General features: G+C 35.5%; 5 protein-coding genes and 1 pseudogene across 6 annotated transcripts; 1 reads left to right on the plus strand and 5 right to left on the minus strand.

Moving 5' to 3' along the window:
* Positions 1-18,053: 18,053 nt before the first annotated feature.
* Positions 18,054-18,772, minus strand: LOC104084652 (dirigent protein-like; annotated as a pseudogene).
* Positions 18,773-21,348: 2,576 nt separating this feature from the next.
* On the minus strand, positions 21,349-22,161 carry LOC104084651 (disease resistance response protein 206-like). The gene has a single exon (XM_009588570.4). It carries the CDS (start codon positions 22,089-22,091, stop codon positions 21,516-21,518), a length of 576 nt encoding a protein of 191 aa, XP_009586865.1. The 5' UTR covers positions 22,092-22,161; the 3' UTR covers positions 21,349-21,515.
* A 4,386-nt stretch (positions 22,162-26,547) lies between these two features.
* LOC104084657 (dirigent protein 5-like) lies at positions 26,548-27,235 on the minus strand. Its single transcript, XM_009588575.3, has one exon. The coding sequence runs from the start codon at positions 27,175-27,177 to the stop codon at positions 26,635-26,637; it is 543 nt and encodes a 180-aa protein (XP_009586870.3). The 5' UTR covers positions 27,178-27,235; the 3' UTR covers positions 26,548-26,634.
* A 2,136-nt stretch (positions 27,236-29,371) lies between these two features.
* LOC104084650 (cation/H(+) antiporter 18-like) lies at positions 29,372-36,946 on the minus strand. Of its 2 annotated transcripts, none has more exons than XM_009588568.4 (4): positions 36,613-36,946; positions 34,366-34,567; positions 30,924-31,925; positions 29,372-30,798 (listed from the first exon to the last, which is right to left on the minus strand). In XM_009588568.4, exons 2-4 carry the CDS (start codon positions 34,558-34,560, stop codon positions 29,584-29,586), a joined length of 2,412 nt encoding a protein of 803 aa, XP_009586863.1. In that variant the 5' UTR covers positions 34,561-34,567; positions 36,613-36,946; the 3' UTR covers positions 29,372-29,583. The 2 variants fall into 2 exon arrangements, with proteins under 2 accessions (XP_009586863.1, XP_009586864.1); XM_009588569.4 differs by having other exon boundaries at positions 34,366-34,628.
* Positions 36,947-51,007: 14,061 nt separating this feature from the next.
* On the plus strand, positions 51,008-51,580 carry LOC138898225 (uncharacterized). Its single transcript, XM_070184273.1, has one exon. It carries the CDS (start codon positions 51,008-51,010, stop codon positions 51,578-51,580), a length of 573 nt encoding a protein of 190 aa, XP_070040374.1.
* A 5,823-nt stretch (positions 51,581-57,403) lies between these two features.
* Positions 57,404-62,416, minus strand: LOC104084649 (cation/H(+) antiporter 18-like). The gene is made up of 4 exons (XM_009588567.4): positions 62,230-62,416; positions 60,202-60,457; positions 58,917-59,918; positions 57,404-58,826 (listed from the first exon to the last, which is right to left on the minus strand). The coding sequence occupies exons 2-4, from the start codon at positions 60,397-60,399 to the stop codon at positions 57,618-57,620; spliced, it is 2,409 nt and encodes an 802-aa protein (XP_009586862.1). The 5' UTR covers positions 60,400-60,457; positions 62,230-62,416; the 3' UTR covers positions 57,404-57,617.
* Between the last annotated feature and the right edge of the window lie 9,673 nt (positions 62,417-72,089).

Consider the following 72,089-nt stretch of genomic DNA (forward strand, 5'->3'; position numbering starts at 1 on the left):
GATTGGTATACCATATACTGAAAAAAGACTAGGGAGTGGTGCACCCTATGTCTAAACATCAACTGAGGAATGGTGTACCCTAAGTTGGAAAATATAGCTAGGGATTGGTGTACCCTATACTACCATGATTTTGAAATTTCCTTTTCCCTTTTTTATTTATTTTTTATTATTATTTTATTTAGAGAATAAGTAAAATACGGGAAGGAATTTTTAGAAGACTTCCCTTTTTGAGAGTTTTTGCTGTTGGAGAGTTGTTTTTTAGTCTCCGCGCGATTTTCTTTTATTGGCACCTGCTTTTTGCGAGGTTGGTTTTTCCTGCATTGTGTGTTTCCTATTTTTCAACAAAGAACAATTTTTAGTTTAAAACGTTGGTTGGTTTTGTGGCCTTGAGTGTTTTAGTCTCTTGATATCGGCCCATTTTCTTGTTGATTTCAACTGCGACTGGTTGTTTTCTGAATACCAACTGCATTTTGACCCCGGAGAACCTTTGGCTTTTCGAAATTTTGCCATGAAAGCTAGCCACGTAGTGGGACTGAACTTCTCCAACTTTATTTTTGCCTTTGTGGGCATTTAACGTTTGACTTCTTTCTTCAAAGTTCCAATTTCAGAGCATTGGGGAACCTTTGATTTTTCAAACTTTGCAAGATGGTTAGTCGAGTGGGACTTAACCTTTTCAACTTCATTTTTCCTTTGTGGGCATTTCAATTTTATGTCCTTTTTCTAATATTTTCAAATTTAGAGAATCGGCCAATCACGGCCAGTCGGGGCCGACTCGATGCCTTTGCCGAGGCTAAGTGCCTTTTGAATATATCAGCTTGTATCAAACGAGAGCCCTGTAAATCAGTCTTTCCATCTCTTTTTTCCCTTAGTTTTCGGAACAATATTACATCGAAAGGGATTCAAAGAAAAACAAACAATTGAATGGAGAATGAGTTTAAAACAAAAGGTGTTTCTTTCTTCGGGGAACAGAAAGACGAACTTATCTGGGAGTACATGCGAACTTCAATGAATATGACATACCTTTTGGACTAGATGCCTGACCTTTGTAAACCGTCCGACTCTCAGAAACGCATGGTGACCTTTGCCATGGAACCGAGAAACCTTGCCCAGGACTGTGTTGATGTCATGGTTGTGTTGATGCTCTTTTCGATCAATAGTGCCCTTTGTGGATTTTCACTAGCTGACCTCTCTCATTAATCTTCTCGCCATCGCCTTATCGTGCCCTTTACAGGTTTTCCTTAACAAAACTCTCTCATTTTTATTTTCTCTACTCACTAGTGAGGGTTTTCACCAATAAGACTCTCTCATTTTATTTCTCTTATTTTGGTTACATCAGATCCAAGTAACTGTATCCTCAAATTCTTGAATATTCGCGTTGATTGATAGGAAGGACTTGAAAAGGATTAGAGAAAAAGGAATTTTGAAGTGATCTACAACTTTGGAACCTTTCGGGCGACATCATCGCCAAAACATCATAACAGCTGCCCCATTTTCAACTTTTGGGGGAATTTGAATTTTTTGTTTGGTGTGATAGAACCCTAGAGTGAGGCTGCCTACGTATCCTTTTGAAATCAGGTCAAACGTAGTTCAATCAACATGAACTCTTTTGATTTTTTTTGTTTTTTTTCTTTTTTTTTTTTCATTTTTCATTCTTTGGTTTTCAATAATAACTTCCAGGTTCCAAAAAGGGTAATCAAAGAAAGGGAACCAGCTCAAACAGATTGCAAAAGGGTTAATGATGTTTGGGTAGCGAGAAAGGAAGCCTTCGTCATCCCAATCAGAGAATGTTAAAATTGCGTAAAGGGTCAAACATAATACCTGTTGATCACGTTTACATTGACAGTTGTCTCGGGGATATTTCCTTCGATGTCTCCCAAATACAATGCTCCCTTTTGCAGCACTCTTGTTACAATGTATGGACCTTTCTAATTTGGAGCAAATTTTCCTTTAACTTCTTCATGATCCGGGAGAATATGTTTCAGAACGAGTTGAGCTACTTCAAATATCCTTGGACACACTTTCTTGTTGTAGGAACAGATCAATATTTGTTGGTACAACTGCCCGTGGCAAACCGCGGCCAAAAGCTTTCCATCAATCATAGTCAATTATTCCAACCGGGTTTTGACCCATTCATCATCCTCGATCTCGGCTTCAACAAAGATCCGAAGAGAGGGAATCTCAACTTCTGCGGGAATTACGGCTTCAGTGCCATAAACCAATAAGTAAGGGGTGGCCCCAACTGATGTGCGTACGGTTGTGCGATATCCCAATAGTGAAAAAGAAACTTTTCATGCCACTGTCTGGAACCCTGAACCATTTTTCTGAGGATATTTTTAATGTTCTTGTTTGCAGCTTCAACGACGCCATTAGCTTTGGGCCGATAAGGTTTAGAATTACGATGCATAATTTTAAATTGTTCGCATACCTCCCTCATCTAGTGGCTATTCAGATTTGCAGCATTGTCCGTAATGATAGTTTTATGAATACCAAACCAACAAATAATATTGGAATTGACGAAGTCCAACACTGCTTTCTTAGTGATGGCTTTGAAAGTGACTGCTTCGACCCACTTTGTGAAATAATCAATAGCATCTAAGATGAATTTGTGCCCATTTGAAGATTTTGGCTCGATTGGTCCAATAACATCCATGCCCCAGGCAACGAATGACCAAGGCACTGACATAGGATGAAATTATGAAGGCGGTGAATGAATCAAGTCACTGTGTATCTGACACTGATGGCATTTTCGGACAAAACTTAAACAATCTTTTTCCATGGTCATCCAATAATAACCCGCCTGGAGGATTTTCTTTGCTAGTAAATACCCGTTCATGTGGGGGCCGCATACTCCAGAATGCACTTTATTCATGATCTTATTAACTTCTCGAGAATCTACACATCTCAACAGATTCATATATGTGATTCTTTTGTACAGGATTTTCCCACTCAAAATATTCTGATAGTTCTCTTTTGATCCCCACTGGCTTGCTCGGGATATTCTTTCGTTTTTAATAACCTTTTGATATCATGATACCATGGATCACCATCTGGATCCATTTCAATTGTGTTACAATAACCATTCCTTTCTCGAACCTGAATTTCCAACAGGTCAATATGAGCATTACCCCGGTACGACAACATTGAGGCCAAAGTAGCTAGTGCATCTGCTAGATCATTATGGAATCGAGGAATATACTTGAACTCGACAGACTTCAACAGTTTACTGAGGTCTTCCACATGTTGCTCATACGAGCTGAGTTTGATATCTCGAGTTTCCTACTCGCCTTGGGCTTGTCGGATAATTAAATCAGAATTCCCCATGATTAATAAGTCTTGTACATCTAGATCAACCACTATGTTCATGCCCATGATGCAGGCTTCATACTCGGCAGTGTTGTTTGAGCAAAAGAAGCAAAGAGTTTCCTAGACGAAACTCCAAATGCACATTTAGATGGGTTTAATTTTAAATAATACTTGCGCAATCTCTCAACGAGTTTCGTCAGATCTCACACAAGGCCTTCTTGTGTTCTTGATTTAATGATCACATCATCCATATATACCTCCATCTCGTGGTTCATCATATCATGGAAGATGACAGTCATAACTCTCATATAGGTTGCCCCGACATTTTTCAGACCAAATAGCATGACCATGTAACAGTAAGTGCCCCAAGGTGTGGTAAAAGCAGCCTTTTCTGCATCTTCTTCATCAATCAGAACCGGGTGATACCCAGCATAACAATCCATGAAAGACTGTATCTCGTGTTTAGCACAATTGTCAACAAGAATGTGGATATTTGGCAATGGAAAGTTGTCCTTGGGACTCGCCTTGTTCAAATCCTGATAATCAAAACAAACTCGGGTTTTCCCGTCTTTATTTGGCACTGGTACCACATTAGTCAACCATGTGGTGTATCGGACCACTAGGATCACAACAACTTTTAATTATTTTGTGACTTCTTTTTAAATCTTATCACTGATGTCAGTTTTGAACTTTCTTTGCTTCTATTGGACGGGTAAATAACTGGATAGGTAGGCAATTTTTATACCACCAAATCAACACCCAACACAGACATATCATCGTAAGACCATGCAAACACATCTTTGAGCTCAAACAATAGCTGGATCAGAGCATCCCTAGTTTTCTCATCAATATGAATGATTATCTTTGTTTCCCTGGCCTCTTCTGAACTGCCCAAATTAATCGGCTCGTTTTCATTTAAATTCGGTTTAGGCTTGTTCTAAAATTGTTCCATTTCTTGATTTATTTCCCTAAAGGCCTCATCTTTATCAGAATTTAGATTTACACCCTAAAATAACTTGTAATGTAGAAAAGATAGCAAGACTGAACTACCGGGATTCCCTCCTGACGGGGAATGGGGTAGCCTCCCAGTTCTAGAGCTTGAAATTAGGTCCCATATTTTGCACCTCGTCACGGCTCGTGCCTTCCCCTGGCTGGACCATGTCGGTTTCATATAACATTTGTTTCAAAGCCCCGCAAATATCGTTTATCTCTTCGGCTGTGAAGGCCTCTTCTTCTTCCTCGATATACTTTGATTTGACAAATAACCGGGAGAGATGTGGGATGGGCTGTGACAGGACCCACCCGTTTTCTTTGTGTTTGCCAACCCATGTTTTGTCAGCTGATGTAGCTTGGAAATCCATCCCGAAAGGCTTCTCATTCACGATCAGGGAAATTGGCTTAGTAATGCCCTATAGAGATGCCCCGAGCCCCTTTCCAAACTTGTACCCATTTTGATCATTTGGGTGGCAATCATAATTGAAGCACTGGACAAACAATGTTGAGGTAGTGGTCCCCCCTCTTCAAACTGGTCAGCTACCACAATTTCAAAAGCTTGATATAGGATGTGCTCACTGCCCTCCCTGGCTTCAAGACACGGGACTGAGGGGTCCCGGTAAATAGATTGCTTATCTTCTCCATGAACAACGATTTCTTGATTGTCATTCTCAAAATTGACTGTCTAATGGAGAGTGGATGGAACAACTCTGACAGCGTAAATCCATGGTCTGTCGAGAAGGAAATTGTACGAGGTTTACATGTCCAAGACTTGGAAGGTCACCTCAAAGTCCACAAGGCCAATAGTTAAGACTAGATCAATTTTTCTGATTGTATCCCTCTTAACCCCACCGAAAGCTCGCACACATACATTGTTGGCCCAAATTCTTTCTGTGCATTTCTATCCTTTGGAGCATTCATAGGGGACAAATATCTACTCCAGACCTGCCATCAAGCATCACCCTTTTCACATTGTAGCCATCATATTTATCAGTCAAGTGAAGGGCTTTGTTGTGGGCAGCTCCCTCTGCAGGGAAATCATCACGGCTAAATGAAATCTTATTAATATCTAAAAATCTCTCGGCCATTCTTTCCAATTGTGCAACAGTAGTTTCATTTGGAACATAAGCTTCGTGCAACGTTTTGAGTAGCACCTTTCGGTGTTCATCTGAACTCAGCAACAGAGATAGAAGTGAGATCTGGGAGGGAGTTTTTTAGTGTTGATCAATTATCGAGTACTCCAAAGTTTTCATTTTCCTAAAGAATTTCTCTGCTTCTTCATTGCTCACGGATTTCTTGGGTGGCATCTGGTTGTCCCTGTTTTGTTTAGCTTTCCTTAGCTCATCCGGGGTATAGTACCTCCCAGACCGAGTCATCTCATTTACTTCTCCCATAATTTCTTTTCCCTTGTAAGTAACCACGACTCTATTGTAGTTCCAAGGGACTGTTGTTGGATCTTTTATTGGACTCTGTGGTGTGGGACTAATAACCACGGGCTAGTCAGCCTTGGTAATATTATTGTCCCCCGTACCACATGTGTTCCCTTCCGTACGTACAACCTTGGCACGTTCAATATAGGTTTACTTTCATCAAACTTCTTTGGAGTGATGAGGACAAGCTATTATTTCCTCGAGGATTTTGGAACATAAAGAACCAAATTCTTGGCAGGTGTCGGCTCAACTTTCGTTTCAACGGCATGAGGGACCGGAGCTATTTTCTTTTCAGTTTTTGACGGTTTTCCTGTTGATTTAGGTTTTGTCTCCGAACTAGCGATGGAAACAATGGCCTTTAGCGCCGGGTTAAATTCTTTATCATCATAGATCATACCAATAAGTGGCCTGTTATTGTGAGCATGCAATGGATTATTGGTCACATTGGGAGTCTCCCCATCCCTCAGCACAATTCTTTTAGCTTCAATCAAGTCTTCAAACGCCCTCTTGAGGGTCCAATAGTCTTCTATATCATGGCCTACCAACCTTGAGTGGTATGCACATCTGACATCAGCCCGGTATGTTGGAGACTCGGGGTTTGGCCGATTCGGAGCCACAGGTTATAGTAAACCCAATTGGGTCAGCTTATGGAATAAACTCGTGTATGATTCACCGGTGAGGGTGAAATGGTTTCTTCTGGGAGGCTCTCGGGGATGTGGATTATATTGGGGTGTATTTTGTGGTGGGCGAGGATTATATGGAGCATTTTTTAGGAGATTGGTTGTTATCCAGAATCTAGTTTTAGTCAATAACTTTAGATTCTTAGTAGATTTTAGTTAGGCATCTTATAAATCTCAACTGTTGATCATCCTGGATAACAACCAAGCTAGAAACTACAGGAATACTGTTTAAATCCAATCTCTGTGGATACATAAAACTAGAGTTATAATCCACAAACAATCATCTAGACACCAAATCCATCAAACCCTAAGTGGAACTACTCCATAGATATGGAGGAACATCACAAATAAAATTAAAGTATAGGAAAACATAAATTCAATCCAAACTCGGGTCTCGAGTGAGTAAGGAATGATGAAATCCTTGTGTTTGTGTTCTTCCAACTCCTCCTTAGCCTCCTTAGGTCCAAAATATGTCAAAATTCCAGATAATAAAATTTTTCCATGTATTTATACCAAGTACGGTCACCCCAGATGAAACAACCTTCTCCTAGACGAAATAGAAAATTGGCTCTGTAAAGATTACACAGGCGTGTCCCTTTCTGCTATTTTCTTTTCAGTTTTTGACGGTTTTCCTGTTGATTTAGGTTTTGTCTCCGAACTAGCGATGGAAACAATGGCCTTCAGCGCCGGGTTAAATTCTTTATCATCATAGATCATACCAATAAGTGGCCTGTTATTGTGAGCATGCAATGGATTATTGGTCACATTGGGAGTCTCCCCATCCCTCAGCACAATTCTTTTAGCTTCAATCAAGTCTTCAAACGCCCTCTTGAGGGTCCAATAGTCTTCTATATCATGGCCTACCACCCTTGAGTGGTATGCACATCTAACATCAGCCCGGTATGTTGGAGACTCAGGGTTTGGCCGATTCAAAGCCACAGGTTATAGAAAACCCAATTGGGTCAGCTTATGGAATAAACTCGTGTATGATTCACCGGTGAGGGTGAAATGGTTTCTTATGGGAGGCTCTCGGGGATGTGGATTATATTGGGGTGTATTTTGTGGTGGGCGAGGTATATAATCCACAAACAATCATCTAGACACCAAATCCATCAAACCCTAAGTGGAACTACTCCATAGATATGGAGGAACATCACAAATAAAATTAAAGTATAGGAAAACATAAATTCAATCCAAACTCGGGTCTCGAGTGAGTAAGGAATGATGAAATCCTTGTGTTTGTGTTCTTCCAACTCCTCCTTAGCCTCCTTAGGTCCAAAATATGTCAAAATTCCAGATAATAAAGTTTTTCCATGTATTTATACCAAGTACGGTCGCCCCAGATGAAACAACCTTCTCCTAGCCGAAATAGAAAATTGGCTCTGTAAAGATTACACAGGCGTGTCGCATGGGGCGACGCGCCATGCGAGGAATTAGTGGGGAAATCCAAAGAGCTCAACAATTGATAGGCATCAGGATTTTGTCATCCGCGGCACACCATGCACCTCACCACGCACCGCGGTTGTGGAGTTTTCTCAGAGTACGGATGTTTGCTTGACTTTTGACGTGCAGACTTGGTCCTCGACCCCCGAACATGATCCCGGCTTAATCCCTTTGGATTTTACTCAAACTTCAAAGCTCCAAATAGCTCGAATTAGCTCCACAGTATCTACATAGCTCGGAATCACTCCTATAAGGCATAAAACATGCAATAAGTGAAAAACACTAGAAATTAAAGGTCAAACACACTTAAAGTGCAGTAAATTGAAGTGTAATAAGCGACTAAAATACGAGATTATAGCCTACCATCACTTAACAGCATACTCACATAAATTTTCCGTGAATTTCTTTTTCAGATTAGATAGGGAGTTTCTATCCGGAGCAATATCCATATTGTATTGAAAATGGTGGAAACAATCTCTGGCAAGGTCATCCCATACGTGCCAGTGAGCAATATCTTGGTCCATATACCATACAGATGCAATTCCTACCAGACTCTCTCGAAAGTATGCCATCAGAAGTTCCTCTTTTCCACCGGTGCCACTTAACTGGTTTGCAATACCTTTTCAAATGAGCGATTGGGTCTCCGTGCCCGTCGTACTTTTCGAATTTTGGCGTTTTGAAATCAACCGGCAAATGGACATATGGGAACATGCAAAAGTCGGAGTAGGAGACACTATTTTGGCCACTCAGGCCCTACATGTTCTTTAAACTCTGCTCCAGGCTTTTTAATTTCCAAGCCATTTCTTCTTGCTCGAGATTTTTGACTATTCTTTATGGTTCTGCCGGAAAATCATACTGTGGATGTTGAGTATATCAGTCCAGAGTGATATAGGTCATCTCCTGCTGAAATTGGTGGTCCTGGAATGTAAATGTCAGAGGTTCAAAACACGGCCTGGGAATGGTCGGCTGTGCCCTTGTGAAAACAGGTGTTGCAAAAAATAATGTTGGATGTGCCCTGAAAACCGGCACATGGGGGAAAACCACATAAGGCATGTCAGAACCGTTAGACGGAATTGTTGGGTAATCGTATGGGATGAACGGGTTGGATACAGGGACGTTGGTAGCCCCACCCGACCTTGGATCAACTCGAGGAACCTAGAAATTGTGTTGGGCGATTCCCTGCCATTTTACTAGGCGTCTCACATTTCCTTCATGCGGAGATGCAACATCCTATTCTCTTTAGCAGTTGTTGATTCTGGTTGTGGAATAGTCGATATCGGGCTATCCTCAGGATCAATAATTGGTAGATGACTTTTGGAGGCCATAGGAACATTGCCTTTAGATCTTGTGAAGTATGGATAGGAAGCCATATTACCAACAAAAACCAACCACCTGAGTAGAACCTGGCTAAATTGCACGCACAACAACCTTGTTAGTTTTGAAACATTTAACAGATAGGAAATCACATGTTGGGATGCAATGCACCTAAACAGTTAAACGCTTCTACCATGTGTTTGCAATGGTCGCGTGTTTCATCCCGGCCTTTAAATGTCTGTGCTCTTTTCTTCCATTTCTCGCTCTCTTTTGCTTTTGCCTCTCTATTTTTCTTTTCTTTTCTGCTTTGGCCACCCTTTAATTTTTCTCTTTTGTTTTATCGCTCCTGGGTTTTCTCTTTTTGTTTTGTCACTATTTGATTTCTTTTCTTTCTATTTGTTTTTCTCTCAACTTTTCTCTCTTTTTGTTGATTTTTCGCTCAGTTTTGTTTATGGCTATGATTGCATCCGGTGGGGATTGCCTACACATCATGATACCGCATGAATCAAACCATTACAAAGTTCAAAAAATAAATATAAAATGAAAGCAAAGAAATTTTTGGGGTTTTCCATATTTCATTAGTAAAATCTTTTTGGGTTTTTCATTACAAAGACTCGATAATATCAATAACTGACTTTAATATGAAAATGTACAAACTCGAAGAAAAAACAAAAGACTCGAAATGGACGAAGGACAACAGACTCAATGCGAGAAAAAGTAACTACAGACTCGGTGACTGAATAATTAAAAGACATATGACTCTCAAACTCTAATCCAGGGTCCTGGGTGACATCAGTCGGTCACGACGCATGACCCCTTGTAAGCTCATCATGAAGGAACTCTAGGTTGGCCATGACCTGGCGAGCGAAAGACAACACTGAAGCAAAAATCATAGCTTTAGTCATATTCTCACATTCATTGCATTTCATCGTGGTGTAGTCAGCTATTTCTTTGATTCTAAGCTTAGTAGCACCCCGTTCCTGGAGCAACCGTCCAATCTGCTATTCTCGGACTTCCACTAATCGCCTGACCCTGTTATTGTGGTTTTGCAGGTTTACTACATCACCTTCCAGCTTATTAAACAACACGTAACAATGTTCCCTTTCTGCTTCAAATCCCTTAGACTGCTGACCCAACACCTCTTCAAGGGCACCCAATTCTTTCCTAAGGGCGAAGACCTCTTCGTCGTGATGTTTCTTCATCTGTTACGACATGCGGTCATTTATCTCCCCTCTTAGTTGACCAATCTTTACCTTGGCTCTTCGTAATGCCTTTTCAATATTTTCCAGAGTGGCATCATAATCTTGCATTTTTCTCTAGCAAGCTGGCAATATTTCTTTGGTCTTTCCAGTTTCTGGCCGGCACTTCAGAGGCTTTCTTCATCTGTTGGAGCTGAGCACGGAGGACTTCATTCTCGCAGATCAGACACTTCTTTTCACCTTCAGCTTTTTGTGCTTGTAAGTATTTCTCAAAATGGAGGTTTCTCAGCTTTTCTTCTAAGGCATGAATAGTTACTTGGTATCCCTTTTCCTTTTCACCCTAGACCAACCGTTCTTGGGTTTTATCATAAAAGGCTTGAACATGTGGCCTTTTTGTGGGCCTTTTGGGTTCTGGCTCATCATCTACGCGAGACATCTTCCCAAACCACATAGCATAACCCGAATCTACCTCACCTCTCGCAGGATCTGTCACCTGGGTATCATCTTTCAAGTAGCGATAACCATTTCAAATTTGCTGGATTAAAGCCTTGGGGAGTGGGGATTCAGGTGTAGCTCAATCACTTGCACACTCAAATCTTCATCTTCAGGCACTACTTAGTACCTTTCTAGCTGTCTTAGAACTCTCTGTGGCGCATACGGCTAGACACTTCTCAAACCCAACAACAACAAATAGATTTTTAGGGCCGAAATGTGTATCACCTCTCTTACCCGGAGCCATACCAAGTCCACTCAATTTGTCTTGTATTTAAATATCTTAGGTGGGATATCCAGGCTTCCACTCTTTCTGGCGAGTTGTAATCTTTTACTCTTTCTTCGTAACTCTCAGTGAAATTATCCTTGCTCGGACCATAGCTCATGAACTTGGGCTGATGCCGGAGATGCTCAATCAACCACATTTGCAACAATACATTGCACCCTTCGAAGAATTTTGCCCCGGACTTACACAAAGTCAACGCCCGATAAATGTCTGATAGAATGATCGGGGCAAGAGGGTGATGTTTTTTGGCAGTGAGGACCTGTACAACCCTGGCTATGCGGGTATCATTGTCCACTCCTCGTTTAGGAAGACCATAATTCCCAGAAATGCCACTGTGAAGGCGAAGCAGTGGTGAATCTGCCATGTGTCCTAGTTCTGCTTGTTGTTAAGGCCCTTTTCATGCAGTTCAAATCCATTTGGCTGCCGAACCTGGAGTACATAAAGTAGAAAGAACAACACCCTCTGACTACGTTGGTCTTTTTGATTTTCTTACCGATGTTCAGAAGATCGAAGAACTGGTGTACCGAGGCAACCCTCGGGAATATGACTGGTTTCTCAAATCCCTGCCAAACCTGGAATATCCAGCTATTTCTTCTAAAGTGAGAGTAAGATCAAAATCAGAGAAGCAGAAGACATTGTGAACGGGATCCCAAAAGGTCACTAGTGCCTCAATCAAATCGTCATGTGGTTTAACTTTCATAATATCTGTGAGGGCTCCCAGGTGCTTGGTGACTTATTTCTGACCAGCTTGCCCGAAGTCATACCACCACATTTGAAGCTGAAGTGGAGCCTCATCTACAACCGTCAACGGTGTGTTCTGGATAATACTCATTTTGTACCTTTGGGTGGTTAAGGTTAGGGTTGACACTAGTTTCAAAAGACAAAACCAATGAACTCTTTTTGCAAAATAATCTTTTATAAATTACCTAATTTTTAAGAAAAGTCAAAGAGAGGGTGGCTATTTGTGCAATTATGGCCGAGGAAATGGTGGCTATTTTTGCAACTATGGCCCCTTCATACTTTCAAGGAAAGCTTTCGGGTCGGCGGGAGGACATTATGGTAAAAGTGACACCCCATTAACAGACACATCCATTCTTGCGAGAAGATCCCTTCGACACTTTGAAGATGTTCTGGACACAATACTTTCTTTTTGATTATTTTGCAAAAATAGGGCCGAACCCTATGAATGTTGCATATGTATCTCATGTCCGGTGAGAATCAGACTCGTGTAGTTCGTACAGTTTTGACAAAATAGGGGAAATATGGCATTTGAAAATTTTGGCTCATTTTGAAACGACCTTTCTTTCTTTTTCAAAAATTCGGCAGAGTTTCAGGATTTTTTAAATATCGAGATTTTTTGGAAATCGGATGAATTTTCTCTCTCATAGTTCTCATTCTTGCTTGTTTTTAATTTTCTGTCCCTATTCTAGAAACCGGTCAACATGCAAACTAGATCAAACAAAATGCACAACTAGCACGTAAGATGCATCAGGATGGTCTTGTAATTTTGGGTACATTTGTCCTAGACAGACCTAACCCATGTGTTAAGTCCCCCAAGCCAAATACACATGATGCAAATAAATATTCCTACTAGGGATCCGGCATGAGGCTATTTTACTCTAGGTTTAAATTCTGGAGGGGGGGGAAGTATTTTATACCTGGCTTACCCAAGCGGACAGCTCGTGCCGAGGTGGGGGCAATATACCGGGAGCACGAAAGTCTACCTGGCCTAGTTACTGACCCAGCCTCGTTCTAATTGGTATAACCTCTGACAGAAAAGTGGGCCACGTATACGTGTGCACTATAAATTCAGAAGACTTAGAAGGGAGACGTAAGAAGGTAGTTTATACAGTTTAAATAATATCAAAGAGGTAAATGAACGAAAATTAGCACATTAGGCCACAAATATAGTAATATCATACAATTAACAAAGCCAAGTATAGATCACATTACAAGCTCGAATTCTGAACCCCGAACTAGGGATTCTGGGTTCGTATTCCCCAACTGAGTCGTCAGAGCTGTCACACCTCCTTTTACGGGAAAAAGATATTTTTCAATTTAAGTGCCATTATTAAAATAAGATTATTTTAATTTAATAGAGTCTCCACTTGAAGTAATTATTTACGGTGTCCCAAGTCACCATTTATTTTAAATCCCAAATCAAGGAAATTTTTTAACTCTGTTTAAATCTGCGAAACATAGAAGACCGAGTAAGGAATTCAGTTAATCCGGGAGAAGGTGTTAGACACTCCCAGATTCCGCGGTTTTAGCACGGTCACTTTACAATCATAACTTGGCTTGATTATTTGTTAATTATGCATTTTAGGAACCTATGTGTATTTTTACCTTTTACCGCTTTTAATTACTTGATTGTGGCGTTATGGAATTAATCTTGGAACGTATCATATATGTGTGAATCCGTTTTATTTGGTGTGCTAAAATCATGTCACGTATACGTGTACACAATTAATAACACTTTATTATTATTAAGATTGTTTAGCCAAAGTCGCACGAAAACGTACCTGATTTATTTTTGAAATCATAATTATGTTACACGAACGTATACATAATCACGATACTATATTAAGAGCGCGCCTAAAGCATTCTACGAGTGTTCATAAGTTAATTAATTTCTAAATGTTTGAGAGTATTGAAAGAGGTCTCACAACTAAGGAATTATTTGGTGAACAAGCATGTTTAAAGAAGTAAATCAGATGCCCAACCTTTATTAAAAAGAATATTAATAAGCTCATGACCACCTAAAGCTGCGTTGCTAACTTGCTGACCAAACACGAGAGTGGTACTGTACTTTGGTGGAAAATTCAAAATTGTAACGTGATTTTAATGAACATGACTTATTTCAAAATTGATCACATATTTTCTACATTAATTAATTACTTCATCATGGATTAATAACTAGGTGACAACATTATGGACTCAAATTATCTAACCAAATGCACAAGACCTTTAATAGGTCTTGTAGTCATAAATGGGCTAAACTTGAAGCCCAAATCATCATGTTTCAATGTCATTAATCTTTTCAGGAGTCGACAGATTATCGAGGGCCTAAAAAATTATTGGACCAGGACATACAAATTCGAAATTCTAAACAATAGATTTGGGCCTCAGAAATGAGCCTAGCAGCATTAACAATTGAATAATTACAAATGTAAATTAATTAACAACTCAACTAGATACTAAGACAGAGACGAGCAATTTAAATCATACATTTCACTAATCATAGCATGAATTACAGACTCATTAATATAAAATTAAATATAGGCTTCTATTCTATGAGCTTCCATGATAAAAGTCTGCCTCCCATGTTGTTCTCTTTTCTCCAAACAACTTCTAAATTTACAAAGACATAGCCATTTGGGTTACTCTTGTAAATCACTTTGGCCATTTTAAAAATCCAGCAGATAAACATACACTGAAATCAATTACTATTAATGACCACATTAAGTAGGAATTATTATTTAAGAGTGTAAATCATTATCAGTAGTAGACAAATAATACAAAAGTCAATTAAGAAGGCAAACTAGGCAGATTTGTAACTAACATGCTTGGATTTATAGGAATAAACACAAACAGAGCATAGGCAACTCAAAAATCATTCTCAAACTCAAAATAAAATGCTACAGATGAAAGTACACATACCTAAGGCAGAAAACATCAAAACAAAGACCAAACAGTAGCAAACAACAACACTTCTATATTGAAATTCCTAGAGAATATAAAGTAAATGAGCTGAGATTTGGATCAGCTTCTGATTCCCTTTTTTTTTCAACTTTGGGTTTTTGAAACTTCTCTAAAGTTCAGATATGAAATTCTCAAATTTCCAGTTGCTATAGGGCGCAGGCGTGTGCAAACATGTGTGTGTGAGTCTGTGAGAAAGTGTCCTTTTATAGCCAAAGATTTAGGGCTTCTTCCTTAATTTTCTTTTCCTTTCAACCCTTTTAGTTTTCTGTTTTTACTCATTAAATCTCCCACATCTGCCGTCAAAGGATTCAACCAGTAACAACGACAGCCAAATTTGGGAAAAGAGGAATGAAATCCCAAGAATGCCTCTTCAAATCGCCAAAAAATTTTAGCTGATGAGTATTCATTCTGTCTTTCAGTCCGATAAATACTTCATAGGTCAGAAATCTATGAGGAATCAAAGGTTTGGACGAAAAAGAAAGCTAAGAGAAAGATTTGGGAATTCTGGCCGGTCAATGGCCATTTGATCGGAATTCGTCAATCAACGAACTAAGTCGGAACCAACATCAATCAACTGTCCTCATCAAGAGTAGTCGATTGATGTAAGTTTTATCACCAAAGAGGGCTGGATTAGGAAAAAATTGGAAAGGGAACGAAAAGCTTGAATTTTTATTTTTTAGAACCACTAATCGTGGAGCTTGGATGGATTTTTGAAGAAATGGTTGATGGAATAAGGATGAGGAAGGGGTGAGGATTGTTGGGTGAAACATTGGGGGTGATTGGGGTGGCCCGCTGTCGTAGGGTAATTTTCGGCGACGGTTGGACAGTGGTCAACGGTGGCGGATGGGCGGCGGAGGCAATTTTCGGTCTGTCAGGATTCTAGAAATTGGAAGAGGACATTTGGGGGGTAGGGTTTGAAGAAAAACAAAAATCAGATCTTTAAAGGGGTATTTTATAATAAGGGATCCAATCAGCAAAACGATGTAGTTTGGTTATAGAACTACGTCGTTTGGGACGGTCTGAGAGGTCAGGTATTGGACCGGGCATGGGAGTGGGTCTGGGCGGATTTTGAGCAATTGGGATTCAGAAAATTGTGATCAAAGAGCAGATTTTAGAGAGATTCTTCATCGATCTAGTGGCCGGTGAATCACTAGTCAAAGAGCGAGAAGCCGCCAGATTAAATGATTTGGTGGGATCTACAGATGTAGTGGCTGGTGAACCATTTCTTCTTCTTCCACGAAGATTCAGACAAAGCCACGCCGACTCCCTTTTCATCATAAGGCATGGAATTAGACCAAGGGGAATCTCTATAGGAACTAGTCCCTTATATTTCCCACATAGGAGATTGAGACACAGCCTCAGGGTTATGGGGAAAGATATAGATCGATCGCCCTAGATAAACAACTACATAGAGGGTCTCTACTAGTTTATATATTCTTTGATTTCGTTCCCCCCGTAAGAAAAATATTACAACCTATGAGGTCTGCAAGTTTCATATCTAAGTAATACCCGGACTCCCCAAAGTCACTAAACCGCTCTCTTCCACCCGATTTGAACTGAACCGCATTCTAGTGAGATTTTTTCCCTTTACTAAACTGAAATTCAGTTGCCTATCTGATCGTTGGTCTAATTGGGCCTTTCTCTATAGCTCGAATCGAATAGCTGGGCTACCCTTCCCTTGGCTTGGTTGGTTATGTAAGAGAATCCCGGGAGAAAGCAAGTTAGACCTTACTTAGGGCGAAAGATTTATTGGATGGTTCATTCTAGTCTGAAATCAGTCAAGTCATGGAATTGGCAGAAGTTTCCCCTTAACCAACCCTAAGAGGGAATTCTTCTATTCATTAAGATGAAGCCATTTAGTCAGCTCTGAATCTGAACTCAATGATTGCAATTCAAGAAGGGCATGAAGCTTTGGCTCAGCACAATAGCATTTAACTTTGGGAAAGAGAATCGATCGCTTACCTTGCTTTGGCATGCTAGAAGTATTTCGTTGTGGTTCTCATTGATTGAGTCGATCCCGAGACATGGCCCAGTCTCATTTGAACTCAAAAAAGCTTTAAGCTCTTTCCTCTTCATTTTGTATTTAGCCACTAAACAAACTAACTTAACATTTAAAGCTCAAATAACGAAAATTTAGTACATTGGGCTGCCTTTTTAGGTAGAATAAATTGATAGTACCAAAGTCATGTCAATCCTCATGACTTGTGAACAAAAAACAGGCAGAATCAAAATAGTAACAGTCATGTCAATCTGTCATGACTAGTAAACAATTGAAGGTAAAATAATGATAGTACTAAGTCACTGCTAATTTGTCATGATTTGTGAACAATTCTAAGAAGGGGACTTTGATCATGAGAAGAGTGTAGATTAGCTTTTCGATACGAATGTTGCTCTTCAATCTTTTTTGAACGAGTTCTGCTTACCATTTACTTATAAATAAAAAAAAATTGGAGTTCTCCTTCTGTCTGGTTCATTAAGCTAACAAAATTTAAAAAGGATTCAGAAGTTTGTCCTCAATCTTGAATGTTGCCAAAGTTGACGACTCCAACCAAGATGGATTGCAGGAAGATATCGAGTATATGTTGATATTCCAGCAGCTTAAGGCTATTATTTTAGTTCAAATTTTCATTAAACTTAAAACGATCTTTTTTTAAAGGAGTCTCGGAATAATGGTAAAGTTGTTTGTGTATGATCTATAGGTCACACGTTGAAATAGTAGAAGCAGCTACTAATACTTGCATTATAGTAGGGTGTCTACATCATACTCTTTGGGGTGTGGTCCTTCCCCGAACCCTACGTCAATACGGGATACTTTATCTATCGGGCTACTCATAATTTGATCTTTCTTCACAAATTTCTAAAGAGGGAACAGACTAAATAGCGACGCAAAATGATTCTAAAATCTCCCTAATTTAAATGGCAAGTGGAAAAAAATTGTTTGGTGAAACAATAATAAAGTTGCTCGTCAACCATCTATCGTACTCCTTACATAGGAAACCTTATTACATAATATGCACTAAAGAAAAGAAGAGAAAGAAAACATAAGATTAGGCGGCATTAGTTTAATGGTTTACCTCAAAACTAAAACAAAACCAAATATAATGAGGACAGATTAGTTTGCCAAAAGCAAAAAATTATTCCCATGATTTTATATCATGCATTATGAAGGCTTATCTTAAATTGAAACTTCCATGCAAAAATATATAAGGCTGAAAAACAATCAATAACCACACAAATACAAGTCATGGAAAAACACAACAAAATAAAACGCAAAGAAATATTTGATTAAATGCAAATCAAGAAAAGAAAAAAAAACAAGAGGAACTAGAGCAATTTCCAACACTCGTACAACTTAATGTGGACGCGAAGTCGAAAATAAACATTTCCTTCAAATGCATCAGTACTCAAAGTGGCTATTCCTCTAGCCATGAAAAAATCACCAGTTACATCAATTACTGAAATGTCCCTAGTTTTGTTCATTAAAGGGTCATGACCAGCAAAATTCAAGCTTCCTTTATAATCTGTATTATTGAACACAAAAGAGAAACCAAGCCAAGAACTAAAAGTGTCCATTTGATCGTAAAAGTACATGCCTTGTGCCCTTCCAACTGGGGTTCAGTGTAAATTGTTGTCAAGTATAATTGGATCATCAAACACAATTAAGTCCCCAAAATTGTTAGGACTTGCCATTATATATGGTCCTATTGCCCCATTCTGGCGCGCCTATTATGGCTGAAGTCGCGTTCTTATAATTTTCACCATTGTAAACAATGTCGTGAAAGTAAAACACCATTTCTTTACAAGGAGCTCGAGCACGACGAGTGTAGCTCTCATGTGCAGAAATGGAGAGAAGAAGAATGCATAGAAGTGTAAATAATGACTTAGAAACCATTGTTATACAAAATTTGGGAGAGAAAAAGAGACTCTAATTGGCTTCGAAGGACTTGCTATTCTTGGTCTCTTTATATAGAAGAGTGTGTGTGTGTGTTTTGATAAAATAAATTAAAAGTTAACTAACGTTTTGGATTATTAAACACCATGCTTCCAGAATAAGGATACTGATGTTTCAACATTAATTTATTGGTTTTATTAATTAACCCTACATGTTGTAATAAAAATATTGATCAGTACCGACATGTGAAATGCTTTCCATCTGTTGAACCTGCTTTCAGCTAATACACAGCTAAAATATTGTAACTAGCATATTAATTATGGGTTTGATGATTCATTACAGTATTACATGGAGTAACGTTGAAGTAAACAGAGTTAAGATTCCTTGATCGCAGGTAGGGGTCTCAAATGGGCGGGTTAGGTTAATTTTGGGCGGCCAAAATGAGCTGAATCAATAAATGGGCGGGTCAATAATCCACTCAAAAAATCACTTGGACTGAGATGGACTGGGTCAAGATGGGCTAAAATTTGGGTCATAGCCCAACTCGTCCAACTCTTATCGAGCTTTAATTAAAGATTTTTGCCTTTCTATATATTATTTGAAACTTTATTACCCCCTTACTCAAGTTTCAATTTAATTACATAAGCATATACAATTTACTAATTATATACATTTTAGGAATTAAATGAGTATCTCTTTATATTAGGAATTGAATAAGAAAATCAATTATTTCACATCCTTATTCACTCTCCCTCCTGCACTCTCTCTCTCCGTCTCTCTCTCTTTCTCTCCCCTGCGCTCACTCTCTCTCTACGTCTCTCTGTCTCTCAATCTCTCACTCTCAGTTCTTTCTCCAATTTTTCTTCCTTTAATGTTCTCTATTTTTTATCCTTTCATGTTGTATATATTTTTAATGGAATTCATCAATGAATTTCAATCGTTTTACTATAGAGTTTTAACTTAGCAATTTCCTTTCATGTTGCACAATTGGTGTTCAAATTGAAATTGTCAAACAATAAATTTTGAAGGTATGTACTCTCCACCATTGTCAGCCATTAAAAAGCTTTGAAGCTTTGAATTCGAATTTGAATTTTTAAAAACCATTATTTGTTTGGATTTGAATGTTGTTGCAAACAATTAGGAATATTGTTTGGAGATTATATCTCAATTTTGAGGGTGTTTGGTGAAGATTAGACTTGATTTTGGCTAAATTTCTGATTGAAACTCGTCGAAGAAGAAGAAGAAGAAGAAGAAGAAGAAGAAGAAGAAGAAGGAGGAGGAGGAGGAGGAGGAGGAGGAGGAGGAGAATACATAACATACAACATACTTAAATTTGAATGTTGTATGAAAGTTGAAAAATAGTTGTATAATGTATGAATCGTTGTGTAAAATTTGTATTTAAGTTATCAATACTACCTTTTTACATAAAGTTGTTGATATGTATCAAAATTGTATTAAGAGAGAGTTTTGATTGGAATTTTAGAGAGGAAGAAGCACGCACCACATACAAAATATATACAAATCAGATACAAAATATACAAAAGACATATTGTATGAAATTTGTATTTAAATTGTAGGATGTTGTAAATGTATTTTAACTGGTAAAAATAATGTATGAAAGTTGTAGATAAGCTGTAAATAAGTGTATACTATATAATTAGTTGTATGAAATTTATTTTTAGTGTGTATGAAAGTTGTAGATAAGTTATATATTATATAATTAGTTGTATAAAATTTATTTTTAGTTTATATGATATTGTAGATGTATCAAATTTATATCAAATTTGTCCGAAATTTATTTTTAATTTATATGTTATTGTACCATATATTACGGTCATCATGTTATTGAACGTAAAATAGAAGATTTTAAGTTACTATAAATTCAAAAATAAAAAGGCATCACTCTTTGAAGTACTGAAAATAGTGTCAGATAAAAAGAAAGATATTGATAATACAATTCTCTTTAGAATTTGGATTAATAGTATTTGGCTACTGACAGAAAGAATGTCAATGCCAGAGAGGGTGAAAGAAATGGAAAAGTCCAAACGATATTATACGAGAGAGACAAACAGAGAGTCTAGTAAAACATGTGAATAGCACGCACTTTTGTGACTGGAGCAAGTTTCATATGTTTTTGGACGAGTTTGTGTTTAGCTTAAAATAGGTAATCCACAATTAGAAGGAATTTTATTGAAAGAGAAAAAAGGAAAAGGGTGTAACTTAATATCATAATTTAAGGTACTAATAATGGATTGTATATAAATTGTAATCAAACCTTATCTAGGGGGGATAATTTTCAAAATTGGGACAATTTTGTTAATAAGATTTCATATAGTGTATATGAAAGAAAAAATCTCTTTAATTAATTTAGATTTTTTCTTATGAACTGTTTAATTATCAAAGAAGTCTCTTTTTCTTTTGTTTTGGTCATATATAAAATATCAAATAAAAATAAATTGTTTTATTCCCAACACATGAGCCTTTGTTCGAAAGATGGGGGTATATTTAACGTTAACTATTAATAGAGCTTAAATTTGAACCATTTCACAACCCTCAAGATAAATTTGAGCATATTCCTTGTATTTAATACAATTTCACTATCAATACAAAAAACTTAAACCGAAAATTAAATGGTGCATCTTATTGGACAAAATTCTTGGATTCTTTAACCAACAATAAACCCTCCAACATAAAAACAAAAACAACCAACCTCTTCTCTTTCTCCCCACACAAAAAAGAAAAAAAGAAAGACGACAACAACAATAATAACGTCTAAAATTATTACCAGCACTCATAAAGTTTAATATCAACACGAAGTCGAAAATAAACTTCACCCTCAAAGGCATCAGTCATGAGTGTAGCAATTCCTCTTGTCATGAAAAAATCACCAGTTCCACCAATTACTGAAATATCCCTAGTTTTGTTCATTAATGGATCAGCTCCAGCAAAATTAATACTACCCTTATGTTCAGTAGAATTGAAAACAAATGAAAACCCTAACCATGAAGTAAATATTTCTTTTTTATCATAAAAATAAAAACCTTGTGCTCTTCCCACTGGAGTTGAATGAAGATTGTTATCCAAAGTAATTGGATCATCAAAAATAACTAAATCTCCAAAATGGTTCTTTCCTCCCAATTTTGTAAAATTTCCCCATGCTGGAGCTCCAACTATAGCTGAAGTTGCATTTTTGGCATTTTCACCATTGTAGATTATGTCATGGAAATAAAACATTAGGGTTTTACACAGGTGGCGAGCGCGTATTTTATTGGCTGATTCGACTACGAAAAAGTTTATGTGACAAAGAAGGAAAAGGAAAATTAAAATGGCCATGGAATTAGATTTCTTGGCTGCCATTTTTTAGAGAATTATCCAATAATTGGTTGGAAATGAAGAATTTGAAGGTTGGTTTCATAATCTTGACTTATATATAAGAGGATTTCTTCTTTAATTTCTTCCAATTGTTGTCTTGTAACAGAAAATGGTCCAAAATATTAACAAGCTTGGCTTTTAAGGGATCTAAAATGCCCATGTTGTATTGACGTAAAAACTAAGGCACATTTCATGGATATTATCTTTAAGTCTATGCCAGATGAATATTTTCTTGGTAGCTATAATCATTTTTTATATGCTACAGAAACATAAACGGTATGTCTTATTTCCATGGCAATATCGGATTGGATTTCAAGCCATGTCTATGAAATCAACCAGACCAGCTTTATTCCAACAAATTAGTGTAAAATTGCAGTGCTGAAATATCACGCAATAACATTGAAGTTAGTGTGAAGTGTTGGATATTGGGTTTGAGTTACGGGTCGCCGATGTGTACTACTCCGGCCCACTTAGAAGAGAAGAGATAAGACTGATGTAAGTTAATTATGAGAGAATTTATTAACTCCCAAAAGATTAGGAGAAGTGTCGCACGTTACATTAATAGTTGGAGTGTGCAAACGGTTGAAGCGATAGGCAAATCTCCCCATCTTCGATACACACAGATTCTCCCTCATACAAAAAGATTGAACTCAGTAAAGCTAAGGCATCTAGGATGTGTTTGCTACTAAGGAAAATATTTTCCGGAAAATGATTTTCAATTTTCTCATGTTTGGTTGGCCTAAATGTTTTCCCTATTAAGAGAAGGGAAAATATTTTTCAAAACTCCTTCTCAACCTTCCCCATCCTATTCCTTATCCCCACCAATACCCACCAACCCACCCCCCCACCCTAAATAAAATAAAAATATTATTAATAGTACTTTCTTTTCATGTTATAAATAGATTTTATTTTCATTTCAACAAATGAGTATTTTTTTTCATGATATAAAAAAATATTTTTTTCATTTTAACAAAAAAAATACTTTCTTTTCATGTAGAAAAAGTATTTTTTTTTCATTTCAACAAAAAAATATTTTCTACTCTCTATCCAAATACTAGAAAATCTTTTTCGGAAAATATTTTTCACTCACCAACCAAACAAGGGAAAATAAGTGATAAAACCACTCATTTTCCATGAAAACATTTTCTAGGAAAACATTTTCCTTCATACCAAATACACCTCTAATTTGTGAACAAGAACTCTGTTTTAATTTATTGAGATTCAGAGTACGACTTGGGGCTATTATTTTGGTGGTGAGTTCAATAATTTTTCCGTTGCGTTATTGACAAGTACGCTAATGTTGTTCTCGCCTCGCTATTTAATCTGTCATAAAGGATTTTGCCTTTAATCGTGTACAATTTATTTTTGGTCTAATCGAATTTTCAGGTTATCATGTCTTGTTTATTATAAAAAAAAGTTCGGGTATATTGACGTGATAGTATATTATATTATATATATAGTGCACAAAACATAAACTCTTTATTAGCTGGTGTCAAGCTCATGAACATTTGCCGAAAGCGACACACAAAGATATAAACATTAAATAAGACTCAATCATCAAGGATTGTGATAGGATGAATAGGATTTCTCCATCCTTTTGAGTTCGAACCCTTACGCGACACAGATTCGAATTAATCGGAGGCTCAAGCGGTATGGAATACATAGTGGGAAATCAAAAAAGAGTTACATAAGACGCTGAATATAACTGCATATTACTTTCATTTTCGGGAATATGTATGTATAATAGTAAGTCGTTGAAAAGAAAAAAAGTACTTAAGAGGTAAACCATAATGTGCAGACGTAAAAATACTATATAGAGTTAATTAAGTTCCACCTTTACACTCCTCACTTTTTCCAACACCGTACAATATGTTTTTTCTTTTCTTTTCTTTGTTGCTAGAGATGATATGTTTGATAAAGAGGATATATTTGGTAATGTATCTTAAAGTCTAACAATCCATCAACTTTCATTTTATTTTCCATTGTTTGACTTGTGAATTGTGATGAAAATAGAGTAAAATCATAATCTAATTATCATATGGCTGATCAATAATTGGATCACCTAATGTCAAAGAAATATAATTGGAGGATAAAACCTTTAAGTCTCCTACGTGGAAACAACAGCTTTCGAAAGGGAAAGAAGTACAATAGAGCTAGTAAAAAATTAGGTGTCCAAATCCATTAATTATGAAAACGTAAATCCTAAGACGAAATAAATCTAAAATTTGTTAATATGAGAATTCAAAGTACTACCCACCTTTTTATTGAGCAAAAAACACTTTTAGCCCGCGGGCCAAAATTATTTATATTTGATAGCCACAAAAGTATCATTTGTATATTTTTCGTATATAATATAGAAAATTTTACCTCCTATAGCAAATGTATACACCGTATTTATTATAAACCAAAATTATTTTAAAATATTATTTTCTATAGCTACCTTTTATATTTTATAGAAAAATAAGTATTTATGATATATACTACAATTGAGGTATGAAATACGCTGTTTATGTTTTTCCTCTCTCTTTATTTCAATTAACACATGATTCTCTCTCAAAATTTTTCTTCTTTCTCTCTCTCTTCAAATCATAGATACACGAACGAGAAACAAATCATGAAAGTGACCGAAAAAACTCATAATCAGAAACATGAAAGGAAACCTATAATCAAAAAAAGGAAGCGGAGATATCTTGGGCGACGGAGAGATTGAAGAGAAAGAGGGATTCTTAGCGCGGTAAGTAAGAGAGAAAAGAGGAAGAAGCGGTCGAATTGGAAGCGTTGTAAATTGTAATGGAAGAGGTACTGAAGAGATACAAGGAGTCTTGGCCGGAAAACGCCATCTCCGACGAACTTTCTTCTCTTCTTTGCTGTTTAGTCACATACAATGATACAAATACATTGTATTCGGTACAAATTCACTCAAACACATTATATTTTTGTATAAATATATTTTATTTGCATGTGTTTATGTATTTCGAAGGTCTGTATTTTTTTAATATACCTGTATTCATGCATACTGTACATACAGTACGCATGAATACATGATATAAATATTGAAATACACTGAATATAAACAGTGAATACATTTAATTTTAAAATATAGTGAAATACGGTAAAATACACTGAATACAAATAGAAATACAGTGAATACAACCAATGAAATATATTGAATACAACAGTAATAACATGTATTAGGAATAACCAAAATACTATTAATACAAATATATTTGAATACAGTGAATATAAAATAGCGAATACAATAAATACAAACATTGAATCTAATGAATTCAACAGTAAAAAACAATATTGAAACACACTAAATATAAAAGTTATATACAACTGAAAAATTATTCTAATTAATTGGGTTGATAATGAGGCATGTTAGAATTGATTTTGTTGAGTTATATTAGGAGTGTATCACGCGAATTGATATTATTTTCGTTATTAGATAGCTGGACATACCTATTTTTAAGATGATTGCAGTTACTGTATTCATGATTACATGACGCGAATATATGTGAATACATGCGCGTACAGCTGCCCTGCCCTGATTTTAGGCGTTTTTTGTTGTTGTATTCATAAATACAGCAGCGCGAATACATGTGAATGCATGCGCGTACAGCTGGACTACCCTGATTTTAGGCGCTTTTTGCAGCTGTATTCATGAATACATGGCGCGAATACATGTGAATACATGCGCATACCTTGATTTTTAGGCGCTTTTTGTTGTTGTATTCATGAATACAGCAGCGCGAATACACTACCGTAACAACTGGATAGTAGCTATAGGAAGTTAATAGCCACTAAACAATAGTGGTTTCTGAAAATTCCTCTATAATGTACATACATTCTTCTCAACCTACTGCTCAGTTAGATATATTATTTGGCTATAATTTTGAGACCGGCTATACAGCGTTATTTTTTATTTTTTGTTATTATTTAATATTAGATTTGAAATGTAGTCGAAATCATAGCTAGCGTCAGACTTCCTCAAAACAAATAATAACGGATCTTATATATTAGGTGAGCCAGCCAACTTTGTGTTCTTCCATTTTCACCAACCATTTTTCTAAGAGTTATTGAAGATATATTTTTTTAGAAAAAAAAAAAAAAAAAAGCTAAGTTAAGTTTACCTATCACATTCTATTTTTCTGTACATCTGAAGGCAAGTACCTCAACTTCAATTCAATTTTATTTTACGAATTTTTTTTGTTTTGTTTTATTTTCTTTATCTTTAGACTCTTTGAGAATATATGTGTATTTCTTTTGATTCCCGAGGAGAATACTGTACCAGGTCTTCTCAATATTAAAAATTTCACATTTTAAGCAGGCTTAAATATAGATATCCTTCCTTATTATAACTACTTGACAACGTCGCAGAAAAGAAAAAAGAAAAAGAACACAAACACAGTGATCTCTAGTCTATAATAATGCTAGTATATATCTAATAGTATAATTTATAATTCAGTAACTTAAAAAGATAAATTTTGAACTCATTAGCTTCAAATTCTAACTCCGTATATATCTATTAGCATTCGTACAACTTAATATCCATTTTTAGACGAAAATAACCCAACCCTTCAACAGCATCAGTACTAAACGTAACAACACCTCTAGCCATGAAGAAATCTCCTGTCCCTCCAACTATAGAAAGATCCCTAGTTTTCTCCCCTATAATATCTGCTCCCATAATACTTAACGTACCATTATACTCACTAGAATTAAACACCAATGTATAAGCAAACCATGCATTATAAGTAGTCTTCATATCATATAAATAAAACCCTTGAGCTCGTGCCACGGGCGTTGACACCAAATTCTGATCTACTGTTATTGGATCGTCGAAAACAACTAACATTCCAAAGTTGAAATCGCTTATGACATTTGGAGGGTTTGAAACATTTGCAGAGGTCGCATTTGCAGTATTTGTAACGTTGAAGAGGATGTCGTGGTAATAGAGAACGAATCGTTTGCAAGGTTTTTCGGGTTTTAGGGTTTTAGAATTGGCTATGAGGAAACATGAGGAAGAAAGTATAATGGAAAGGATCTTGAAATAAGAAGATTTTTCCATGGTTTATAAGTTTAATGGCTTTTTTCGTTGAGAAATTGAAGTGATTTTTTCGAGTTATATAGGGCAAAAGACTCATGTTACTGTTATATATTATTTAGTACGGCGTGAATTCAGTGATCAAAGAATATACCTTAATAGCTTAGTACAAAATTTTGAGAAAATGTTTATCTGCTTGTTTCAATAGTTGTACAGGGTTGAAGACAAAGTTTAAGTTGCACGAACTCCATTTTTTAATCTTGTCCAGAAAGATTGACCATTCGACTTGTCTTATTTAGTGTTTCATACTTTAAAATCTTACAGATATAGTAATAAATTTGTACGCTTTTAACAAATAAGACAAAGCTGCCAAGCTGATTATTACACAAACTTTAAAAAATGGGAGGGTTTTTTTTTTTTTTTTTGGTCTCAAAGTTTTATGGGAAATTACATATTTGGCCGGTTGACAAAAAATAATTACATTTGCTAGTCAATATAAAAAAAATATATATATTGATTATGCATAAAATATGAATAAATTTTGTATGTTATACATTAATATACAAAAGATATACATTTTGCAGGCTATTGTTTTTTATAACGGCTACACTATATTCTTTTCCCAAGTTTTATCCTTTTGCTAAAGGAGTAGTATCATAAGATTTGGGCCGACAAGTGAAACAAAGTTGGGCCGAGAAACCAGGCCCATATCTTATCAGACTGTCATCATCAAAATGGATTGGAAGTGGAAATTAATTCTTTATTGATTCATAGTGTGGTTAACCAATCAAAATTTAAGGAAATGCACAACTCAATGAATAAAGAGTTCCCACTTCAAATCAAAAGGTCAACAATGAGCAAGAGAGAGTTATCGGTTGTAAAGGGATGGAAAAGCTTTTTCTTCTTTTGATTTCAACCTAATTTGTAGCTTCGAATAGAATAGTAGGCAAAAAGTCCAAAAGATAGTTACGTCCGGTCACAGGCGGATCCAGAATTTAAACTCTGTGGATTCAACTTTTAAGATTTTAAACATTGAACCCATTATATTTTTTAAGTTATGGGTTCAAATCTATTATTTTTGTAATTTTAATGAATTTTTTCATATAAATTTCTACTCAGCGTCTGAATGTTATGGGTTCAATTGAACCACAACTACCACACTGCATCCGCCTCTGAGTCCGATGTACAATACATCCCGCGTTCACGCAGGGTTTGAGAAAGGGCAGTACCCCAGCATTAATGACTACTTACATAGCTCGAATACGTGACTTATAGGTCACACGAAAATAATTTTACCGTTATTCCAAGGGTACCTTCAAAGAGTCCAAAAGAAAAGAGAAAGATTGTTGTATGTTGATGCTCAGTGAAAGAATAAGCTAACGATGTATCATCAGAATATTAAGAACGGAATGGAATGAGTAAAAATGATTCACTACATTTCCTAGACAACCTTATGTAACACTCACTATTGTCACAACCTGATATATTGAAACATCTGCAAAAGCAACAGTGTAGATAAAAATACTATAGTCAATAGCTTCATCATTAAAACAGCCAGAAAAATGTAGTGTCTACAATTATCTAGGTTTATAGAAGTATATGGTGGATAAATGTTATCATTCCTCTTAGAATTATTAATCAGATTAGAAAGATTCAAATCTCATGACCTTCATAAGCAAACCCCTTGTTTATAGGCTAACAAGCAAACAACTGCCATAGAAAGGACAACATATATTCATACTTTTACATCATCTATAATTTCTGTATGCCGTAGCAGAATCCGACTATAGTTGCAACAAAATGATAAAATGGCAGTCTGGTGCACAAAGCATCCCGCATTCATGCAAGGTCTGGGGAATGGCCGCACCTGTAGGGGTGTGGCCTACCCTAATGCAAGCATTCGTGACTGCTTCCATACAGTGGTGAAGCCAGTAGTTTTCCAAGAGTATTCAAACTTGAAAGAAGTGAAAATATTTCTCCGACAAATGTTATTCAATATATATTATATACCTCTAAAACCTAATATATTATCTATGTATACAGTGTAATTTTTCGACGAAAAGTGGTCAATTGACCACCCTTAAGACAATGTGGCTTGCCCCTGCTTCCACGGCTCGAACTCGTGACATATACGTCACACGGAGACAACTTTACCGTTTCTCCGAGGCTCCCCTTCAACAAAATGATAAAAGGTGATAATTCTAATTAGGCAACGAAGTTAAACAATTGATACAAATGCCAATTAACAAAAAACTTCAAGAGCTTGCAGTTTTACAAATAATAGAGCAGAAGGAAAAACAAGGGAAAGGAGTACATGTATATAAGCCTCGAGTGCCAGTAATGTATCTTTCTTAGTTGGTAATTCATTCTTGATCTATTACTGTACATTAAACACTTAATAACCTTGATGAATTGCTAGCAAATCGACGTTTATTCTGAATTATAATCACCGTCTGTTGACTCTCCTTCTTCCTTCAAAGAACTGAGTGATTCTCGAGGTAACTGGCTGCGATACTGCTGCACCACCAACACTGACGCTGTCGTTGAAAATTCTGGTGATGTCAATAAGTTCCCTAAAGATCCCAATTCTGGGCAGTCACTTCTTTTATCCAAAGCTAGAACTAATTGTCCCTCGGGCATTCTGCCAACCAGAAACAGATTGCAGCAATTGTATTCACGGATTGCTTCTATAGTCCCTCGAGCATCTTTCACTGTCCTCTCCTCAAATTTGATCGAGCCATCCATTGAAGATTTGTGCTTCACATCAGCAAGGTACTCTTCATCCTCAGATCGAGCCTCGGGGGTAGAGTTGTCGTTCATTTCAATCTTGACACTGCTCCCAGTAACCTCAGGGTCCACTGTGAACCGAACCACCACCAAACTGATCCCCGGGTGCTCAGCGATACGCACACCGTAAGCTAGCGCTTCGCGATCATCATGTCCCCCGAAAAACAAGACGGTTATCGAAAAGTCAACATTACTTGAAGGTATATGAGAAGCTCCACCGAGACCACGGTCTACTAATATGCCAACCGAACATGGTGCATGCTGAAGAACTCTCCTGTTCACATGCCTAAGATCACCTCGGGTTGTTTCCAAATGTCCATCAAGTCTCGGGTGCTTATGAAATGGGAGAATTATCATTGCAACCCTTTTTCTCTCAGCACTAGTCACTATGTCCTCATGCATGCTGTTCATAGGAGAGATTGCAGTAGTCGGTCGAATAGACACCTTACTAAGATGCTGGAAAGTCTCAAAAGCTACAACAATTTGATTTGAATCTTGTACCTGTTCGGTGTTCCAAAAGGGAAGTCCATTCTTTTTAGCCTTGTGGACCATCAGAATTGCAGAGGACCTTTCCGAAAGCTCCGTGAGGTGCATCGCATAGACACGAAGTCCTTCCCTCTTCTCAATACCCCGAGAAACCTCAATGAGATTGAGCATTGTAGGAATGTTTCTTGTGCTGTGGAAACAGGTCAAGATTCGGAGCTGTTTACTCGTGTTTTTCCTCTCTATTGTTCTGTGCTTGTATGCTGTCACGGCTAATTTAGCTGGCTTATATACTGATATCACTATAGGCGTCGTGATGAATGTTGTGAAGAGAGCCATCAACACCATGATGGCAAATGTTTGATCATTAAGTACCTGCAAAACCGATCATCAGTCAAAAACGATACAAAACTATAAGTAAAAAAAGGGCAGCCCGGTGCACAACAAAACTATAAGTAGTAAATCTAAAATAAAGGAAGTGTTATCAAGCTGAAGCTTACTCCTCTATCTTTGCCAATGTTGAGAACAATGAGCTCCACCAAACCTTTAGTGTTCATCAAAAAACCGAGAGTTACAGCCTCTTGGACCGGCAATTTGCACAATAGTGAGACCACAATAGTGCCAACAATCTTTCCAAAACATGCCGTAACTATGACAAGAACAAGAAGACCCCATGATTGAGCTCCTTGAATAGTGGCTACGTTCGTTTTCAATCCACTAGACACAAAGTAGAGAGGAAGAAATAGACCAGAGACAAGATCCTCGACTTTTTCCACTAGAGCACCCGCAAAAGGTCCCTCCTTTGGGACAAGAACACCGAGCACAAAAGCTCCGAACAGGGCATGAATGCCAATCGTGTCAGTCACAAATCCTGCAGCCAAAACAGCTGCCAATGTAGCGCACACATATTTTTCGTCCACTGGCTCACCCTCAGAACAACGTCTCGCCATCCATTTGAATATACGAGGAGCGATGAGTATGCATAGTAGCACAAAACCAGTCCCACACAAAAGGACCCACAACGAAATAAGAGGAGAACGACCAACACCTGAGAGGGCAATAGCTAAAGCGAGTAGAATCCATGCGGCCACATCATTGACTGCTGCAGCAGACATAGCCATTCGACCAACATCAGTTGTTAAAAGCTTGAGTTCAGCTAAAATACGAGCCAAAACGGGGAAGGCAGTAATAGAAAGGGCAACTCCCATGAAGATCAGAAAAGGGCCTTGGTTTACTCCTTGAGAAATAGTTGCCCGGAGAACAATGGATGTCCCGATTCCTAATGCAAAAGGAACACTGATTCCTGCTAGGGCAATGCTTAGAGCTTTCTTTCCAGTCCGACGAAGGGACTTTGGATCTAGCTCCAGTCCAACGAGGAAAAGAAAGAAGAGGAGGCCAAAATTGGCTAAGGTATCTAGCACTGTAAGACTCTTCGGTGGAAATATAGCTTGCAGATACTTCTCGTTGCGGCCTAGAGCAGATGGACCAAGTAGAACCCCTCCCTAACAAAATAAAAAATCAGATCAGATCAATTTCTTGCACTAACAAGTAGCAATCAATTTCATAATTGGATGTTCTTATGGGGCATGCCGTAGCACAATTTCATTCAAAGATTCGTCCATGATATCACAAAACAATAATAAGAATATTCAACCACAATAAATTGTTTAGACACATCACTACATGTATCCAAGAGAGTTATCTCTACAACATGCATTGAAAAGTTCTACTTAAGTCCTTTGCATTATGATGGTAATTGGTTTACTACTTCCATTCTCAAACTTTGATCAAATCAGTGGCAGACCACAGAAAAGTTCATCAAAAAAAAAGGGCAGCCCCGTGCACTAAGCTTCCGCTATGCGCGGGGTCCGGGGAGGGTCGAACCACAAGGGTCTATTGTATGCAGCCTTACCCAGCATTTCTGCAAGAGGTTGTTTCTACGGTTCGAACTCCTGACCTCCTGGTCACATGACATCAACTTTACTAGTTATGCCAAGGCTTCCCTTCAAAAGTTCATCGAAAATTCTTCATAATTTTTTCATTGTGATGTTAAATAACTGGTCAACTTCTACATCAAGATTACATCAAATTGGAGGCTCACAGGTTAATCTAGTCAAATTAGATTCCAATAGAAACTTAGAATTATGATCTCAAGACAATTTCCAATTTTCCTGGAACAAATGTTCTTTATAGGTTGGATTTTGACTGCCAGCTTTAACCAATAACAGCATATCAAATGCTTTATGATTAGTTAAAGTCATCATATTTGATTCCTAGTACACATTTAAGCAAAGGCTTGCTTTACTGGCAAGCTGTTGAGAGAAAAATAATAGGGAACCATGTGTTTTGACTTGATCTAATAAATTAACAAAAGCAACAAGAATGCTGAACTTTCAAGATATCAATATAAATATACTTTATCAAAAAACATAGCAATATACAAAATATATAACACCAATCATCTTATCCCACAATGTTTCCTAGAAGAGGGCAACTATAAACTCACTGGAGAAAATTGTGAAACACCAAGTGAAACTCACAAAATATCAGAATATATCCAAGTCTTGGTGGACAGAGTTAGCGGTATCTGTGGTGTAAGGCACTAAGGCGGAGGTAATATATAGTCAACTAAATCCACCATTTTCAACATATAGTACAAATATATATGTGAAAAATTACTAAAATTTCAAAAAATATTAAATCTTTAGACTCATTATTTTAAAAGTTTAAGGGGTTCAATTGTAAGAATTGAATCTGTCAAATTTAACTCTTGAATCCGTCTCTGAGTAACTAATGGATTAGTCAAGGTGTGCGCACAATGAGAGAATCACGACTTTCACTAAGTGAATTCAAAATATAAAGAAGTAAACATACAGGAAGCCAAGAAGATTCAACATATAGCATATACACTAAAAAAATGACCTATCTATACAGTATAATTTTTCGACGAAGTGGTGTAAATTGACTTCCATTGGACAATGGTAGCTAGGGGCGTCAATGAATATTCGAAAATCGACTAAACCGACCGAACCGTACCGCACCGAACCGATTTTTAGGTTTCTTTTAAAGAAACAGTAGGTTTTTAAATAAATCTATTACAGCACCGATAATTAGTGTAAGTTTTTTATTTTATGAAAATAAACCAAAAAAATACCGAACCGTACCGAATAAATTTACATGTGAAAAATATATTTATATAATAAGTTTAAAAATAATAATGCATTAAATTTTTCTTTGGGCCTTGGAATTATGAAAATTGTTGCAAGCCAACAAGTAATTAAACTCAAAATACTAATTCCTAAAACCTATTATGCTACTTCTACTTAAACTAAGTTATTTCAAGTATCTTCATTAGCAAGACACAAAGTATTCTAGCGATTATGAGTAACAAACTACAATATATTGAATATGTTTCCTTTCATATAATTTAGATTTATCTTTTTGAATATTTAATCTTCTATAGACTTTATTGTTGAGTCCTACCTTGGTTAATATCTTTTCACTCGTGTGATTTATATTTTCTTTGTCTTTTGCTTGGTTTCTTTTACGTTGTTGTAGAATAGTTGATGGATCTATACTCTAGCCATCTTTTATTTTTTTTTAATTCATCACCCTTTAAATAGTAAAAATATCTAGAGAATTTTGCTAAGTACTATAAAAGAACACATGTTATTGCATTCTACTTTTACTGGTGAATTTTACATGATATTTAAAAAAATACCGAAAATTAACCGAACCGTACCGATACCGACATGATTGGAACGGTTTCAAAAAGTCTAATTTTGGTTATAACCGAAAAATTGATATGGTACAAATTTTATAAAATAACTGGTCGAACCGAACCATTGACACCCCTAATGTTAGCTCCAAACTGACCCAAACAACACCATTATAAAAACAAGAAAGAAAATACTAACATAAAGTCAGAGAAAGAATACTTACAACAATCTCAGCAATGACACGAGGTTGTCTCAATGGCCGAAGAAGATAGGCAAGAACACGAGTGAGTACAAGTACTAAACATATCTGAACAATGGCAAGAGGAAGTGCATAATCCAATGGATTATCCCCTTGAAATACACCATTAGATGTAGCTTTCATTGGTGTTGGACATTTCACCGTTACGTTTGAAGCCATATTTTGCCTAAAATTAAACAACCCCAGTTGATCAAAAACACCAAAATCTTAAAAACTTCTTTCAATATCTGCAAATTATGAACATATTCAAAATCAAACCATAGTAAGACGTAGGGTCTTTTACACATTTGGGAACTTTAAGATTTAGATATAGATGGAATGTTGTCCTAGTATGAGTCAAATTTAGAACAGGATTAGAACCTAATCCTATTATGACTGGGCAAATAATCCAAATTTAATTTTGATTAAGTCACTAGATCAGCGGAAAAGGTAAACTCCGCACCCCTTGTTAATTTTGTCACCTTTTATTTTTTCCCTTCCTATTTTTCTTTTTTAGACCCTAGCTCGAGTATGTGTGCTTGGAAAATTTATTGATAGAGCCTATAGTTTAGAGAGTCAAATACATTTAATTTGTTTTTCTTTCCCGAGTAAAATATGTTTATTTTAATTTGGATAACATTATAAAAAGTAAAAAGATTTAAGTTAAATACTGCTCCTTCCGTTCATTTTTACTTGACACGTTTTGACTTTTTGCGTCCCTTAAAAAATAATAAATGAAGTGCATAATTTGTCATGATACTCATATTAATTGATGCATATTTTATTGGATTTGAAAAAATGATTTGAAATGAGTAATAAATATTGTGGGTATAACAGGAAAAAAAAATTATCTTCTCTTGATATGTGTAAAGTGACAAGTAAAAAAGAAAATTTATTTTTAATATACCTGCCAAGTAAAAGTGAACGGAGGGAGAACTAACTAATAGCGTAAAATTTCATACTTTCAGTACAGTTTAATTTTTTATAGTTGGTTAGTTACTATTCCAGTGCAAAATTATCATTTTGTCCTAGAAAGATTGAGAATCAAATAATATAGTTAACACATCATATTTGTAAAAATTTGACAATTTTATAGCAGGTTATCTACTATTTTTATCAGTACAAAAATATCATTTCGTCCCAAAAGATTGAGAATCAAATGGAGTTAACACATCATATTCGTAAAAAATTGACAATTGAAGTTCTTGGAAACTAGATTTACGCAATTACAAAAATAAATAAGATTATAAAACATTTCTTTATAGCTAAGAATATTTTTTTAAAATATAGTTAAAGAAAAATACTTATTATTGGCCCTAACGGTGCCAGAAGAACCAATTAGTACTTACTCTGACTCAAAAAGAACAAAGGAGTTTTAGACTACAAGATTAAATTATTTAGTTTTCAGTCTCAATTTGAGCATTAATTTGTAATTTTTTTAAAAACAAAAATTTACAGAATTAGAAGTAAATAAAAAAATATTATACATTAATTTGTAAAAAATATTCCTAGATAATATTCCTACATATATATAATGTTACCATCAAAGATTATGGTGGGATGATATCCTTATGTCTTGCATTTGAGTCCTAAATATAATATTGTCCTCGGTAGAAAGCACTTTACCCCCAAAATAGAACTTTTTCGCACAAAATTGAAATAGTAAGGCCCTAATTAATATTGGACGCCAAATGAAAAATTAAAAAAACTATATAATGTAGAAGGGAGTTTTTTTAAAAAAAACTAATGGTGTCACCGCATCACATTAAACACTTAATTTGGCTTCTAGCGTATAATATAAGATGCTGGCAGAACCAACTCCTCAAGTTTGAAGTCTCTGCCCCTCCAATTAAATGTGTTTATTAACTAATGCTCAAAATCTGCAAAGTTGCAGACTCACATACTATCACCTTATACGTGTCTTCATTTTTCCTCTTGAATCACATACCTTACCTTTGCCACCTTAATTACCCTATTTTGTTTTTACAGCAGTTATGTTCCGATTAATTTGCATGCACCTCAACTAATTTTATAAAATCTGCTATTTCACACTGAAAAATCCTTATGAAATGTTGATTTTCTCACATTTAATTTATTTAAGCATTGATAGACAGAGTTATCAAATATTCTACTGATAAAGTAGTCGAGGTACGCTATATATGCGACAAGAATTCTAGAACAGTTATGTGTATGAAGATAAGTAGCGAATTAAAGAGAGAAATTAAGAGAGACCTGAATTTTGATGAATCCGTCACCAGTATTATTACTGCAGCATTATATTCTTGGCCAATTTTTAGAGAAGAAAAAACCCTAAGTTTGTGGATTAAACCTTTTGTTGTTTAAGGAGGATAACAAGAAGATACTGAAGGAGAAGGGGGAAAGGAAAAGAAAACAGGTAGTAATAAGGAACCAAACAAAGAGAAGAGAGAAAAGGGTTGTGTTGTGACTTTTGGAGAAAGAGGTCTCTTGTCTTACTCTCATCTTCACCACCAATACTATTGTTATTTATACCAATTTTATGCTCAAGTGACACCAGGGAATGATCCACTATACTTGAACTACATAGGGAAAAAATTTAATTTAAGAAGTAGAATGTATTTATAAAGAAAGCCATTAAGATTTTTTCTGCACAATTTAAGTTAAAATTTTAAAAAATGTCTCTAAGTGTAACAAAGTAAGTGGTTTAAGAATAACTTAAATATATTACCTATAATGCATTAAAGATATCAGATATTATATGCAACCATAGCAAGAAATTTTGGATATATATTAAAGTTTTTTTCTTTTAGTAGGAGAGTTGGGGTGGGGGGTAGAATCCTTGAATCTAAGATACTATATCTAAAAGGGAAACTTTTTAAAAGTATAAGTGGTGGATTAAGATAGAAGAAGTTTCATGGCTGGCAATTTGTTAGAAAGAAAAGCAAGCTGCATGTTTTTCCCAGTCGGTCTCAAGAGCACGTGTAGTAGACTTCTGAGTTGTAAATTAAATTCAAAATTTAAAATTTATGATTTTTTATATTGGCCACAAGTTAATACTATAACAATAATTAAATTTACAATCAAATATTTATAAATATAATAAATAAATAAAATTATTAGGTTCACGTGAACTCAAAACCGACCCTCTAAATCTGCTAGAAAAACTTGTTAACTAGCCCTAACTACATATATGATAGTAATAAAGATCACATTATGCCTGTGGACAATCTTCAGTAAGTTTCAGCCATATTTTTTAACATAGCCCCCTTCACATCCCAACAGTATCCACTTGTGTTGCCTTTAATCTTACATTTATAAAAAGCACTCAATAATTAATTAAGAGAAGAAACTGAATTCGGTTCCAAGTATGCTACTCTCAAATCTCAAGCATAAGAGCTTTTATCAAAATTAGTCATCTTTAAACGTCTCACTTAATCTAAGAGTAGATCTAAAATTGTAAGTAATAAACGACTCCTTGATTTTTTAAAACATTATATATTCTGAAACAAATTCTTTCCAAAATTTTCACATGAGAAAGTATTTACCCGTACCTGATGTACGTTTGCACCAATAAACTTCATAACACATAAATTATATATGAAGTCCTCTGTCAATAAACTATATATATATATATATATATATTCTTTAAAGTGAAGTTATGAACTGAGAGGCCATTGCTATCATTCAAGAGACTGAAGGTTTTGAGGGAATATGAGAGACATGAGTTTTGTAGGAGAACAAAATCGCATTTGGTAAATGGACATATAAATCGCAATAGAAATGCGACATATAAAATGCGATTTATAGGAACAATATAATGCGACTTATGAAATAAGGCGCAACAATTGCGAGTTATAAATCGCATTTGACAAATGCTATTTATAAATCGCATTTGAAAAATGCGATGTACAAATGAGACTTATAATGCCATATCATAAATGCGACTTATAAAACTCATTTGTTAAATGCTACTTAACGCATTGATCAAATCCACATATCCTCCTTCTGCTTTTGTATTTGTATTTGTATTATCAGTTAGATTCAGATATTTTGTTAGTTATGGGATAAAGATTCAGATATTCTGTAGTTATGCGACAAATTTACAATCTTAGCATCTGTCTCATACTATTTTACTTTTACTTTTATGAATTTGCAGTTTCGCACTTATTACATTTTCTGTTGTCTGAAAATAGATAATTAATCCCCTTCCAGAAATTAACAAAAAGAGAATAAGAAAAATGTTCATGATTAAACAATGGCAGTACTTCAAAAGATAAGAAATATTCATAGTACCAGAAAATATATCTTCAACTGAAAAATGTCAAAGTAGAATATCCCAACTTGAAGTGTGATTAACACCATGCGTACGTGTTAATTGTTTAAAACGTTAATTAGAGTGAAAACTATATAGTTAATTAGCACAAGCATAAAATGAATTAATACGTTTCCATCGATAAGTCAATTCTTGAACAAAAGGTAATTAAACATGTGATTTTCCAGAAGGAAAGCCATCAAAAAGGGCAAAGAGAGACACCTGTTTGTTCAGTGTTCTGGCCCTGCACTTCAATTATTAAAATGGAAAATTAAAAAGAAGAATAGATATTGCTTATGAATTCAAATTTCTTTTTACACATCATGCAAATAGTTAAATAAGTTGTTATATTTCTTCTTTTGCACACTAAATATGATAGAAAAGACCTGTCATAGAAGCGGAGTCAAAATTTGAAACTTATGCATTCGATATTCTAGATTTTTAAGTTATTAGTTCTAAATAAATAATTTGTATATAATTTAATAAATTTCTTAAGACAAATATGAAATTTGGATCAAGCTACAGGGTTCAGCCGAACTCACGACTGAAAGACTAGCTCCGCTCCCTGGTCAATCATCCTACGTATTAAAATTTAAGTTTTATACATTGATAGCGTAGAAAAGAAAATTGATACAACTGTTGTTTATGGGTTATTGTTTGTCTTTTGATTTCTTCTACTTTTTTTGAATTAGCGACAGTTCATGCTCGAGTTTCTCATGAATTCTAACAAAAGAAATAAAGGTAGATAAAAATTGAAAGACAAGAATTTTAATCCCTCTTCTTTTTGTCAACCAAATCTTCCTTTTTAAGTTCTCGGTAATTTAAGCTTTTTCTAAAGTGATGGTCTGACTATATCACAACGTAATAAATATAAACTTGTAATTTCATGTGCATGCAAATGGATAGGTCCGTGATTCTTTTTTATTTCTTCTTTTTTTTTCCAATTATTTTGCTTGAAGTTATAATCCTGTGACTACAACCATAAATTGCCTTTTGACTATCCAAATTGTGGAAATTGCTCAATTTTCCACCCATCACATTATCAACAAACAAACAAGCAAGATAACACTTCAAACCCCATTGCCCCCAAAACAAAAAATGTCAAAATAACCTTTCTACCTTATAGTGAGACGTCTGGAAGTTTACTCCCTCCGTTTTATTATATTTGTCTTAGTTTGACTTGTCCCAAAGTCTAATAAAGAGAAAAAGACTTTTAAAACATTAGTGTGATTATAAACTTATGATTTTAAACAAGTCATAATATTTTGTGTGGCTATAAAAATTTCCTATAAAGAAAATATCGGAATGTCTTAATCTTTTTTAAACGGACTAATAAGAAAATAGTCCCAATCTTTTTGAAATTGAGAGAGTAGAGCGAAATTACAGGATAAATTATAACAATAACTTCCTCACTTAATCATAGAATTATTGTTCATCAAATAAATGTTGGGTTTCCAAAGGGTTAGAGCTTATGTTAATATAATAAAAGTTAACAAATCAAGAAAAGGAAGAATTAATTGTGCTTTGTGTTTTGATCTTCTAACACCACGTTTTGATTTCAACCTTTTACTAAAAATTTCAATTAGAGCTTGCTAATAGCACTAAATAGGAGAGGAATTAGTACAATACCCAAACACACGGTCTTTTTCACAAACTCTTCTCTTTCATTTTCCTCTACTCTGAGCTTCTACACGAGATGTTGTACCAAATTATTGTGAAGCCCATTAGTTTATGGGTCTAAAGCCTGTTAGGTCCAAAATTCAAGTAAATTGCCGCTTTCTTACTCTCGCAATTTTATTTATTTTTTAATTCATGTAAGATTATCATTGCAATATATATTTATGCACCACGAGGTAATAACTAAAAACCAACACCTTTTAACATGCTAATAGTGTATTACTATTCTCGTAACATTAATCACTTTACAGGAATTTAGAGGTGTCTAGGGAAGTATAAAGTAGAATTAGATTTTCTTGGAAATGGTCCATTAAAGAGAACGAACGGCCCAAATTTCTATTGTGGTTCAGTTGAGTCTACGGAATTAGGCCCAACTGGAACATATGTATAATTTATGTATTAAATGTGTATAATTATGTATAATTAATGTAAAATCTATATATATGGTTAGAAAAAGTAAACAATTAATATGGCTGACTAATTGTGTAAAAATCCCTAATTCATTCACATCCATTTGATGAAATTTCAAAGTTAGAGCAATCGTGAATTTTGGAATTTGATCTTTTAAAGATATGCCAAGAGAGTTCTTGAGTTGCATAATGGTCTTACTGAATTCTTAAGATTACAAATTATTAGAATGAGTGGAGAATAAAGGATGTCGTGATTTGACTTGCAAGCACCAAATTAATGACGGTTCAATGTATTCAACGCTTCCGTCCATGTGAGTTTTGCGAGGAAAACGACTATTTTCGATAGACACTCGATTCAAAAAAAAATATGAAAAAAAAAATACAGTAGTAGAGAAGCCATAAAAAATAAACAGTAATAGCAACAAAATAATAAGAAAATTGAAACAAAAAAGAATAACATGTAATAATGAAAATCTAAAAATAAGAAAATACGAGAATAATACTAATACTAATAGTACAAAAAGAAAGACATTCAAGGATGCCCATTTGAGTACGCATTATTCAAGAAATACATATGATTCATACAAATCGACCTCGTTTAATATTAAAATGATTTTATTGATTAAGGTGGAAATTAATTGGACATGTGATTTTAAGATAAGTCACACAAATCCAAAAACATGATGAAGAAATCGAATTTATAGGTGGTATAAAGGGATTGGTTACACATGTTGAGACCAAAATAAATTAGAACCCAGCACATATATACAGGAAAAGTTAAGCCATCAATAGTGGCTCTGCAGTTTTCTCCACTGCTCTATTCATTAATTCTACTCCTATAAAACATGTTCTTTTCATTCCCTTTTTCTTTTGATTTCAACCGTTGTTTTTGCTCTATATACTATTCTAGCTTATTTTATGTGTTTTTGTACCTAACAAAGCAAAAACATGTACGTTATTTTACTTCCGACATATTCATGCCGAATATTTACCTACCCACCCCCATTGAATTAACAAAAGAAATAATCAATGGTCTAATTATTCCTTCACAAATTTATTATCAATTTGGAAGGGGGAGGGACATAATACAACTACAACCTAACTTGTACGAGATTCAACCATCGAAGTTACTAGTGTAGATGGCCTTGCCAGCTTAGTGCGGAAGAGCGTAAAGTAAAAGTTAATTGCCAGTTTATAAGCTTGATGAATGTAAAGCGCATCGATCATAGGAGTACTCTAAGATATAAACCAGAACAACAAACAGAGACGGATTCAGGATTCGAAGGTTGCGGGTGCCACTATATTATGCATATATATACATGTCAGTAGCTACAAAGACAGATTAGGAATAATGGGTCGGTTCGATTAGTTTTTGGTTAATTTGAATAGGCCTTTCATTCACAAAGCAAATAAATTCGATTTTAGTTCAAATTTTTAACGCTTAATTTATACACATTCTAAATAAAAATGCAAAAGAAAAATAACATTTCATGAAAGAGCGTCTCCAATATAAATATTTGCTTAAAGGGTACCTTAACTACACTATATTCTTTGTTTGACTAGATTAATTTACTTGTATTGTTCTTTGTTTATTTTTCCATCTTAATTGTTGAGTTATATGACAATTATTTTCAAAGAAAAACCTTCAACATTCAACATTCAACATTCAACCTATGATATTCAACTCAAAACAACTATCAATCAAGCCATTTAATTTTTTTTTCAAAACCCATTAGAAGATATTGCTCAAATTATATTCCAATATATAAATTAATATCGTTTCATTAAAAATAAAGAAATTATATTCTAATTAAAATAAATTAAAATTACTATAGAAAATAATTATTTATAAAGTAAGGTATAATGATAGAAACAAAATTAGGACTGAAAGTTTAAAAAAATAAAGAAGAGAGACTTAACAAGTAATAAAAGGAGGGAAATAACCGAAAAAGAAGGAAAAGATATGAGGCCCTAGGGTTCAACTAAAAATAAAAAAAATCTTAATAAGTAGAAAGAATGAAAAATATATATTCTTTGTATAATTTTAAGTATATATACACTTACGTATGTTATATACAAAAACTATACAAAATTTATACACTTTTACGGAAGTAATCTTTACCCAAAGTTGTTTGGTTTGGATAGAATCCTTCTATAGTAATTAAAGATTTTAGGTTAAAGTTTTTAAAATAGAAAATTTCTGATAGATAGCGCTTTTTAAAATTGATTTTATGTATCACGAATTAGAATTAATCGAATTTTAATATGACTACCGAGGGTGAAAAACAGAAAAAAGAAGAGAGAGGATGTGAAAAGAGTATTATTTAGTTGAAATTATTGAACCAAAAATGTTTTCAATCGACACGAAAGGCCACTACTATACCTTCATTGATAATGTAATAACAACTTCAATTTGTCATTTCAACTTCAGTAATATAATCAATTTTTCCAATAATTTATGTGAATTATTGTAGTGTAAACAAAAGAAGTCTTCTTATGGCACTTTCGTTTTTCTTTCTTTCCTTTTTACTTATTTTCTGTGAAATTGGGTCACAGTAGTCCATAATTGACTATTTCTTGATTTGTTACCCTTTCATTTTATTTATTAGTTTTCTTTCAAAAACGATTGATTATTTTGACAATTAAAACGTGATAAAGTAAGAGATCGACGTCATTTAGCTGTTTTCTAAATATGAGATTGGTTTATAAGTTAATGTTTTTCTTATTTATAAATATTCAACTGTATATTGAATCAAATGTCATTACCCTTTTCATAATTCAAGATAAGTTTTTGGTTCGATGCCTCTCACCCACCAACTACTCAAAAATAAACAAAAACTAATACTCCAAAGTTTATGTAGCAAAAGAGTTGTCTCTTAAGCAGCACCAGAGTCAGAAGTTTGAGCTACGGGTTCAACTGAACTGAGTAACTTTTATTTAAATAGTGTATTTGTATTAAAAAATCATTAAATATTTATAAATATTAAATTTAAAATTCAATCATTAGCACTTGATATCGCCGTTCTAAAGTCTATAACCCATATGATTAAAAGTCTCGCTCCGCCTCTACTCTTGAGCATCGTTTTCTTGGAAATTTCATGTGCTGTTCAGGTAATTTTCGGAATCTATTAATTTGTATGCTGCTGATTAAACAATTACATAATTAACCTATAGTTTGAAAACTAGAATCAATGAGTAATCGATAAACGTGAAATGGTCAAAGTTTTATTTTTTTATTTATATATTTCATAATCAGTAGATCTGATGGACCAAAAGACAGGAATGCACTAAATAACGTCGTAATCAATACAATTAGGGAAATAGGCCAAATTTACCTTTCTCTTTTCAAATATTATTTACATTTAACCTTTATTATACTATTCAACTAAATTTGTCCCTTCCGTTATTTTATCCGGCCAAATTTACATATACTATCAACAATCTTTTAAAAATTATTTCTCAGTTCGTTATGTAATCCAAAATCTCTCAAATTTCTTTTATTCAAATAACTTGTTTTTCCTCTTGATCCACTATTTTTAGAAATTACTATTAATGTGAATGTTAAAGGTATTAAACTATGCAAATTATCCGTGAATATTTTTAATTACTATTGCACCCATTTCTCTTCTTGTGATAATGGAATTGGAATTGGTTTATATTTTTATTATTTTTTAACCATATACACACTGCAGAATGCAATTGGATCTATTTGTCATGTATCGTATGCGGTTGCTCATCCTCTATGTACATGTATATTCGAATATATTTTATAATTGTCTAGTTAGCTGATTCCGGTCAACTAACTTAAGAGTGCACAATGCGTAGGAATTTGATTAAAGCAAAGCTGAATTTGATAATGTAACACTTCTCAAATCTACAAAAGTTTCAAGACACGCTAAGTATAGAATTTAAATTTTTTCCCCTTAAATTATACTACTATTACGGATTTAAACCCTTGTTATTTACTTTTGAGTTACTTCTCTATTTATAAATAATTGGATGTACAATTAGAGAAATATTAATAATTTTAATATTATTAATTTTTAATAATGGGTCAAATTAAATACTAGTTAAGTAAAAAAAAGCAATAAAACAAAAAAAAGGGAGTCACGTGACTAACCCATAAAGTGGGTATTGAAAGAAAAACAAAGGGCTTAATACCTTTAAGAAAACAAAATAAAAAGCATTTTGTTTGTCACACACACACACAAGGCTTAAAGCCTTAATCGAACAAACCTATGTTCATTCATAGGCGGAAGGCTAAAAAGCCTAATTCGAAATAGAGAAACAGAACATTGTTCTGTTTACGCAGCAAGCACAAAGGGTACGAAACTTACACACGCAGGCAACGAAAATTCTAGGGTTCTTTACAAATCACTAATTCTTGAACTCGGGTATATAAAATTTCCTATTGTCAATTATCCTAAAGTAGTGATAGGTAAGAATTGAATAGTTAATTTCCTTCTTTCTCTGTATTAAAATTAAATTTCATGTTTAGGTATGAAACTTCGAAATTAATTAAAATGCACTGGTTGTGTAGAATCAATTGTTTGACATGTATAAATTGGATTGGGGCTTGCGTATTGGCTCAAGGAGTTTTGAGGTGAGTTGATATAACCATTTACTAAAGTGTTTTAACTCACAAAAGCACGCATACATGGTGTTTGATGAATTGAAGTTTAGATGATTTATTATGATATATGTGCATAAATTTTCAGATTTTTGTGTTATTCTCATATGTCATTTTCATGTTGAAAGTTTATGAAAAAGCAAGAATCTTTAGAAATACTTTCGAATGTTTATTTCATTCTTATGTCATGCTTTATATTTAAGGATACCAGCATGAGTATGTATAGGATGTTTCAGAAAAGATTTAGACTTGAAAAGTCACAAGAAGAAGTTTTAGAAAGAAAAGATTTTTGGGAGTATCCTTTATTATGATAAGGGCTCATCGTCCAGGTCGAGGGTCTTGACCAAGGCGTTGACTTCCTGAAACTACTTGTGCCAAAGTAGGGAGCACACGAGCCGAGGGTCTCGTTACTGAGAATTTACTTAGCCAGGCTAAGGTATGATATATGAGCGCTGAGAATCATGAAACGAATGACACCTCGTGGATTGGGCCTATTCGATCAGGTTGGGATCGAACCCGTACCGATCACACGGTGACTAAAACAGAAATAAGTCAGGATAGTTGGAACTCCCGAAGTATAAAGTGAAGTATTTTTTTTATAAGAAAGAAAAAGAAAAGAATTTCTTTTAGAATATTCATAAACTGTTGTTATGCAATTATTTTAGAATTGTTCTTAGAAAATTTATGTTTTCCATGCATTTAGAACACTTGCTCGTAATGTATATTTTATTAAAGTTCCGTCCCCTGTCGTTGAGACTCACTGAGTACAATGGATGGTACTGACGTTTTCTTTTGGGAACCTACGTTGGTCTGCGGTACAACGTGGGCACTGACTTTGCAGGCGAGCAGGCTACGAGTTAGGACTTCCCTCACTTCCAGTGCTATTGGTGAGCTCCGCTTTTGTTCGTGGAGTACTCCTTTGAGTCGTCATTATTTAGCTATTTCTTTGTTTACTTAGAGAACTGGCCAAAAAATCTCATGTCCTGAGCAGTGCGTCAGTTTATTAGTAGAGGCTTCATAGACACAGTCGGTGGGTTAAGATTCAGGTATTTTTAATAATAAATTTACAATATTTCAGTAGTTACTACGAATAACGTTTTGAAGTTGGTTTATTTTAGATATTTAAATTAATTAAAAGTATTTGGTTATAGTAGTGCCTTGTGGCATATAAAGTTTGAATTTATGATAGATTTGATAAGTGCAGATGGTTCGCTCGGTCATATTTAGTGATCGGGTGCCGGTCCCGGCTTGTTTAGAAAATGGGTCATGACAAACTTAGTATGAGAGCCTTAGGTTTATGGAGTCCTAGGGGTCTATGAAACCGTTTTATTAGAGTCTTGTTTATGGGTATGAAGCGCGCCATACTTATAAACAGGAGGCTACAAGAATTTAGGAAAAGTCTCATTTTTTTTCATACCTTAGATCGTGCAGTAGAGCCTACCTCTAAGAAATTATCTAATGTATTCGTTTCTCCAAAACTCGCAGAAATTGCTCGTACTCGCAACTCTGATACTGACACTCAGGATGCTGCTCAAGAAACTATTGCTACTATTGTGGCTCAAGATAGAACTAAGAAGGTTTCAACTCATAAAAGGAACGGTAAATCCACAAAGGGGGTTCAAGTACCCCAGGTTGAACATGAAGAAGGGGTGGAGCATGATGATCATGTACCTCAGGATCTAGTGCCGCCCCCAACAACAGCTCCGACTCAAACAGCTATATCTCTAGAGGTGGGTCAGATGTTTAATATTTTCAACAGTGCTATGGAGATGTTTAAAGCCTTCATGGCCAGCCAGAACGAGAGAAGAGACTCAATCAAATAAACAGAATAATTCTAAGTCCTCAAGAGTGAATGAATTTTTAAAGCTGAGTCCTCCATTGTTCCATGGTTCTATAGCTGATGAAGATACAATGTTGTGGCTGGAGGGTGCCAAGAAATTCCTCCGAGCGATGAAGGCATTTGATGATGAAGTTGTGGAGCTGACTGCTTACAAGCTTAGAGATGTGGCTGGCGCTTGGTTTGAAATGTGGGAAAAGGAAAGAGATGAAGATGATGGTCCGCCTACTTGGGAAGAATTTGAAGAGGCCTTCATGGCTAACTTTATCTAGGAAGAGGATAGAAAGCTAAGGCTACAAAGATCGAACAACTCAAGCAAGGAAATAAAAGTGTGCAAGAGTACTACATGGAATTCATAAGGTTGGCTCAGCATGCTCCTCACATGGTTAAGATAAAATAATTCGCAGGTTTGTTGGCGGTTTGGCTTACCACATTAAGGATACGACATCAGCTACAGCGGTATGAATGCCAACTTTCTCCTTTGTTGTGGGATTCGCCAAGCACATAGAAAAAGACAAACAACAAAGGAGAGAAGAAAAAAAGCATAACAAGAAAGCTCGGACAACGGGCAAGTTTAATGGTATATCCAGCGGAGGTGGAAGGGGTCCCTCCAATAAGGAGTCATTAGCCCCAGCTCAGTCCAGTCATCAGTCAGGTGGTGGGTCTTCCTTCAAACATACTCAGAGTTATGGAAACCAGTCTCGCCTGAATCAGAATTTTAGGACATCATCCTCACATAGCCAGAGTCATGCTGAGCAACATTCATAACAACAAGGTCTTTGTGGAACATGTAAGTGGCAACATTCAGGTCAGTGCAAGCTCGGGTTTCATGGTTGCTATCGTTGCGGAGACATTGGTCATATAAAGGCCAACTGCCCAAAGTTGCGATGTAATTTCAGTGGGGGATCAACTCGTCCTTCTAGTTCCTCAGCTACTACAGTTGTACCACATCAGGCTCGTGGTTCTCATAATCAGGCAGGGCATGGAGCAGGCAGAGGTACAGAAGTTATTACAGGTATACTTCTAGTCTGCTCACATAATGCTTATGCCATAATTGATCCAGGTTCAACATTTTCATACGTGACTCCCTACTTTACAATTAACCTCGGGCTAAAATTGGAACAACTTAGTGAGCCATTCCTAGTATGTACTCCAGTTGGCGAGCCAGTGAAAGTCACGAGAGTATATAGATATTGTATAGTTTCAATCCAAGGTCGCAGCACCGAGGCCGATCTCATAGAGTTAGAAATGGTGGATTTCGATGTGATCATAGGTATGGATTGGTTATATTCCTTCTATGCCATGTTAGATTGTCGTGCTAAGATAGTCAGGTTCCAATTTCCAAATGAAGAAGTCTTACAGTGGAAGGGTAGTTCATCATTCCTTGTAGGTAAGTTTATTTCTTACCTTAAGGCACAAGAATGATCGGTAAGGGGTGTCTCACCTATTTGGCTCACATCATTAATCTAGAATCAGAACCACCAGCTCTTCACTCTATTCCAGTTGTTAGAGAATTTATAGAATTTTTCCCAGATGACCTTCCCGAACTTCTTCCTGAAAGAATCATAGACTTTGGCATGGATCTCATGCTAGGCACTCAACCCATATCTATACCTCCTTATAGGATGGCTCCAGCAGAACTTAATGAGTTGAGAGAACAGTTGAAAGACCTTCTTGAAAAGGGCTTCATCAGGCCGAGTGTTTCACCGTGGGGTGCCCTGGTACTATTTGTCAAGAAGAAGGATGGGTCTATCAGAATGTGCGTCGACTATCGGCAATTGAATAAAGTTACCATTAAGAACAAAAACACACTTCCAAGAATTGATGATTTATTTGATCAACTTCAGGGTGCAAAGTACTTTTCAAAGATAGACTTGAGGTCGGGGTACCACCAGTTGAGAATCAGAGAAGAGGATATATCTAAAACAGCCTTTAGAACTCGCTACGGGCACTATGAATTTCTAGTGATGTCCTTCGGGTTTTCAAATACTCCAGCTACATTCATGGACCTCATGAACAGAGTTTTCAAGCCATTACTTGATACCTTTATTATTGTGTTTATAGACGATATTTTGGTATACTCTAAGAGCAATGAAGATCATGCAGAACACCTCAGGATAGCCTTGTAGACCTTGAAAGAGAATGAGCTTTATGCCAAGTTTTCAAAATGTGCATTCTGGTTGTAGTCAGTGGCATTCTTAGGCCATGTGGTATCTAGTGAAGGCATAAAAGTAGACCCTCAGAAGACAGAAACAGTCAAGAACTGGCCTAGGCCGACAACGCCAACCGAAATCAAGAGTTTCTTGGGGTTAGTTGGCTACTATAGAAGGTTTGTAGAGGGGTTTTCCTCACTTGCAGCTCCATTCGCTAAGTTGACTCAGAAAGCAGTTAAGTTTCAGTGGTCAGACACTTGTGAGTAGAGTTTTCAGGAGTTAAAGAAGAGGTTGACCACCGCACATGTGTTAACCTTACCGACAGGTTCGGGTGGGTTCACAGTGTATTGTGATGCCTCCGTAGTTGGTCTTGGTTGTGTTCTTATACAAGATGGAAAAGTTATTTCTTATGCTTCCAGGCAGTTAAAGAATCATGAGAAGAACTACCCCATACACTACTTGGAGCTTGCAGTAGTGGTGTTTGCATTAAAGATATGGCGACACTACCTTTATGGCAAGCATTCTGAAGTATTTACAAATCACAAAAGCCTCCAGTACATTTTCAAGCAAAAAGAATTAAATTTGAGACAAAGAAGGTGGCTCGAGCTATTAAGTGATTATGACATAAATATACTTTATCACCCAGGCAAAGCTAATGTGGTAGCAGATGCACTTAGTAGGAAGTCAATGGGTGTCCTAGCTCATCTTGCAGTACAAAGGCGAACTTTGGGTCGAGAAATTCAAAAACTAGCAAATGATGGAATTAGATTGGATGAGACCGAAGAAGGAGGTATAACTGCTTATGCCTTAGCGCAATCCTCTCTTGTTGCGCGTGTTAAGGATAAGCAAGACGAATATCCGTACTTAGTAAAGTTAAAAGAAGGAGTCAGAAACAAAGAAATCACTGCTTTCACTCTAGGAAGTAACAGAGTTTTGAAGTTGAATGATCGGTTATGTGTGCGTGATGTAGATGGTCTTAGAAAGGCCATAATGGAAGAAGCTCACAGCTCGAGGTACTCTATCCACCCAGGTGCTACCAAAATATATCTGGACTTGAAAGAGTTGTATTGGTGGAAAGGCATGAAGAAGCAAGTAGCAGCTCATGTGGCTAAATGTTTGAATTGCCAGCAAGTCAAAGCCGAGCATCAGAGGCCCGGTGGCCTAGCTCAAGATATAGAGATACCACAGTGGAAATGAGAGATGATTAATATGGATTTTGTAGTAGGTCTACCTCGCACATACCATAAGCATGATTCAATTTGGGTTATTGTAGACCGACTCACAAAGTCCGCGCATTTCCTACCAGTAAAGACGACATATTCTGTAGAGTAGTATGCGCAGTTGTATATCAAAGAAATAGTCCGATTGCATGGTATTCCAGTTTCAATCATATCTGATAGAGGCCCTCAATTCACAATGCATTTCTGGCAGGCATTTTAGAAAAAATTAGGTACCAAGGTCAATTTGAGCACCGTTTTCCATCCACAGACCGATGGTCAGGCAGAAAGGACCATTCAGATACTCGAAGATATATTGCGAGCATGTGTTATAGATTTTGGAGGTAATTGGGATGATCACTTGCCACTTATAGAATTTGCTTACAATAACAACTATCAGTCCAGCATTGGTATGGCTCCTTATGAAGCGTTGTATGGGCGAAGATGTAGGTCTCCAGTGGGTTGGTTTGAACTAGCAGAGGTGTCATTGATTTACCCAGAGTTTGTTTGTGAGGCATTAGAGAAAGGCCAGCTAATCAGAGAAAGACTAAAAGCGGCCCAGAGTTGTCAAAAGTCCTATTCTGACAAGAGGCATCGTGACTTAGAGTTCATGGTTCGTGACAAGGTGTTTTTGAAAGTTTCACCAATAAAAGGAGTTATGAGGTTTGGCAAGAAAGGGAAACTTAGTCCTAGATTTATCAGACCTTATGAAATTCTAGAAAAGAAAAGAAACGTGGCTTATGAGCTAGCGCTGCCCGTTGAGTTGTCCTCTGTTCATCCTGTCTTTCATGTGTCTATGCTTAGGAAGTACATTTATGATGAGTCGCATATAATACCTGCCGATACCATAGAAATTAAAGAAAGCTTGACTTATGAAGAATTACCTATAGAAATTCTCGATAGTCAAGTAAGAAAGTTGAGAACAAAAGATATAGCATCGGTAAAAGTTTTGTGGAGTAATCATGATTCAAAAGAGTCTACGTGAGAGGTCGAGGAAGATATGAGAAAGAAATATCCATATTTATTTTAGGAAAAAGGTATGTGAACCTAGGTTTGGTTTGGCATTTATATTTTATTTATTAAATACAAGTTAGCATGTATTTATGTCTTTGCTAGATTATACTTAGTTGTTGAAGTAATTTAGTTTCTATTAGAGTATATTTAATTATTAAATAATTTAGTATCATGCCATAGTACATTTAATTCATTAAAGTTATTTACTTTTTGCTGAAGTGTTGTGCTTTAGATTTTGGTTGGTTATGTGGTATCTCCTTGCCGGAACGTGAGTAATTAGTTTATGAGCCGTGTATGGTGCCTACGAATAGCCTGTTATAGTATATTTGGTTGTTGTTGGTGTAGTTGTGGTATTGGTGACAAGGATATTTTTTTTTGGATAGTCCAATTTACAGGGGAGACTCTGCCGAAATTTTTAAAAATTTAGGGAGTTAGCCAAATGTTTTGTCCCTTGGGAAAGTTAGTAGTGCTAAGAAAACTTAAAATTTCAAAGACTTAAGGAATGATTGTTAGCTTAAGAGTAGGGCCCTAGCAACATTCGAGAACGAATATTTTTAAGGAGGAAAGATTGTAACACTCCTCAAATGTATAAAAGTTTCAAGACACGCTAAATATAGAATTTAATTTTTTCCCCTTAAATTATACTTCTATTACGGATTTAAACCCTTGTGATTTACTTTTGAGTTACTTCTCTATTTATAAATAATTGGATGTACAATTAGGGAAATATTAATAATTTTAATATTATTAATTTTTAACAATGGGTCAAATTAAATACTAGTTTAGTAAAAAAAAGTAATAAAAAAAAAAAGAGTCACGTGACTAACCCATAAAGTGGGTATTGAAAGGAAAACAAAGGGCTTAATGCCTTTAAGAAAACAAAAAAAAACATTTTGTTTGTCACACACACACACACAAAAGGCTTAAAGCCTTAATCGAAAAACCTTTGTTCATTCACAGGCGGAAGGCTAAAAAGCCTAATTCGAAATAGAGAAACATAACATTGTTCTGTTCACGCAGCAAGCACAAAGGCTACGAAACTTAACTTACACACGCAGGCAACGAAAATTCTAGGGTTCTTTACAAATCACTAATTCTTGAACTCATATATATAAAATTCCCTATTGTCAATTATCCTAAAGTAGTGGTAGGTAAGAATTGATTAGTTAATTTCCTTCTTTCTCTGTATCAAAATTAAATTTTATGTTTAGGTATGAAACTTTAAAATTAATTAAAATGCACTGGTTGTGTAGAATTAATTATTTGACGGGTATAAATTAGACCGGGCCTGCGTATTGGCTCAAGGAGTTTTGAGTCGAGTTGATATAACCCTTTACTAAAGTGATTTAACTCACAAAAGTATTCATACAAGGTGTTTGATGGATTGAAGTTTAGATGATTTATTATGATATATGTGCATAAATATTTAGATTTTTGTGTTATTTTTATATGTCATTTTCTTGTTGAAAATTTATGAAAAAGCAAGAATCTTTAGAAATACTTTTGAATGTTTATTTCATTCTTATGTCATGCTTTATATTTAAGGATACCAACATGAGTATGTATAGGATGTTTCAGAAAAGATTTAGACTTGAAAAGTCACAAGAAGAAGTTTTAGAAAGAAAAAATTTTTGGGAGTATCCTTTATTATGATAAGGGCTCATCGTCCAGGTCGAGGGTCCTAACCAAGGCGTTGACTTCCTGAAACTACTTGTGCCAAAGTAGGGAGCACACGAGCCGAGGGTCTCGTAACTGAGAATTTACTTAGCCAGGCTAAGGTATGATATATGAGCGCTGAGAATCATGAAACGAGTGACACCTCGTGGATTGGGCCTATTCGATCAGGTTGGGATCGAATCTGTACCGATCACACGGTGACTAAAACAGAAATAAGTCAGGATAGTTGGAACTCCCGAAGTATAAAGTGAAGTATTTTTTTTATAAGAAAGAAAAAGAAAAAAATTTCTTTTAGAATATTCATAAACTGTTGTTATGCAATTATTTTAGAATTGTTCTTAGAAACTTTATGTTTTCCATGCATTTAGAACATTTGCTCGTAATGTATATTTTATTAAAGTTTCGTCCCCTGTCGTTGAGACTCACTGAGTACAATGGATGGTACTGACGTTCTCTTTTGGGAACCTACGTTGGTCTGCGGTACAACGTGGGCACTGGCTTTGCAGGCGAGCAGGCTACGAGTTAGGACTTCCCTCACTTCCAGTGCTATTGGTGAGCTCCGCTTTTATTCGTGGAGTACTCCTTTGAGTCGTCATTATTTAGCTATTTCTTTGTTTACTTAGAGAACTGGCCAGAAAATCTCATGTCCTGAGCAGTGCGTCAGTTTATCAGTAGAGGTTTCATAGACACAGTCGGTGGGTTAAGATTCAGGTATTTTTAATAATAAATTTACAATATTTCAGTAGTTACTACGAATAACGTTTTGAAGTTGGTTTATTTTAGATATTTAAATTAATTAAAAGTATTTGGTTACAGTAGTGCCTTGTGGCATATAAAGTTTGAATTTATGATAGATTTGATAAGCGCAGATGGTTCGCTCGGTCATGTTTAGTGATCGGGTGCCGGTCCCGGCTTGTTCAGAAAATGGGTCGTGATAGACAATGCAAAGTCTCCAAGGAATTTCAACTTATATCACTAATATTTGCAAAGTCTCCATACTTTTGGTGCAACAAATTCATTAAAGTTGGGATGTTATAAATATTTTTAGAATTTAGACAAGCTAACTAATTTAGATTCTTCATTTACAATACTTTTTCACTAACCATTGTATTATTTTAATATTTCTTTCTCTTATTTTTTTTTTCAATCAAGAAAGCAAGTAAATGCCAACTATGTTGAAACTAGTGGATCAAGAAGAAGAATAAGTGACTTAACTAAAATGATTTGGGAGATTCTGAATCACCTGACGAAATTGAGGGATAATTTAGACGTTTGCTGATGGTAGGGGTAAATTTGATTGGATATTATAACGGTAAAAGTAAATTTGACCGAATAGTATAATGAAGGTTAGATGCAGACAATATTCAAAAGTAGAGGGTAGATTTGGACCTTTTCCTACAATTATAACACCTGCAATTTTGTAGTCAACTAATTCCTTCAATAATATTACCTTATTGCAATTAAGGTTAGGCAAATCATTTTGATTGGGGTTATATTTTGTCTGTAATTAGCTACTGTGTTTGCTACCTTATGTGGTTAGTTTGTGCGGTCGCATATTTTATATATTTGATAGTTGTCACAATATTTCAGTACTAGACATGCAAGGCTTGAAGATTTAATTCACATTTAGAATTTTGCCTAATATAAGGAATATAATTTTGATTACTTCTTAACTTTTACCTAATTAGGTTAGAAACCAAATTCAGTAGACTTAAATTTAGATTAAGTTTATTCTATGTTTCAAAATATGATTAAATCAAATCTGTCTTATTTTGAAATTTCCAAATTGAGCCAGACAGATCCCAAATAACAAACCATAAGAAAATATGAGCCATCGAAATTTGGCATCTCCCATTTCCCAAAGAACATAGTCCATTCAATTATATATTAAGCTTACTATTCCACTATCAGCTCAACCTTTCATTATACTAAGGAGTCCTTGTAATTTTCCTTTCTCAAGTCTTTAGAGACATTAGGATCCTTTTTTTTAAAAGTCAATTAGGGTTTCAATATTGGTTAGTTGTACTTCTAACATTATTAGAAAATAGGAAAAATTACGCGATACAACAAACATATATATTGTATTTATCATTCGTAATTATACTTTCAGAAAATTATCATTTGTATTTGAATTTTATAACAAATCCATCGGTAGTACTAAAACAAGAGATTGGTTGTTTTAAACTGAAACAAGAGAGCAACAAGCTCTCGTAGCTTAGTTGGTTAGAGTGCCCGTTTAGTAAGCTTAAGTCTTGAGTTTGACTCTCAATGAGAGCAATCTATTTTTCTGTATTTCGCTTTGGTTGTATTCGTTGCACGCACGAATACAATTGATACATGTTGTATTCGTTTGAACAGTAAGATGATATAATTAGGCAAGCTATAGTTAAGTATGGTAATTAGGCACTAAACTATAGTGTTTTGTGAAAATTACTCTAGAAAATGATCTACATCATCCAAACAACATAATGGGAAGGGACCTTGGAGCAACGGTAAATTAGTCTCTGTGTGACCCCATATGGCATGAGTTCGAAACGTAAAATCAGCCACTAATACTTGGATTATGGCAGATCGCCTACATTACACCCTCTTGGGTATGCCCTTCCCCAAGTCTTACTTGAATGCGAAATACTCTGTACACTGGGTTGCCCATTATCCCACCAATATCATGGATTCAATTATTATGCTACTATTCTACAATTAGTTCAACCTTTCATTATGCTTAGGAGATGAATCATTTTACTTCTCAAGTCTTTTGAGAGACTATAGGAACCAATCATTGTTAAGTAGGGTTTCCATATATTAGTTAATTCAAAATTATTAGAAATAAATTAAGGCCATAAAGTCAGCACCAACGTTGCTTTAGTAGTAATTAAATTCAGAGCATGATGTATTATTTGTGAAAAAGTTGATCTTTCGGCGATTGCTCTAGTTTTTTGTTGTGGGTCAAAATAATTATGCCAAAGAAAAAATGCTAGCAAATCAGTTGAAGATGCGTGTAAGCAAACAAAATACACGTTTAAATTTAGTCCATTTGCTTTAATCAAATGTTTCATTTGTACATTTCAGAAAAGAATTGTCGTTGAAATGACATAAAAATGACTGTGTGACAAATCTTTATCGTTTTGCATTATACAATCTTTTGTTCAACGAAGAACACCAGATCAATTAGGTTGAGTTACTCCAAAATAAGTGTCTTTTAAGATTTTCGGTATACTCATTAAGAAAATTATTTAACAGCATTAATAATAATAGTTATACTAGATTACCGGTTATTTCTCCTCAAATTACCATTTCCATCTCCTCATAGATTTTAGAAAATTATATAGATAATCTATTGGAGCGGGGTAGATTAGGGGAAAAATTGAACCAATTAATTTAACTAAAACGACATTTATTTTGGATCGGAGAAGTATAGCATATTAAATAAGACATCAATAACCTTTTGATCACTGGAGTTTGAATTTGTGAAATTGTTATTCGGATTATTACCTGTCTCGTGAGAATAGAGATTAAAATATTGATATTTGTTAATTCTTCAAATTGACAACTTTTAGGATCCCATTCATAGTTTATTACGTTGGACACGTCGAAAATTATCAACTGTACCTTTCTATGATGACGAAGTTACTTTATAAATACCAGAGTTTTTCCATTCTGGAGAATGGTAATGTGGTGGGCAAGCAACAAGAATTTTGGTTTGCTTTTACAAGAATGATTCTTATTTTGTACTGTTGGTGGAAAATAATATAAGCCATTAATGTAGTATTATATATTTTGGATAATCTGTTCCGTACGTAAAATTTTACATAAGCGTTGTCATATTTTAAAATAATGAATAACAGTGTCATTTTTTATATGTATCTCCAATATTTTTATTTTTCTTATAAATAATTAGTGACAAATTTCGACCAAGCGATGTCCAGTGACATCCCATAGTATAAGGTGCATACGCCTTGTTCGACTGCATAAGAAAATCTAGCAATTGGATTATTCTTTGTGAAATATCTTTTTGTGTTTTTATTGTTAAGTTTTGTTTTTTTAAACAAAACACCAACCAAAATACTTGAATAGTTAATGGAAAAATGCAATTATAGAGTACAGATTATTGAGATGCTTGATGAAAATCTTCATAGAAACTTTAACATTCTGCAGATTTACAGAACATGATAACAAGATTAATGCAGAAGGTAACAATGAGGGAATGCCAAAGATATATATATATACACACATAAACTTTCCTTATTTGGTAATTCCCTCTTTTCTATTATTGTACATTGTGAACTTGTGAAAATATGTCAAAATACGACTGAGTTACTATTTCCACTGTTTTAGTTCGACTCATTTCCTTCTGATGATTCTCCATCCTCCAAAGAACTTAATGAATCTTGAGATAATTGGCTGCGATATTGCTGCACCACCAAAACAGATGCTGTTGTTGAAAATTCAGAGGATATTAACAAGTTTCCTATAGGCCCCAATTCTGGACATTCACTCTTTTTATTCAAAGCTGCAACTACTTGACCTTCAGGCATTCTTCCAACTAGAAATAGATTGCATCTGTTATATGACTTTATTGCTTCAAAAGTTTCTGCACCATCCTTGATTGTCCTCTCTTCGTATTTGATCGATCCGTCCTTTGAGATTCTCTGTTTCAATCCGGAAAGTAACACTTCGTCCTCTGGTTGAGCCTCAAGGCTGGAGTTCTGGTTGATGTCTATCTTGACACTACCACCAGCAACCTCAGGGTCGACAACAAAACGTACCACGACTAGTGTGACACCGGGGTGCTCAGCCATACGCACACCATAAGCAAGTGCTTCATGGTCATCATGGCCACCGAAGAACAAGATAGTTATTGTAAAGTCGACATTGCTAGCAGATACATGAGATGCTCCACCGAGACCTCTGTCGACCAAGATACCGACTGAACACGGTGCGTGCTGAAGAACTCTGCGGTTCACATGCCTAAGATCGGTTCTGGTTGTTTCGAAATGTCCATCAAGTCGCTGGTGCTTGTGGAATGGGAGAATTATCATGGCTACCCTCTTTCTCTCGGCGCTAGTAATAATGTCCTCATGCATGCTATTCATGGGAGAGATTGCTGTTGTTGGTCGGATAGACACTTTGCTAAGATGCTCAAATGTCTCAAAAGCAACCACTACTTGGTTAGAATCTGCAACCTCCCCTTTATTCCAAAAGGGAAGCCCATTCCTTTTAACCTTGTGGACCATCAAGATTGCTGATGACCTTTCGGAAAGCTCCATAAGGTGCATGGCATAGACGCGAAGTCCTTCCCTCTTCTCAGTTCCTCGAGAAACTTCAATGAGATTGATCAGTGTGGGAATGTTTCTTGTGCTGTAGAAACATGTCAACATTCGGACTTGTTTGCTCGTGTCTTTCCTCTCTATTGTTCTATGCTTGTATTCAGTGACAGCTAATTTAGCTGGCTTGTATATTGATATCACAATAGGAGTTGTGATGAACGTTGTGAAGAGAGCCATCAACACCATGATGGCAAATGTTTGATCATTCAGTACCTGCAAAAATGATCAGCCAAAACCATGTAAGCTTAGAACTAATAAACTCATGAATTCAACAAATTAGAAGTGAAGTGTGAAGATAAATACCCCTCTGTCTTTGCCAATATTAAGAACAATGAGCTCGACTAAACCTTTAGTATTCATCAAGAAACCAAGAGTCAGAGCCTCCTGCATAGGCATCTTGCAAAGGAGTGAGACGACAATGGTGCCAACAATCTTCCCGAAGCATGATGTAAATATGACAAGAACAAGAAGACCCCATGATTGAGCCCCCTGAATAGTGGCTACGTTCGTTTTCAATCCACTAGAAACAAAGTAGAGAGGAAGGAATAAACCGGACACAAGGTCCTCCACTTTTTCCACTAGTGCGCCTGCAAATGGTCCTTCCTTGGGTACAAGAACTCCAAGCACAAAAGCCCCAAATAAGGCATGAATACCAATAGTATCAGTGACAAATCCTGCAGCCAAAACTGCTGCTAGTGTAGCACACACATATATCTCATCTACATGCTCACCATCCGAACAACGTCTAGCCATCCATTTGAATATAGGAGGACCAATGAATATGCAGAGTATCACAAAACCAGCCCCGCACAAAAGGACCCAAAGCGAAATAAGGGGAGAACTAGTAGTACCCGAGAGGGCAATAGCAAGAGCAAGCAAAATCCATGCAGCCACATCATTGACTGCTGCAGCAGACATGGCCATTCGACCAACATCTGTTGTTAAAAGTTTGAGCTCAGCTAGAATACGAGCCAAAACAGGGAAGGCAGTGATAGAGAGGGCCACTCCCATGAACACCAGAAAAGGGCCTTGATTAACCCCTTTTGATATAGTAGCTCTGAGAGCAAAGGATGTTCCTATTCCTAATACAAAGGGGAGACTGATTCCAGCAACAGCAATACATAGAGCTTTCTTCCCAGTCCGACGAAGAGACTTCGGATCTAACTCCAGCCCAACCAGGAAAAGAAAGAAAAGGAGGCCAAAGTTTGCTAAAGTATCCAACACTGTTAGGCTCTTTGGTGGAAATATTGTATGCAGATACTTCTCGTTGCGACCTAGAGCAGATGGACCTAGTAAAATTCCTCCCTGACAAAAGCAAAAATATCCAATGTCACCTCTTTCTTGCACCAGAGCTAAGACTGGTAGTCTGTTACTAATAGTTGTTCCGATAGAGCAGTAAATCATGTGAGCAGAAATATGCAAGAATCTCCAAAGATCATCTAAATGTAGTTGAGTTCATTAAAGAACTTTCATAACTGGAATAAAACACAAATCATTCTATTCCACAATGTTAAATGTTTCCATGCACATGGAGCCAAATGTAGTTGACTTCATTAAAGAATGAAAGCAAAAAGCAAGAAACACTCACAATAATCTCAGCAACAACACGTGGCTGTCTCAATGGCCGGAGAAGATAGGCAAGAACACGAGTGAGAACAAGTACTAAACATATCTGTACAATGGCAAGAGGAAGTGCATAATCCAACGGATCGTCCCCTTGGAATACTCCATTAGAGGTAGCTTTCATAGGTGGTGGACATTTCAGGGGTGCTGCTGGTGTAGCCATATCTGAGCTTAGATAAAACAACTCCAAATCAACAAGAAACAGCCAAAATCTTCAATACCTGCATATCATGATCATGTCCAACACCAATTAAACTATCTGGAATTACCTTATATAGCACATATTAGGAACTCTATAAAATTTTTGGCTGTGAAATATATAATCCTTAAGGCCAAAGATTTACACATTTCCCATGTGACAAGTAAATCTAATGCTCCAAAGTGCACAGCACGTACTTCAGATGCAACTGAAATAAGTATTTAAAAATGGGGTTGGTAAAATATAAATATGCAATATTCTTTTCTGTCCCACTTCAACAATGATACTTGAAAAAAGAACCCATCTTAATCTCACGATTTTTCTCTTTACAGGGGACCCAAAGCATCTAGCTAAAGTACAAACTTTAAAAAACAACTTTAGGAAAAACACATGTTGTGGTTTCAGTTTAAGGCTTGATAAAAGAAACAATGGAATTATTTTAATCTAAGGTACTGGAACCACTTTATAAAGGTGTTTTTCTCGTTAAAATGATGAACACTAGTACTAAATATACACAACAAAAGTACCACACCCCATTCAAGTCCTCAAAGTTGCCACATCCTTTTTATTAAAAAGTGCAAACTTCTAAATTGTTTACTCCCTCCCTTTTTCCTAGAACTATAATTTCCGCGTTTCATAATAGTATGACAGCAACAAGGATGACTTGTTAGTGCGACAAAATTTTACACAATCAAATCATTAATATTAACTGTAACCAAAACATGTATATACTATATGAGTTGATACCTCAATATCATAATGATTAGTAATCTATTAGTAAGTGCAAAAAATATGAGATAACGCAATTTCTGAATACGGGATCCAGAGTTCATGAGTTAACAGAAAATAAAACAATGTCAGTAATTGTTATTTAGATGGAGAAGGGTAGAGGGACTGGCTCAGCATATACCGAGTTTCTAATAGTGCGCCAATCCAACCAGTTTCTAATTGCGGGCCACCGGCTCTCGGCAATTTTTCGATTATCAAACAAAGAAATTTTTGAACCATTTTTTTGGCTTAACTAGTTTATAAAATACACTGTTTATAGAAAAAAATTAAATTCATACAACGTATTGCTAGTAAAGACCAGATGAGAAAGAAAGAAACAAAGGTTATAAATGAAGCTCCTAGATCACCAGGAAAACTTATTTGACTTGTAGCCTAATGCTGATGCCATAACACCCGAAAACTCTGGACAAAATAGTAAAATAATGGATGAAAAAATACATTGAAAACTCTGCTCAAAATAGTAAAAAAAAATGAACGAAAAAAGATATATTGAAAATCTGCAAAAACTAGAGTCTAAAACGAGTTGTCTCTTTCTGTTTCCACGAACCCTCCTCCTTACCATTTTGCTTCTCTGCCAACTTCCTAAATTTAAAGTCCTTCAAAATTACCCAAAAATCCAAAATCACCAACCACCAAACGACAATCCTACCCCTCATTTTCCATCCACATTTTCATAAAAAGCCAAAATCTGGGTCTTGTTCAAAATAATACAACAAGGCTTTTCGAGCTTGACGCCAAAAAGTCAAAATTCATGCACTTAATTTACGTTTATATATATATATATATATATATATTAATGACACTGGCTATGTTTCTCTCTAACCTTTCATCAGTCAACATGCACTCAATATTCACAATCTCAAACAAGTTAAAGTCGATTATATATGAATTCATAATATTCACATTTCGTTTTATTCAGACCGATTTCAAATATAATTGTGCATTTAGAATTACGTAAACGGTTTATATACACAATAATTTTCAAGAGAGAGAAGGAGAGAGAACCTGAATCTTGGAAACTTGGAGAAGTTTAAAAGAGAGATAATAATAATAATAATAATAATTAAAAAAAAAATATATATATTGGCCTTCACTGTATCATCCTCTTTTAGAAGATAAATTGATAGGAGGATAGGAGATAGTTATTTTATTTTTTTTGGTTTTTGTTTTGCGAAATTGAAAAAGAGATGATTGATATAGAAAAGAACGGAGAAGAAATGAAGAGTTCCAAAGAGTGAGGAAAGGAACGAGAAAGAGAGCACGCCCCTACACTGGCCTTCGGTTCTCCGTATTTGTAGAGCCGCGAAAATGTGTGTTATTATCATTTTGCCCTTGGTTTCTTTGCTTATTTACGGAAAAAAAACATTTTCAGGCGTGTAAACAGTTTTTTTTATTATAAAAAAACAAAGTTGGAATATTTCCAAAAATAGAAGGAAATAATTTAATTTCTTAAGAGAATATCTGTGTACAAAACATGTTACCATGTGTGTGGAAAATTTTATTTTAAGTTATGAATGGGGAATAATGACAACTTTATTGAAAAAAGGGATTGAATTCAATAATTATTTCTTTCGTTAATTTTTTTTAATCTAATATTGTCTTAATTATTAGGAAAAAAGTCTCGCTTCTACCCTAGAGACTTAACGGAGTTTCAAATTAAGGTTATTTTCAAATTATAGTTAAAAGTTGATGGATAAATTTGGATATTTTTTCTTGAAAATTTTGGACTCGGGGAATTGACTCATTTCATAGTGGAGCTCCGTTAATAACATGGGCATATACGATAAGCTTTTTAACTTTAAAGGGTGAATGGATCAAAAGCGCAACGAAAGGCAAAATTGATCAATTTCGGATTGTTTGGAGCTTTCCCCTCTAAAACATAATTGTGGTTATTCGAATTTTTGATAATTGTAGTTTTATTTAGTTCTCTAAATGTTTAAAACAGTTTTATCCCCCAAAAAAATTGTTTCTGATAGAGGTTTTCATGAAATTCTATACCAAATAACACGTGTTTTTTTTTTTTAAAGAGTTCGCAAAGTTTTCTACAACAGACACCTCTGCACTTCAAATTTTCGTGGTAAATTACATATTTGGCTGATGGCAAAAAATAATTATATTTACTAGTTAAATATTAAAAAAATACTTTGATTATCTATAAATATGCATCTGTGTATTAATATATATATATATATATATATATATATATATATATATATATATTCGGTTATTATTTTTGAAAGTGATTCTTTTACTTTTCTTTTGTTATCGTCATCGTGGCAAGTGTTGATGACTGGAGTTGCAAGTTTTCTTTTTCTATACAACAAAACGTTGGAATTATAATACGCCACTTGCTGTTGCACATGAAAAGTCAATGAATTTTCCATTATTAGATGATCTTCAAATTAAATAGTGCAATTATGTTAGTGCAATTAATTTTAAAACTTTTGACGAAAGTCAAAGACAAGTCTATGTGGATTATTCACCACATAATATAAGTTCTTAAAGTTTCATTATCACTTAACCAAAATCCATGTACATATACACATATCATACGTGTTTGTAACAGTGTTAATAACTAAAATGCGGAAAAAGGTATTAAATAAATAAATCATTAGTAATTGTATCTTCGGGTTTTCTTATTTTACTAATACTAGGATATTAATTATAGTTAACATCAACATCCAAATACACATTGGAAATCGTTACGAATTTAGAATCGGTACAATTACTTTTTTTTTTTATGAGTAAAAAAATTGGGGATTTATTTTCACAATCGTTAAACTTGGTTTCTTAATAAGGTTAATTACCAGAACATAAACCTTCACCACCACAATTCATCACTTAGATTTATCATTAATTTAAGTGAACTTTAGATGGACGTTGTTCCTGGTAAATATCTGCTCTTTCTTTGCATACACCGAATTAAATAGATATATATTTTACATAAAATTTATTATTTAACTATGGAATATGCATTTTAACTTTAATTATGATATAACAACAACGAATCTAGTATAATCTCATAAGTGAAGTTTAGGAAGTATAGTGAGTAAGCAGACCTTACTCATATCTTGTATCTTGTGAATATAAAGAGGTTGCTTAATTCGGATAGATCTCCGACTCGTAGAAAATATTAAAAGGAAAAGAAATAGTAACAGCAAGAAAATAGTGAGATAGATGAAGCAAAAGAAACAATATATAATACTATAAATCTAAGAATAAGAGAATGCAAAAAAATTACTACTGCATGCTATTGTGGATTTAACTTTAAATGATAAAATATGTAATTTGATGCATGCGATATGTTTAGATCTTTTATCACCCGTTGACCCCATCTATCCAAGCTAGTTGTCATAAAAGGTTGACGAAACACAACTCTTCATCTTCCCTCTACGGCACCTCTACTCTCTTTTACTATTAAATAAAACTTTAAAAAGTATACTTATTTTTTAAGTATTACTAATATATATGTTTGTAAGAAAGGGATCATCGTGGTTGGCTGTCAGTGAGCACGTATAATCAACAACTTGACTAGTAATAGTAATATATTCCTTTCGTCCCAATTTGTGTAACTGTGTTTAACTTGACACACAGAATTTAAGGAAAAAAAAAAGATTTTTAAAATTTGTGCTTTAGAACAAATCAAAAATATTTACGTGGCTATAAATTATCTTATTCAGAGTAAAATAAGAAGTTTAAAGTTGAATTATTTTTAAATAAGAAAGTATGAATTTTTTTTTGAGACATATAAAAAAAGAAAGTATGACACATAAATTAGAACAAAATGAAGTATATAGTAAGTATTTCTATAAGTAGCCATTGCTTGCTGATATTTATGGTTGTCTTTTGGTTGCACTATTGTCTTGAATTTTATAGTAATTGAATAATTAATGAAGAAGAACTAACAAGTATACAAACCTTGATAATCACAATTCCTTTTTATGCATTACTTCAGACAAAGAGTCCTTTTTTTTTTCGAATGATATATCTTTCTCATATGGAGTGTGAATCAAACCCATGATTGAATTGAAATTGAGATACTGATCTAAGTTCTTCCCTTCTGAATCAGATAGATTCATATCTGAAAGAGGTTGCCAATAATTAGTTCTTTCAAAATTGACTATTTGCCCCTCTATTAGAGGTGTTCTAGAAATATTTGCGATTAAGTAAATAGCTCTACGAACGAATGGATCGGATCGACTTGCAAAATGGAAAGATTTATACAAGTTTTATATATATATATATATATATATATATATATATATATATATATATAATACATAAATACTCCCCTGGCGTTGCACCATTTTGTCAGATGTACCCTTTATTTTACGGGGTCCTATAACCCCCTAACTATGTTTGAAGTGTAATGAATAACACCTTTTAAAGCCAATTCCAGTTTCAAAAAAGAGGTGTAAATTACGCACCAATCTTTACTTGCCACGTGTAAAATCAATTCATTTTTATTTTTTTCATTTTTTCTTTCTATTTATATTTTCTTCTTATTTTATTCATTATCTTTCTTTTCTTTTTCTTTTTCTTTCTTATTTCACTATCTTTATCCCTCTAACCCACTTCCTCTTTTTGCTCCTAGATCGATGCAAACACTCACCATAAAATTATTGACCGGCGAGAATGGAGACTAGCACCAGATCATTAGTGGTGCTTGAATCTGAATTGAATGGAAGTAGTGTCATGAAGACAAACCAGACTCTCCCCTCCCCCCCAGACTCCCCCCCACCCAATTAGAGCTCTCCAACAACGGAAGAAGTCATAGAAGCCCGAGACTAAGACTCTTAAACTTCTCTCATCTTTCTCAAACAAGACTCAAACTTTTCTAACAAGTTGAAATTCTAACCTAGCATTGCAAAAAATGATTTTTTTTTATTTTTTTTTGTGAAATTTTTTATCTATTGATAAATTGGTCACACTCAAAGAGTAATTCTGATGGGAAATATTAATGCAAAGGTGTTAGATGTTACTGAGAGTGTTGATGAATTCAAACCCACCAAAAATAAAGATTGATTAGTTTGTTGATTTTACTTTTGGCAGAAGATATGTTTATGGTGATAGTGAAGGAATAGGTGGTGATGGGAAAGAAAACTAAAGATAATCAAGAAGGAAAGACAAAAAAAAGTGACAATAGCATAGTGTAGATAGAGTGATTGATCATGCTAGTGGTGATTACCAGTGGCAGAGCCAGAATTTTCGTTAAGAGGTGTCAAAATATATAAAAGTAAACATACCAAGAAATTAAGGAGAGTCAATACATAGTATATATACTGTAATAACCCGACTTGTCGTTTTAAGAATTTATGCCATGTTCAGTGAATTAAGGTCTCGAGCAGTTTCGCAATATGTATTATGACCCGCGGGTGTGGTCGAGTTTGATTTACTGAAGATTCAGAATTAAATTAAAAGAACAATCCTTAATTTGAAGTTTAAATGGAAAGAGTTGACCGGAGAGTTGACTTTTGAACAAACGACTCTGGAATGGAATTTTGATGATGTCAATACCTCCGTATGGTAATTTTGGACTTAGGAGCGTGTTCGAAAAATTATTTGGAGGTCCGTAATGGAATTAAGCTTGAAATGCTGGAAGTTGAATATTTGGAAAGTTTGACCGGGGGGTTGACTCTTTTATATCGAGGTCGGAATACGATTCTGAAAATTTGAATAGGTCTGTTATGTCATTTATGACTTGTGTGCAAAATTTGAAGTCATTCCGAATTGATTTGATGTGTTTCGGCACAAGATATAGAATTTGAAAGTTTAAAGTTTATAGATTTTGATTTGAGGTGCGATTCGTCGTTTTGATGTTGTCTGATGTGATTTAAGAATTTTACTAAGTTCGTATGATATTTTAGAACTTGATGGTATATTTGGTTGAGGTCCCGGGGGGCTTCGGGTGAGTTCGGATGCTTAATGGATCGAATTTGGATTTGGAGGAGGGGCTGAAGCAGCTGGGCATTTGGTATGATCACACCTGCACGAAAAAGGGCCGCAGGTGCGAGCTCGCGGATGCGAGAAATTAGTCGCGGAAGCGGAAAATGCATGGGCTGGCCAGGTACCGTAAGTGCGAAAAGTTGTACCTAGCAATACAAAAACAGAGGGGTTTCGAGCTTTTGCAATTTTTTGGCATTTCAAGCTCGGGTTGGGCGATTTGTGAGCAAGGTTTTTATGGAAAAACTTGAGGTAAGTCCCTTGTGATCATTTCTACTCCATAATATTGAATTATCATCGAATAGTCCGATTAAATTACATGTTTTTGAGGTGTAAATCGGGGGTTTGAAAACGAAAATTTACGATTTGGAGGTCGAGTTGTTATTGGAATTCGATAAAATTGGTATGGTTAAACTCGTATCGGAATAGGTATTCGGATTTCATAAAAATTTTACCGGGTTTTGAGGGGCGGGCAACGCGTTGACTTTTGTTGACTTTTTGGAATAAATTTTTAAGTCGACGTATTATTATCCGGAATTATTTTCGATGAATTTTAATGAAGTTATACAATTAATTTGGTTAGATTTTAGTGGTCTGGAGGTCAATTCAAGTAAGAAGACGATTTTAAAATATCGGCATAATTTTAAAAAGGTAAGTGTCTTGCTTAACCTCGAGTGGGGGAATTACCCCTTAGGCATCGAGTCTTATATGCCATTTGTGAAATATAAAAAGCCGTGTACGCGAGGTGACGAGTACATACTCGGGCTTATATGTGCAAATTTTTATTGGATTAAAGACTTAGGCATTATTGTGTAGTAAATTGGGTAATCCTAGATAATTATTAAATCATCTTTTTGCAAAGCCTAAATCCTTGTTGTTGAATTTGTTTTTATATGACAATTTGATGAAATTATTACTTGTATATTTATGTGAATTCCGTGAGTTTGATGGTTAATATGTAATGACCCAATCGGTCATTTTAACTTTTAGAATCTCCTTCCCTAAAATAAAACTTTTCGTATCTGCTTTTAATGATTTATGACTTGCGGGGATGGTTGGTTCGGGATTTGGAAGTGTTTGGGTTGAAACCGGAACACTTGGTTCCTTAAGTTAGCCTTAAAGTGCTAAGTTTGACTTCGGTCAATATTTTTAGAAAATGACCCCGAAATAGAATTTTGACTATTCCAACAGCTCCGTATGGTGATTTTGGACTTAAGAGCGTGTTCGAAATTTTATTTGGAAGTCTGTAGTTAAATTAGGCTTGAAATAGCTAAAATAGGAGTTGATTTGACCGGGGAGTTGACTTTTTAATATCGGAGTCGGAATCCAGTTTTGAAAATTTTTATAGCTCCGTTATATTATTTATGACTTGTGTGCAAAATTTGAGGTTAATCGGACTTGATTTGATATGTTTCGGTATTGAATGAAAGAGTTGGAAATTTTAAATTTCATTAACCTTGAATTGGAGGATGATTCGTGGTTTTAGTATTGTTTGATGTGATTTGAGGTTTCGACTAAGTTCGTATAATGTTTTATGACTTGTTGGTATAATTGGTTGAGGTCCTGAGGGGCTCGGGTGAGTTTCGGACGGCTAACGGATCATTTTTGGCTTTTGGAACATTGCTGATAGCTGTTGGAAATTTTCTTCTGATTTCCTTACACGCGATCGCGTGGATTGGGTTGCGATCACGCAAGCTTAATTTGGCAGCTGAAAATTTGCTCTATGCGATCGCGTGGGCAAGTCTGCGATCACGTAAGTTGGATTCGGTTGTGCTATGCGAATGCGTGGCTAAGGCTGCGTTCGCGAAGAAGAAACGAAGCAGAAGCTGACCACGCGCTTAATGCTTCGCGATCGCGTGAGGAGGCTCGCGATCGCGTAGGCTTACAGAGACTGTGCTTCGCAATCACGTAGGACTTTTCGCGATCGAGTAGGGTTAATGTTTGGGCAGTAAAATTTGTGCTACGCGATCACGTGAGGAAGTTCGCGATCGCATAGAAGAAATCACTGGGCAGATAGTTTAAGTTCTAAAAATGGGACTTCGTCCCATTTTCCAATTTTAATGATTTGGAGCTCGGATTTAGGCGATTTTTGGGAGATTTTCAGAGAAAACAATGGGGTAAGTGTTCTTAACTCAATATTGGTTAAATTACCCGAATCCATCACTATTTTTATCATTTAATTGGTGAATTGAGTTGGAAAAGTTTGAAAACCCTCTTGGATAGATTTGAAGATTTGAGGGCCGAATTGTTATCGAAATTTAGTGATTTTGGTATGGGTAGACTCGTGGTTGAGTAGGTGTTCATATTTTGTAACTTTCGCCGGAATTCGAGATGTGGGTCCCACAAACGAATTTTTAATTATTTTCGGATTTTTTATTGAAAATGTAATATTTTCTTATAGAATTGATTCCTATAATTTTTAGTGATTGTATCGAATTATTTTTGGCTAGATTCGAGCCAGACAGAGTTGGATAATCGTGGAAAAGGCCTTATAGTGGATTAATTGGAGCAAGACGAGGTAAGTCTCTTGTCTAATCTTGTGAAGGGAAAATTACCCCATAGGAATTAAATTGAATAATTATTGCTAATTGCGGGGGCTACGTACACACGAGGTGACGAGAGTCCGTGCGTAGCTACTATTAATGCTAAAGTCCGGGTAGTTTAAGACTCAAAGCATGAATTAATTGTGTAAATTGTATTCTTTGTTTCATTAATATTAATTGATATATATGAATATATTATGAATTATTAGATAAAGATATTCAAGAATGGAAATCTCATATGCTTGATTTTTTGTTTAAATTAATTAATTGTTAAAAGAAATTATTCTTCCTACCAAATTTATCCTATAATAAATATACTCTCCTTCGGGAGGTACATAAGAAAATGTCTTTCTTTCTTGTGGAGCGGGCCGAACGCCTCGGCAGGATAGATGCATCTATGGATCGCGTCGCACGTCCCTCGGCAGTGTACACTACACTCTGGATCGGGGCGTACGTCCTCGGCAGAAATCGTGCTTAATAATAATAATAATAACACGATACCTTAATAGTTTATTTCAGCTTGCGAAGCTAATTGATAAATTGGAAATCTTTAGAATTTAATGAATTATTATTCCTGCTAGTTAAGGAATTATTGTTATTTATGTAAATGAGACTAATTGATAAATTGAAAATTTATTGAAATTGAATTACACCTTGTAAAGCTATTTGATAAATTGGAAGTTTTATTGAAATTGCATGATTTAATTAATAAATTAGAAAATTATAGCATTTGAAGGATTTTTATTATTTCTGCTAATTGAATAAAATTATTGTTAACTCTGTGAACCATGCTGATTTGAATAATTATAATTTATTCCAATTATTATTATTGACCCATAGTGAGTGTCAAAGTCGGCTATCTCGTCTCTATCATTTCGAGATTAGGCTTGATACTTACTGGGTACACGTTATTTTCGTACTCATACTGCACTTGCTGCACATTATTTTTGTGCAGGACCTGAGGCAAGTACTAGTGGGGACCTATCGTCTTACACCCACGTTATCCAGGGGCATAGTGGTGAGCTGCACTTTCTGAGCCGTTCTGCAACTACTAGTGTCTCTCCTTGTATTTTTATTCTGTCTATTTGTATTTTAGACAGTATTTGAGGTTTTGTATAATCTACTAGATGCTCATACACTTGTGACACTAAGTCTTGGCACATACAATGGTAGAATTTGGGTTTTATTATTTTCTTGGTTTTAAATTTTGTCAATATATGCTTAATTTATTAAGTTGGCTTGCCTAGTTGTTGTGTTGGGCGCCATCACGATCTATAGGTAAAATTGGGTTGTGACAATATGGTATCAGATCACTAGGTTCATGTAGGTCTCACAAGTTATGAGCAGGCCTAATAGAGTCTTGCGAATCGGTACGGAGACGTCTGTACTTATCTTCGAAAGGCTATAGGGTGTTAGGAAATTTTCTTTCTTCATATTCCATCGTAAAATTGATGTAGTTCTAAATATCCTTCTCTTATTCTCTCTCAGATGGTAAGAACACGCTCGAATGAGGTTATGGGCCACGGAAGAGCTACTCCCCTAGTTGCTAGCGGCTGAGGCAGAGGCAGAGGGAGGGCTCCAGCCCGTGGTAGAGGGCGAGGACCTCCCAGGACTATTCCAGTTATGCCACCAGTAGGTCCAGCAGAGAACCACATTGTTGAGGAACAGGATGAGGTGCCTCCGGCAGACCCAGCCACATCTCAGGCGGGCGGGGGAGCACAGACCCCTACCGCACAGGCTCATGGACAGGCAGCTGTTGTATATCAGATCTAGGGTGCACTTCCCGTGGGTGGAGCCCAACCAGTGGCAGCAGCTACACCTGAGCGCAGGCTAGTTGTAGCCGCCAATCCTCAGAAATTATTGGACCGATGGACTAGACTACATCCTCTTGTCTTTGGGGGTGAGCGACATGAGGATCCACAGGACTTCATTGATCGTTGCAGGGACAGACTGCACAACATGAGGATATTAGAGTCTCATGGGGTAGACTTTGCTACTTTTCAGCTAGAGGGCAGAGCCCGTAGATAGTGGCAGTCTTATGCTCTTGGCAGACCAATAGATTCTCCTCTCATGACTTGGGACAGGTTCACCCGTATCTTCCTGGACAGGTATATTCCACCCTCCCAGAGGGAAGAGTTGCGGTTTCAGTTTGAGCAGCTCCAGCAGGGTCAGATGTCAGTGACTGATTATGTGGCGGGGTTTTCTGAATTATCTCGCCATGCACTTATGATACTCCCTACTAAGGCGGAGAGAGTGCGGAGGTTTGTAGCCGGTTTACATACTGGTATTCAGGACACCATGGCTTGAGAGGTTGAGATGGGTACTTCTTATGAGCGAGTTGTGGAGATAGCCCGGAGGATTGAGGGTGTGCGTCAACGG

Source organism: Nicotiana tomentosiformis, chromosome 8 (genome assembly GCF_000390325.3).
Source record: "Nicotiana tomentosiformis chromosome 8, ASM39032v3, whole genome shotgun sequence".
Taxonomy (NCBI): Eukaryota; Viridiplantae; Streptophyta; class Magnoliopsida; order Solanales; family Solanaceae; genus Nicotiana; species Nicotiana tomentosiformis.

Coding starts and splice junctions, on each gene's coding strand:
- LOC104084651 (XM_009588570.4), bottom strand. CDS start 22,091: ATGGCAGCCAAGAAATCTAATTCCATGGCCATTTTAATTTTCCTTTTC.
- LOC104084657 (XM_009588575.3), bottom strand. CDS start 27,177: ATGGAAAAATCTTCTTATTTCAAGATCCTTTCCATTATACTTTCTTCC.
- LOC104084650 (XM_009588568.4), bottom strand. CDS start 34,560: ATGGCTTCAAACGTAACGGTGAAATGTCCAACACCAATGAAAGCTACA. Junction 31,926..34,365: donor GTGTCATTGCTGAGATTGTT/GTAAGTATTCTT, acceptor TTATTTTGTTAG/GGAGGGGTTCTACTTGGTCC. Junction 30,799..30,923: donor ACATTGGCAAAGATAGAGGA/GTAAGCTTCAGC, acceptor TCGGTTTTGCAG/GTACTTAATGATCAAACATT.
- LOC138898225 (XM_070184273.1), top strand. CDS start 51,008: ATGGCTCCTTATGAAGCGTTGTATGGGCGAAGATGTAGGTCTCCAGTG.
- LOC104084649 (XM_009588567.4), bottom strand. CDS start 60,399: ATGGCTACACCAGCAGCACCCCTGAAATGTCCACCACCTATGAAAGCT. Junction 59,919..60,201: donor GTGTTGTTGCTGAGATTATT/GTGAGTGTTTCT, acceptor TGCTTTTGTCAG/GGAGGAATTTTACTAGGTCC. Junction 58,827..58,916: donor ATATTGGCAAAGACAGAGGG/GTATTTATCTTC, acceptor TCATTTTTGCAG/GTACTGAATGATCAAACATT.